Genomic DNA, 70818 nt, shown 5'->3' with positions numbered 1-70818 from the left:
ATTAATTTTGTTAGAGTTATGCGGGCTGAGTTATATTAACAGCCCTAAAGCCTTAGGGGTATGACTTGTGTTTTAAAACATTATTTCCTTATTTTTGGACTCGGCTTTAGTTATTTTTATGTTTTTGTCTCTCCTTGACATGTTTAAAAACTAGTGGAGTTCCTTAAAAGTAATAAAAGTTTTTGCTTCTATATATAAAGCTCCCTAATGATAACGACACATCATTTATTTGACAGTAGAGAGATAATTAGCAAAGGGGAAATAGATAATTGGAGTATTGGTGTCTAAATTTTAGTCGAACTAAAGTTTTCATACCCATACTAAAAATCGATGAGTAATGATCCCCAAACTTGTTACTATGTAGAACAATTTTATTTTGGATTACTCCATTAGAAATTTTGTCCATTATTTGCTCCTTTAAGCTCTTTATTTTGGATGGAAGTTCAGAAGGATTATTGTTCCATCTTATAACTAGTTTAACAACTAATATTCACGATATTTTTGTTCATGAACCAAAACTCCAGTTGGATCAAAATTCATAGACTAATGCTCAAATTTTCTTTAAAGAAATGTATAATTTTATTTTGCTCCTATGCATCTTTTTAATTTCTGGTCATCCTTACATAAAAACAACGGAAAGATATAAGGTTTTTTATTTTTGTCAAACGATAACTTTATTCAATTAATTCGAATATCAAGCATAGGTCTGGCAAACGAGTCGTGTCTGTCGTGTTCATGTTGTTTTCGTGTAACACATGTTATCTTAACGGGTTATGTCATGTCATACCCGTTATCTTAATGGGTCCTTAACAGGTCGGGTCACTTTACCCGTTATGACCCGTTAAGAATTTTTTTTTTTTTTTTTTAATTTGACCATACCATACATTGCCACATAAATATTACTTCAAAACATTAAAACACATTTGTCGTTTAAGTACTATATCTACACTCGAAAATAAGAGTCTAATAAACAAACATTCATACACTACTAGTTTATTACAAAATATTAAATGTGCAAGGATATGCAAAATGAAAAAGTTTTTGTTTTCAAGATTGTGAAGCCTTTTTCAAAAGTTTAAACCTTGCCAATGGAACTCAAAGCATGCATGTTATTCCTTTTACAAAATCCTCAATTTTCACCGATCATCATGACATAAGATTTGTGGTATCTACTAGTGTAAATATTTTAAATTGAAGATTGAATTCATTCATTATATTCATATAGGGTCAAGGAGTGTAGCTGTAAAAAATCATCAAAATCGGAGTTAAAATAACTGTTAAATCGTGATTTTTCGTTGATAACCGTCGAAAAGTTTTGTTCCGTTACTTGATCTTTGAATGTTTGTTTTTTGCGATTTTTGGCGTATGCAATCTTGAAGCATATACAAACAAGTTTGATTGTTGGATCATTGAAATTAGTTTCGTAGAATGCATATCCCATCAAAACGATAGATTCATTAACACTTAAATTTATTTATAGTTTCATTAAGTATAACATAAGATTTTGTGGTATCTACTAGTGTAAATATTTTAAATTGAAGATCGAATTCATTCATTGTATTCATATAGGGTCAAGGAGTGTAGCTGTAAAAAATCATCAAAATCGGAGTTAAAATAATCGTTAAATCGTGATTTTTCGTTGATAATCATCGAAATATTTTATCCTGTTACTTGATCTCTGAATGTTTGTTTTTTGCAATTTTTGGCGTATGCAATCTCGAACTATATACAAACATTTTTTATGGTTGGATCGTTGAAACTAGTTTCATAGAATGCGTATCCCATCAAAACAATATATTTACTAATACTTAAGAATTTATTCATACTTTCATTAAGTATAACATAAGATTTTGTGGTATCCACTAGTATAAATATTTTAAATTGAAGATCGAATTCATTCATTGTATTCATATAGAGTCAAGGAGTGTAGCTGTAAAAAATCATCAAAATCGGAGTTAAAATAACTGTTAAATCGTGATTTTTCCTTGATAACCATTGAAATGTTTTATCTTGTTACTTGATCTCTGAATGTTTGTTTTTTGCAATTTTTGGCGTATGCAATCTCAAAGTATATACAAACATTTTTTATGGTTGGATCGTTGAAACTAGTTTCGTAAAATGCGTATCTCATCAAAGCAATAGATTTACTACCACTTAAGAATTTATTCATACTTTCATTAAGTATAACATAAGATTTTGTGGTATCCACTAGTGTAAATATTTTAAATTGAAGATCGAGTTCATTCATTGTATTCATATAGGGTCCAGGAGTGTAGCTGTAAAAAAATTATCAAAATCGGAGTTACAATATCCGTTAAATCGTGATTTTTCGTTTATAATCGTCGAAAAGTTTTGTCCCATTACTTAATCTCTGAATGTTTGTTTTTTGCAATTTTTGGCGTATGCAATCTTGAAGTATATACAAACATGTTTGACGGTTCGATCGTTGAAACTAGTTTCGTAGAATGCGTATCACATCAAAACAATAGATTCACTAACACTTCAGAGTTCATTCATACTTTCATTAATTATAACATAAGATTTTGTGGTATCCACTAGTGTAAATATTTTAAATTGAAGATTGAGTTCATTCATTGTATTCGTATAAGGTCAAGGAGTGTAGCTATAAAAAATTATCAAAATCGAAGTTAAAATAACCGTTAAATCGTGATTTTTCATTGATAATCATCGAAAAGTTTTATCTCATTACTTGATCTCTGAATGTTTGTTTTTTACGATTTTTGGCATATGCAATCTTGAAGCATATACAAACAAGTTTGACGGTTGGATCGTTGAAATTAGTTTCGTAGAATGCGTATTCCATCAAAACGATAGATTCATTAACACTTATGAGTTTATTTGTACTTTCATTAAGTATAACATAAGATTTTGTGGTATCCACTAGTGTAAATATTTTAAATTGAATATCGAATTCATTCGTTGTATTCATATAGGATCAAGGAGTGTAGTTGTAAAAAATCATCAAAATCGAAGTTAAAATAACTGTTAAATCGTGATTTTTCGTTGATAACTGTCAAAAAGTTTTGTCCCGTTACTTGATCTTTGAATGTTTGTTTTTTGCGATTTTTAGCGTATGAGATCTTGAAGCATATACAAACAAGTTTGACGGTTGGATCTTTGAAATTAGTTTCGTAGAATGTGTATCCTATCAAAACGATAGATTCACTAACATTTAGAGTTTATTTATACTTTCATTAAGTATAACATAAAATTTTGTGGTATCTATTAGTGTAAGTATTTTAAATTGAAGATCGAATTCATTCATTGTATTCATATATGGTCAAGGAGTGTAACTGTAAAAAATAATCAAATCAGAGTTAAAATAACCGTTAAATTGTGATTTTTCGTTGATAACCGTCGAAAAGTTTTGTTCTGTTACTTAATGTATGAATGTTTGGTTTTTGCAATTTTTGGCGTATGCAATCTCGAAGTATATACAAACATATTTGACGGTTGGATTGTTGAAACTAGTTTTGTAGAATGCGTATCTCATCAAAACAATAGATTCACTAACACTTAAGAGCTTATTCATACTTTCATTAAGTATAACATAAGATTTTGTGGTATCCACTAGTTTATTTTAAATTGAAGATCGAGTTTATTCATTGTATTCATATACAAACAAGTTTGACAGTTGAATCATTGAAATTAGTTTCGTAGAGTTTGTATCCCATCAAGTTCAATGGTATATATATATATATATGTGTGTGTGTGTGTGTGTATATATATATATATTGTACGTATAATACTTAAGAAATTGAATGGTATATATATTTAAGCTAATCCAATGATCACCAATTTTTAAAATTTTATTTTATATATATATATATATATATATAATTATTATAGTAGTTTTTTAGGGTTATAAAATTATTAAATTAATATTTTGTTTATCGTGTATCGTGTTAGCCATGTGTATATCCGAACCAACTTATTATCTTAACAGGTGCTTCGGGTTACCCGATAACAATTTGATTCGTTATTGTGTTAATCCAAACACCTGTTAATTTCGTATCATATCGTATCGAGTTATCAAATCATGTCAAGAATTGTCAGGCCTAATCAAGCATTACGTCCTCAGCAAGAGCATTGAAATAAAAATTTTGATGGATAATTAGCTTAAAATAAAAAGAAGAAAGAATTCACAGCGGAAAATTGAGAGTAAATGGGGAAAAGTATTTGTTCAATATGATGGCCAGGCCAACGCCGCCTCTGCCTCTTCAATAAATTCTTAACCCAACTCCTTGCTTTTCTTAAGCCCCGTTGAAATCTCTCTCTCTCTCTCTCTCTCTCTCTGTGTTCTCTCTAGATACTCCGCAAACATGTCTGGGGAAGAGGAAGAAAACGCCGCCGAGCTTAAAATCGGAGACGGTAGCTTTCTCCCGCTCTCTCTTGTTCTCTCTCTATGTATATATATCTATATATGTATGTATGTATTGCGTTAGATTAGATTAATTAGAGAAATGGTGGGATTTGGTTTTGTGGTGGGCAGAGTTTTTGAAGGCAAAGTGCTTAATGAACTGCGAAGTTTCTTTGATTCTGGAACACAAGTTCGAGCAGCTTCAACAGATGTCTGATGATCCCAGGAACCAAATTTCGCAGTCAGTTTCCCCCTTTCACTCTCCTTAATCTTTAATCCTTAATCTTCAATCTAGCGTAATATTAGGTTTCCGATAAGAATGTTGTCTGTTTTGCTTAATCTGTTGTTTCTTTTTACCTTACTTTCTCAGAGTATTTGAGAAGTCACTGCAGTATGTGAAGCGCTTCAGCCGTTACAAAAATCCCGACGCTGTTAAACAAGTTCGAGAGTATCCTTCAAATTGTAAAAGATGGAAATTTTATCTTCTTTGTTGTTCATTCGTGGTTATGCTACAACTCTACTACATTTATACATTGCACTTATGTCCTTTGATGCGTTCCTGGGAGTCAGTGATAGAGACTCGAGTTTGCATAATTTTCTAATCAACCCTATGAATCCAAATCAGCCGGATGGCTGCAAGGTTTCCTGTCTTAGGTTCTTGTTAGGATGCAGAATAAGTGTTAGTTATCTGGCCATTGTGCGCCTCGTGTTAAAGAAAGTAAAACCATAGCAGTTTGGAGTTCAATCGTTTGTCAACTTCTGTAATTGAATGAAAACGAAGCATTTATTATGCAATCTACAAAAGACTATCTCATGAGTTATGAGATTTCAGCTGATGGGCAATTTGGCTGAGTAATCTGTTGATGAGAGTATTGTAACCCTTATGGGCCGCGAGTCCAGATGTGTACTGTATCTTTCAGATGCTTAATCGGGACAATGCTGGCAATTGTCATAGGAATGGTTGTTATGTTAGTTACTTTTGACATGAAAGCATGATCTTTTTTCTTCAAATTTGTGAATCTTAACCAACATTCAGAATCCTTAGTAGATATCAGCTGACTGAGTTCGAGGTAAGTTCCAATTACCTATAATAAACTCCGGAAAGAGAATTTTCTTTGCATTTTTAACACAAATCTTCTTAATGCTTGAATAATTTCTATTGTGCAGCTCTGTGTTCTTGGCAATCTCTGCCCTGAAACTGTTGAGGAAGCTATTGCTATGGTTCCATCTATAAAGGTATATCCCACTCATCCAACCTTTGCGAGTGGTCTTTATGAATTTGTCAATATGGATATACGTAATGCTTCGTATGAATGGTACATTGTTTCTCAGAAAATTTTGAAAATTATACGAGTCTTCATTTCTGGAAAATCAAATCTTAAACAATGAATAATCCGTAGTAGTGTTTGCCATAAAATAAAAAACTGACCGTATGGGATAGAATCAGATGATGGGTGAGAAGGTTCTTTAGCAGGTAACATTCAAGATGTAGGTTCTTCAGTTGAGTTGCCGTTGGAGTTGGAGTGAGCAAGTTTAATGTCAGCTAATTTCCAATGAACAAAACTTAATTCAAGTACAGAAAAAGAAATCTCATTGATTTCCTTCTGAAGTCTGTAGGTCATGCCTAAGGTTTATTTGACTCTAATTCGTATCTATTAACGGAGCCTCTCTTATGCAGGCAAAAGGACGGGTTCATGACGATGATGCGATTGATAAAATGTTGAATGACCTGGCGCTAATCAAGAAGTTTGAGTAGTGTCTGTCGCTACTTCTGTTCCATATGACTATGAAAGGTGCTGTATTTATGGCAATGCAACTCCGAACTTCTTTTGGTAGCGTATTTTGTAATATTCGGAACTTGACTGCCAAGCAAGCTGTCTTTGGACAGCCACCAACTTCAAACCTTGTGTGTGGATCTTACATGGATGTAGTTGAATGAATATTATGACTAGTATTCGTGGGTGACGATGCCTTTGAGTGATTTGTTCTAAAGTATTCTGAGTTTTGTCACAAAGGCTTAATGCCATCCCAATGTGGTTTGAATGCAATGTAGTTTTAAAATTCGGTTAATTGATCGGTCCAATTAGTCAGCTTCTTCTGTCTAATCATATAGAACAAAAGAACCCGGGCATAGCCAAGTTGTCTAACCAATGTATATGCTTTTCGCTTATAAGCCCTTAATATTACATATAAATTGTGAATCTAATTGCCATTTTACCCCCAAATGTTGACTCCATCGACTATTTTTTTTTTTTAAAAGTTTCCTTAAACCCATTAGAATTTGTCAGTCCACTCTAAAGCATGTCACATGTCAGTCACGAGACTTAAATAGTATGTCACATGTCTGTCGCGCAACTTAAATTGATGAATTATCCTTGCCAACCTGCCTACCCATCTTACGGCCTCACTTCAAGTGAAACCGAGTTGGGTGTTTAGAACATCGAACCCGAATCCTGTCACATGGACTCTCCAAGTATATAAGCTATAGGATCATATTCCATTTGTACACAAATCCTATAGGCAATTGAAACACCGTGTGCGGGTGGCAAGATTTTACTAGTAAGTATTTGCATTCTCTCAGCAGAAAAATTGTGGCAAATACTAAAATATCAACCTAATGCATCATACATTCAGAAACGGGAAAACTTAATTGTTCTCTAGCAAGCAAACCATGTATACATCACATCTCACCAGTCTCGGTAGCCTGTTTCGAATGGCCAATAAGACTTCCTTAAGCATAACCAGGGACGAATTTGAAATTCTTCAAGCTTTACCAGAAGGTCCAGAACAAGAGCTCTTCCGTGTCAGTGCCACATAGCAGCAACCATCAATAACCAAGAGACAACGCCTTTAATATTCCCTTATATGTATGTATAATAGCCATGAAGAGGCTACATCGACTGCACCGATTCATGACAAATAACCATGTTCAGCTAGCCCATTAAAAGATTTCTCGACTTGTACCACAACAGCTTCCTCTATCACAAGCCAGTTCCCATGCTTGGACGTTCCTTGACCATGTTGACAGCAGCTCTGCAAAATATCAAATTGTTTCTGCATAAAACTAAGGGGCACCTACGTAATAAGAGACCAAATACCAAATACTTGACTTACCTTGGAACAAGTGTATACCATAAGTGTCATCCAGTTCCAGTTCTCCAGTGACTGCCTCTGACAATCATCAGCTGCTTCTTGTAGAAAATATAATAATGGGGGCATTAGTTGCATCTCGTACTTCCTTGATCCACCACATAGACTACATCTCCCCGGATCTCCTTCAGCTGATGTAGCCAGGAGTGGCTTTCCACCATATGAATATCTGAGTACACAAGATATCATAAGAAATGACAAAGCGGAGTTGAAAAATAGATATCATTCCTCAGTTCCAAGTCTAACAGTGATAATTGCTAGGCCAATTTCGAAAGACATGAAAGATGCCAAAGCCTCAGACAAGCTTCCCTTCAACTTCACACTCAGTTTCTAATTTAAGGTCGAATATAAGCTTAACAAGCATTACTTTCCAAAGAGGAAGTGAAAAAGGAAAAACCTCTAATCACATGTGGTCGCAAGGTTTTGAAATCACACATTATCACATGGAAATTGAAACAAAATTATGTCCAGGTACGCTAGTAAGTAACTCCTCATTGGTTAGCCCCAAAAGAAAAGATTTTAAAAAGGGAAAATTAGAGATACAACTCATATGCTTTCGTCTACAAGACACTTCATCCTTATGGTTCAAATCAGAGAGAGAGATGAAAAAATTATGGTAAATTGGTCATCTGATATATGCAATTACATGAAATTATTTCGGGAAAAGATCATATGACTAATTGACCATATCATAGAGCCATAGCCTTTCAAGACCTATATGAGATTAGTAATGAGTTGCAACAAATAGACGTTGAAGAAATTCACGACTAAGCATGCGAAGATGGGATTTTCAAGGGAACGTTACCAATATATGAAAGAGTGGGCTCTTCATATCATACAGCCATCTCAGCATAGTGTGTAGCCAGACATTGGTTCACATCGTTGCAACACCACAGATGGAAATACCATCAGGGATGGAGTGTGGCATGCTCACATGGCCATGGGTGACGGTGTGTGGCATGGTCATATATAGCTTTTCAAACGAAACAACTTTTCCCCAAGGAGTTGGAGTAAGCGGCACTCTTTCCTAGTTTTCCCCCTTCCCCACAAAAATTAAATAAATAAATTGGTGGAGTTGATATATGTGTGTTGCTCTGCAATATTATGTTAAATAAACCCGAGTGATTTTCATGTGCTTCTGCATCATAGTGAGCCTCGCATTGGTATTGACCACCAAACGCATTGTAGGAGTCTCCACAAATTTTAACTAATTTTGATAACAAGCTTCAAATGCAAATGAAGTGCAACTAACTACTCACATCCTAATTTCCATCTACTTGAACATCCTAAGTTTCATTAATTCAATACCTGAAACATTGTTCTGGGTGTGCATCCAACCGTTTCTTGAACTTAAGGTATGTCCTGTCAGCTGTCAAAGCTTTATCATATTCATAAGCTTCCTCTGCCCACGTTTCATCTTGTCCGTGATCCTCAATATCATTTCCTTCTTTTGCAATGGAAAATGACGAGTAGTTTGAACATAAAGAAGTAAGATCCTTTGAGGATGACTCTTTTTGAGTGTATACATAAAAACAAGGCACCACTGCACAAGCACATTAAACAAGTTACACGTCAGAAAAAACCTAAAACAACACTGAAATGGCAACCCATCACATAGATTTTACTGAAAAAGAATGTCATTGAATGGAAGAATTTGAATCAGTTAAGAAAAAGAAATAACAATTTACAACAAACAATAAATATGTAAATAAGTGAATCACGTTGTACACACACATAAACTTGGTTTTTCAAATTAAGCAGAAGTTTATATGAATAAATGGTTTTTACCCTTATGTATGAAGAAATGATTTTTACCCTTATGTTGCAGTCAAAGTGGGATAGAAACTACAATAATTTATAGGCAAGCTAATTTTGGTTACTTCGTCCCTTAAAAAGAAAAGAACTTATTCATCTCACAATTATTTAATGACATGTTTCGTTCTCCCACATCATTATATTTGTAGCCAACCATCCACTTTGTGCAGTGTTTTTTTTTTTATGGTACCTTTCACACTTAACCACCAAAAAGAGTCTGAACAAAACAACAACGAAGTGGCATATTTTAGCCACAGAGAAAAATGCAACAGCCATAGTACAGTACATGTACAAAGGAGACGAAGCTCATGAAGGCTCATGAAACGGTGGCCAAAAAACACATACAATTATAAAAGCTTGGAAACCAAGTAAGGGGAAGCTAAGCTGAGATTTATTCTTCTAAAAGACATCCATACCAGGTGTGTCAACGTCTGCCACTTTTTCCAACTGACTTGAAGAAGATGGCTTTGTAGAAGTCTTACTGTGATCATTTCTATGTGGTTTCTTGGCAGTAGAAGCTAATCTCGCAGCATCATTAAATGCTTTACCCAACTCTTCTAGATTTATATCTTCATCATTTTCATCGTCCAAATCCTCCCACCAGCTGGCGTTTGAAACCGGTACTGATGAAGTTGAAGGGACCGCTTCCTGAGAAGAGGTAATTGGTTCCTCCTCCTCATTGTGTAGCTTTTGAACACGCAGCGCTCGCCAGCTGCATGATATAAGATATATCATAAGTAAAAACAACAACGCTTGCACCAACACTACTATATATTGCAGTTAATATCAACTCAGATGCTTTAACATGACCTAAGAGGAGTGCTCCCACATTTTGGCATTAGACAACCAAAAATAAAAATGACACGCTCTTCAATCTGTACGATTTTACTGGAAATTGGGGCATAAACCTGGAAAATAAACAATTAAAAATCACGGCCCGTATCTTTTCAAAAGATATGTCATAAAACGTAAATTGATTAGTTTCCAAAGTAAAACCTGTGCAACAAGACTTAATCTACTTCGACATGCACTGCACTTAAGCAGATCAGGCGTGACGGGCTCCTCAGGGAGAGGCCAGTCCTGTTACAAAGAAAATAAAAGGGGATCAAAAACTCAACACTCATATACTGGAAGAAAACATGAGAAGATGAGCAGCAGTTCCTCACAGGTAATCCGCCAATCTTTGTAGTATAATGATCAGACGTTTCACGAAAATCATCAGCCCAGGGTCCCGGCATGCCTAGTAGGACTTCAGCCATCACCCGAGCTACAAGAAATAAAACAGCGGCCGGCCATGATCATTAGTCATTGTAGGTAACACAAATTAAGCAAAGAGCTGAAAACACAAATTCCAACACATACATCTAAATAAACAAAGTAAGTAAAATCAATAAGTCGGGAAGATGATTCTATATATGACCAATATAAACGAAAAAGCAATCGATTTGAGGTTCTCAAGTACAACTTAAAACAATTTGTTTGAGAAGCAAAGCACAAACAAAAGAATGTCATATGCTTCGTAACACTCCATTTATCCTTGGAATTTTTGTGAATTTATTTAGTGCTGTCCTGACAATAACCTTGTTGGGTAAAATGAATTTGTCCAAGTTTCGGCACACTACCCTTTGTTTTTAAGAGCAAAAAGTCTCTGATTCGCATAATTGAAGAATTAAACGAAGAAGAATTAAACGAACAAGTAGTTACATTACCAGAGGACACCGGCGGCGACAATGGTTGATGCCCGATGAGGAGTGAAAGAGGCTGCGCTGCGGACTATCTGGATGGGCTATAATTTACCTACACTGATACGGCCCGCCCAATCCCCGCCCTAGTTTAATTTAGCAACACCCCAACTTTTCGTTTGATTACTTTGTACTAGCATATGGGCACACAAAGTGTGTGAGAAAATTTTTATTTTTGTTTCTGAAATAGAAGGAGAGAGGAAGAGAGTGATAGAGAATGTGGGAGTGGGAAGTTTTTTTTTTTTAATTAATTAAAGATATGTTAGGATTATATGTATGTAAGGTTTTGAAAAAAAAACAGTAAAATTTGATTATGTGAAATTACATTTATGCCCCATATTTCTTATTTATGTTCTGTTTTAATTAGAGGGTTAATCTGGTAATTTCATAGGGTTTTAGCTGACAATGAGTGTTTTATTAATTAGTAGAGATATCACCATCTCCTTTCATCTTTTCGATTTTACAGCAATGTTTTAATTAAAATTGTTGAAAATGTTGTGAAATATATGATTGTACGAGGAAGCAAATCAAAATAAATTTTGATGACAACCATTGAAAGTTTTGGATGAAAAATGTTTAAGGGAGGTGAAAAGTTTTCATTATGCATGTAAAGATCAAAACCCTTATATATAGAGGTATGTTTATATTCTCAATACAACAAGAAGATCAAAAGTGAAGATAATAATACCAATCTCACTCCCCACTCTTTACCTACATCCATTGTCTGATACAGTTACGAAAATATACAATGTAATATTATTCCACTTCGATTTTTAGCAAAGGTTATCTCTCTCTTACTTTTGCCTATTTATAACACGTTATCAGTTTGACTCTCTAACCTAACTAGTTTTCATTTCCTCTGCCAAAAAATGTTTCCCCCAAGGATCTTTGTGTTTCTTTTCCTTCTCTAACTTTTGTGATCCCTCAATTTAATATTTACATTTCTTCTTCTTTTTTTCTTATTTGGTGTAGCTCCTGTTTGCTAATTATTGCCCAATCCAATTCCAATATAGGCAAGCCTCGTTTGATAGAGAGAACTGGCTTGGATAAGACTGTTCACTACATTACACGTAGAAATGAATGAGAAATTCCTTTTTTTGTTCAAGTTGAAGGTTATTGCTTCTGTTGAGGGTACAATCTTTGTTCTATCCTTCCACTTTCACTAGGTAAGTATTGTATTCTTGAGTCCTAAAATAAGGAACGGGGGGATTTCTGTTGCACCGTAATTGCATCTTTTTGCCATTACTGAACATAGCGCTCGAGCTTCGTGTACAAGGATTTCTGTTGCACCGTAATTCTTTCGAAACAAACCTGTAAACGTAATCCTATTAATAATAATGTTTACTGTTATATACATACACTGCGAAAGCCCGCTTCATCTCTAAAATTAGCTTGACAATAATGAACAATGTTCGATGATGCTCCGAGCTTTCACTTAATTCCATCTCTTGGCATTCTTTGTTCCTTTAGATTTGGCCTTTGCTTGCTGAAATGCCTGCATCTTTTGCTTCTTCCGAGCTTCCTTCTCAGCCTGTAGTGGAAAACGAGTGTATTAAGCGACGGCTCAGATTGCTGCACTAAAACACTTCAATTTCTCAGGTTTCATAATGGAAGGATGCTTACCTTAGACATCTTTGACTTTGCCTTCACTTTAGGAGCCTTTTCTTCGATCTCGGCCTCACGCTCAAGCTCTCTTTCTCTAGCATCAAGATTCTTCTCTAGATAATACTGCACGTCATAAAACCTCATGGTCAGAATCACTGATCAAATAAGCAACTGGACAACTGATTTAATTTTTTAATGAACCCTAGACTCTACAAATGTGATCACAACTGCTAATGTTATGGGCACTAACTTTTCTGTCTTCTGAAATTGCGAATGAAAGATGGGATTAAGTGAAAGGATCCCTCGTTTCCATATGATAACATGTTCTATAATCATCCTACAACCCGGGAGTCATCAATTTGTTGGTTATACAAACTTAAAATATTTCCTGAATCATCATTTGGTTAAGGGTCAGCTCGAGATAATGAGATAATTTTAAATCTAGCTCATTTTTTTTTTCGAAACTATTAAATGAAACCAGAATAATCCAAACACTACACTTTTAAGCCAATACATAGAGGATCAAGAAAGTGCTTACATTGTAATCTCCTGCATAATTTTGCAACTTGCAACCTTTAACTTCCACTACTCTATTAACTATTTGCTTTATAAAGTATCGGTCATGAGAAACTGTGATGACAGTGCCCTTGTACTCCGTTATTGCCTCCTGAAAGAAACAATTAGGGACCATATTATAGGTAAGGGATGCCGAAGTAATGCAAAATACTCATTGCATAGAATGGAAGGAAAAATGTGAGAGACTTACCTCAAGCATCTCTTTTGAAGGAATATCCAAGTGATTTGTTGGTTCATCCAGAACTAGCAGAGTTGACGGCTTTACCATGAACTTGCAAAAGGCAAGGCGTGCCTAACAAAAGTGAAAGACAAACTGTTAAAATCCTCACCTCACCTCACCTTGACATGTGTAAGTCCACGTATTATGTAGGCTTCTCAACATGGAACGAATGATAATCAAAAACAAATTCAGACCTTCACACGCATTATAGTCAATACCTCACTGGAAGGAAAAGATATAAAGGAAGCTCAAAATACGTGCACAAAGAACTGACAAAATTCATTTGCAAGCCTATTAAATTTACCTTCTCGCCACCACTCAACAGGGAAACCTTTCTGTCAAGCATATCAGATTTGAAATTACAACGCCCAAGGAGACCCTTTATATCATCAAGTCTCCAGTCCTCTGCAGCTTCTTCTACTGTCTCAAGCACTGTCTTATTTAAATCAAGTGCCTCGGCCTAAAAAGACATGGATATAGGTCAAATGCAGAAAAAGAAAAAAAAAGTTCTGAGAAACAGAAATAAAAATTTATGTGACGAAACCTAGAATTGCCACGGTATTCCTTAAATCAAAGGAAACACTAACAAACCTGATTTTGCTCAAAATAGTTCGGTAGGACATTATGCTCCCCAATCTCAACTTCTCCTGTTATTGGCTTTTGTAAACCCATTACTAGTTTCAGCAACGAACTCTTTCCACATCCATTTGGGCCAATAATGGCAATTTTCTCCCCCCTTTCAATCGTAAGATTTGCCCTGTTAAATAGGACCTGGTACAAAACACAGATTGATGTAATATATACAATTTGTCTCATTTCTCTTCAACAAAAAATAAAATTTGCAGATGAAGAGTTTAAAGTAGCACTTCTTATAATTAGCAACGTATGTCCACCCACCTTATCCCCAAAGCCAAATTCCAGATTCTTAATCGTTGCAACAAATCTTCCACTTCGTCCCCGCTCAGGAAACCTGATCTTCATTTGTTTCCTCTGGAACGGCCTTTCAACTAGATCGTCTTCCTGAAGTTTCTCCAGCTTCTGTTTTTTGAGAAATAAAAGAATGTAAGATAAGTGGGAAGTGATGTGATTAAATACCACCATAAAGAGCAATACATAGAATGACAAAATAAAATAATTATAATCATCAAACAGATATATCCACCAATCATATCTGTTTTACATTTCTATTGAGTATCATAACAAGCATTAATAGGTATAGAAATTTAAATTACAAGAATTTATGCAACATTTAGTTTGTTTTGCTCAAAAACGCATAAGTGCAGTTTGGCAAGAACCATTGAATGAGGCAGACTACAAGCCTACTGAAAAAAAAGTCAGTGAAACGATTTGTTTTTGGAAAGAATATTTCTCACCACTAATAAATTTTCGTGACTGAAAAGAAAAAGTTTAAAGCAATTAAGTTGCATTTTGTTAAATTGAGAAAATGAAGCAACAAATTCCAACCGTAACTGATTGTTCAGGTTAGATGGGTTTATTTAGTTCCTTTTAGAATTGCACGGCACAAATTTCTAGTCCAGTAAACCTCAGTTTACCTTTTCAGCAGAAGAAGCACGGCCAGAATTAGCTCCAGCTCCCAGCCTGTGTATCAAGTCTCTTGTCTGCTCGATTTCCTTCTGTTGCTTCTCCCAAGCAGCATTTTGGGTTTCAATCCATGCCGCCTTTGCCAGAATATACTGAGAGTAATTTCCCTCATATGTTCTGGAGACACCCATATCTGTTTCCACTATTTTTGTACATAACTGATCTAGAAATGCTCTGTCATGAGATATTATAACCATTGGCACATCTTGCCGATTCAGATAATCCTCGAGCCACTCAATTGTGTCAAGGTCAAGGTGATTTGTAGGCTCATCCAAGAGTAGTAAATCTGGATCCTGAAGATAAAAAAACATCGCGCCATGAACAACAACTAAACCAATTCATATTCTAAGATACATTAAACGTGATACGCCTATGGGCAGAAAACAAATGTTCTGTGAAAAACAAATGCTAAATGTTGTATGAAACAAATATTTGTTGGGGACAGCATCTCCCTATACAGAAATTCAAGTTCGCAATTTTCCCTGCATACAATTTTTCATCGCACCATTTGCGGTAATAAAACATTGTTGCATACGTCAAGCAATAATAAATGTTATAATTCAGTTTTCTACATCGCCAACAGAGATAACCTAAAACAAAATGTATGATATTGGTAGGATATATGTTAATATACCTGAAGTAAAATCTTCCCAAGCGACATCCTCATCTGCCAACCACTGCTAAAGGATGCCACCAATCTATCAGTATCCTCTGGAGCAAAACCGAGTTCCGGCATCAGCTTATTAATCTTTGAATCCACCATATCCAAGTCAGCCGCCTGCGCCCGATTCTGAAGCTTATCGAACTCATCCAAAAGCCTTCCCATCAACTCCAAATCGTTAACGGAACTCTCCAACGCCTTTTGCACCTTCTCCAACTTCCCAGCCACTTCCATTTCCTCTTTAAACGCACTCATAAACTCCTCCTTGACCGTCCTACTCAACGAAACCTCGAATTCCTGGCTCAAAAACGCGATCTTCATGTTGGGTTTCGCCTTTATGACATTGCCGGAATCGGGTTCTTCTAAACCGGCGATAATTCTCATTTGGGTAGTTTTTCCTGCTCCATTTACACCCACCAATCCAACCTTATCTCCCCTTTTGACTTCCCAAGTGACATCTTTCAACACAGTGACGCCCTTGTAGCTCTTTCGGACATTTTCGAGCTTCACACCAGAAGAAATACTGGAAGCCCCGGAATTATTCGAATTCCTTTTACCACGTCTGTTCTGAGATTCGTTCTTGGAATTATCCGAGAACAAAGACTCGACATCGTCGTCACTGGCGGTGGTTTCGGCGACGGATGTTTCAAGAGCCACCGCCGATAAGGGGGTTGCAAATTTAGGAATTGGGGTTGTGGATTTCTGTAGATAACTAGTGGTTTTGATGGAGTTAGTGTTGTTGCTATCTCTAAGTGATTGAGAAGCTATCCGATTAGAAAGGGAGCGGAGCCGGGGAGGGAGAACTGTGGCGCGAGCGTCGAAAGGGGATGAGCCGCTGATGAAGGCGGAGCGGAGGTGAAGGCGGTGGAGCTTAGAGCTCAATTCCATGGTTGGTTTTGGTGGGTAGAGTCTCTCTCGGTTTGCTGCAAGTCTCAGACTCAGACCATGAATTACAACAAGATAGAAAAATGAAATTTGTGGCGTTTTAAATGCCCGTACAATAAAATTCATACCTCCTCCATTCCCTTCTCTTGTGTTGAGTGGTCAGGAATTTTACCCGTGTCACTTTTTTGTTTGAAATATACTTCTATGCAGAACAGATGATGACGAGTAATGCTATAAAAATTAAATTTGTAGTCAAAATTTTATAAATTAAATGAAATAGAGATTGACGATTGAATTATTACTCAAGCATTGATAAACGTACTTACTTTTTATCTGTAACATATAATTTATTTTATAAATTTTATCTGCAAATTTAATCTCATCGCCATTGTTATTTGTATGAAACACAACCATCCATTTCGTTGTTTTCTACAATGTCGTTTGTTCTTTCGTTTGTGGTAGCAAATGTAGATTTTGTATTGTGGACCCATAAAAAGTAAGAAGTCAATAAAAACAAACATGAGAAATACTGGAGCCGCATAAAAATTGAACATAACGATAACGCGCGCGGCTGCAACAGAAAGTTTTGAGTGGTACACAATTACACATTCCGCAAGGGCAGATTCTTCAGAGAAATTGATAGCCTCCCATCCTATCATCTAAGGCCACCTGTAAATCATGTGAGGATTGCCCTCAAAACACGTCGTTATTCTACTACTAAAATTGAATTTTAGAAAATTCTTAATTGATACAAACATTTTTATGTTATTTTATTTCTATACATTTACTTGATTAATTTTTATTTATTATAGTAATTTAAGTTATTTTCGTTTTATTGTAGGTCCACTTGGTAAAGTTGACAATTAGAGTTTTTTTTTTTTTTAACAAATGATTGATTTTGTTAGACTAGATGTTAGATTAGTCACTGATGGGATTCGATTAGAGATCAAATCGAGCAATTTGGAGCAGTTTTAAACTTGGACTGGGTAGCGTGCGTGGATAGCATATGGGTTGGACATTTTTGGTGTTTTGGGTGTTAAACGTGTGCTAAATTCTGGACAAATTATAGTTGAGGCTAGGAAGACAAGGAATTGCACAGGAAAGAAGAATCCTAGTTGGACTGAAACATTATTTTATCCTATCTTATCATATCTTATCTTCAGTTGCAATGAAGAATCATAATCACATTCCAACACTAAAAACGCCTAATCCTTTCATCCATTAAAGTTTCTAGAGTTTTTAGAGTTTTTTCTCTCTTTATTTTAAGTTTCAATGTTTATTTTAGATTTCTTTTCAGTTACGATGAACATGTGTAACTAATTTTCATTTTAGCTAGAGGTGAATTCGAAGCCATGATCATATATTTGATAGGAGCATATTTATGCGCCTTAGTTTGCTTGTTTTCGTGCATTTACGTTGTGTTTCTTTAGTTATTATAGTGTTTAAAGTTATTTTCGTGCAATTTCAGGTTTTAGTGTCAAAGTATGCAAAAAGAAGCAATTTGGAACATTCTAGAGCATTTTTGGGCCAAGATTGGATAGTGCAAGCATGGAGGCATGAGGATGGACGAATTTGAAAGGCTTGAATTCAGTTAGGGAGTTGCAAGGGGGCCTAAAAACCTGATTTCTAGAAGGCTACATTGCAGCCACATGCACTTCCATCCTTTAAGCCATTCCACATGCAATTCCAACCTAATCCACATGCATTCATCATCATAACCTAGCTGTCATTCCACCTTTATGCATTCATCATCATAACCTAGCTGTCATTCCACCTTTGTGCCATGATTTCCCTTTCATTCCAGCCACTCCATATTCATCACCAACACAATCATCAACAAAAGAACTTTTCCTAGCTGTTTTGCACATGCATTCCCTTAATTATTTCAACCACATGCACCCATAATCATTCACACCTTGCAGCCACATGCACATTCACCCCTTTCTTTCCCTATAAAACCATGCAATGCATTCATACAAACCATTCCCATTTTCATACACAATTCACTCTTCCATATTCAGAAATTCACCAAAAACTTCCCTTTGGCCATGCCCATTTCCACCATTCCAGAAATTCATACACACTTCACACCATCACACAACCATTCCTTAGACCTTGTGCAGCAACAAAGAGGAAGAGAAGAGGGCCTAAACGTTCATACAATTCAAGTTTGAGTTGTTGGAATGTTTAGGTGTTTCTTTTCCTTTGATTTCAATGTTTAATTTCAATTCTCTTTGTTTTGTACGTATGAGGAACTAAACCCCCCCTTGGCTAGGGGGGGATTCGAAATATATGTTTATGCTTGCAATATGATTTGATTACTTCTAATTGCGTTTCATAAGTTGTGAATTCAATTTGTTTAACTGTTTGATTGATAACTTATTTATGTATGTTTATTGAGAGTGCACGCTTAATTTTCATGCATGAATATGATGCTAGAATATAAGTGAGTTTCGCCTAATAGTTATGAACTTATATTCACAAGTAGTGGAGGTTGCTTATAAACAATCGCGTTAAATGAATTCTTGGCAAGAGTATCATGCATTCATAGTTACAATTGCCTCGTCAACACTTATAATTTTCATAGAGCATAATGATCTCTCATTGTATCTCTTATATGCATTCATGTTGAGAACCATTGGAGAATGATTTGAATTGTCGCATGCATCATCCAATTCAATAACATAAGGAAAATTTGAGAGTTAATTAGTGCATCACGGTTAACTTGGGGTGTTGAGCATCATGGTTTATTGAAAAGCAATTTGGATTCGTTTTATATGCAAGTGTAACATGTGTGGAGATGAACCCCTTAGCTAGCCATCCCATCCATTCTATTCCATCAAATTCGTTTTACAATCTGTTTTGTTTCCAAGTTTCTGTTTTAATTTCAAATTCATCCAAAACCAATCCCCCTTTACTTTATTGTCCAAATTAGTTAGAAAGTGTCTTAATTTGTGTTTATAAGTGTTTTGATTCAATTTGTTGCACAAATTCGTCCAAATTCACCAAGGTGCTCAAAACTGCCCAGAAAGTGTTTTTAAGGCAGTTTTGAGTGTTTTGGGTGATGTTTGAGTCTTTTGGTTTGTTTTAGTGTTTTAAGCGTTTAGTTTCGCATTCTTTGAGTCTAGTTTAATGTTTTAAACTTTATTTTACGTTTTTGAGTCAGTTTCCAAGTGATTTGCAATCCCTCCTAATCCCCGGTTAAGAACGATCCCTACTTACATACTTACTACAATTGACAAAAAGAGGGTTTAATTTGTGTGCTTAACTATTTTCGCATCAAATTTTGGCGCCGTTGCCGAGGATTAGCAAATTTGCTAATCCCTTGGATTGTTCGTTTCTGTTATGTATTTTAGTTTTAGTTTTTTTTATTTGTGTTTTGTTTGTTAAATTCAAGTACTAGAGAAGCACAATATGGCACTTGATAATGCTTCTCTATTGTCACAGCTCATGGAAAGGTCCCAAATGCAAAGCGTTGATATATTTGATCTTCAATCAAGGAATAACGTGTTTTCCAATACTTACAATTCAGATTGGAGTGATCATTCAAACTCTATATGGTGGGAACCTCAACATGTTCAAGAAGAAGGATATTGGCAGCCATATGAGGAGTTCTATTCAAAACCTATGCACCCACCACAACCTCATATTCAATATGCCCAACCAAACTCAAGTTCGTCAATAGATTATAATCAAAAGCTTAATGAATTAATTTTTTTGGTGCAGGGCTCACAAAATCAAGCCAATGAGGCTCAACAAGGAGAATATTGGCAGCCATATGAGGAGTTCTATTCAACGCCTATGCAGCCACCACAACCTGCCCAAAGCAATGAAATCCAAACTCAAGAAAAATCAATGCAAAATCAAGACAAAAGGTTGGACCACTTGGAAAAGCAAATTAGGCAGATAGCGGAGTTTGTAGGACAATTTTGCGACCAAGGCAAAATCCCTAGTTCAACCATTGTAGATCCGAAGGAAGGATTTGAAACCACCAAAGCTATCATGTTAAGAAGTGGCAAGGAGGTTGGAACGAACCCTCAACCATCAAAATCAAATCACGAGGAAGAGACCCAAGCCACGGCTAGGGTGGAAACACCTTTGCCGGAGGCACCTATTGCTCCTACGCCATCTAATTCAAGTAAGGTTGTTCCAAATTTAATTAGTGGTAACCCCATTCCACCTAATGTCCCTATTTCTTGCAGATTCATGACTTCCAAGGAAGAAGAAAGTGAAAAAGACATCTTGGAAGGCCTTCCAAAGGTGCAAAGCATGGAATATCAAGAATTCATCAAAGAGGACGTTCTTGAGATAAACAACCCCAAAGAAGTTGAATTTTATGACAAAGGACAAGGAACAATCCTCACACATAGTCTGTCCAAGGGTAAGGTTCCTGAAATATTCAAAGAAGATGTGTTTATTCTTGAGTTCATTTTGGAGCACACAGGTAAGCCACCTCCCCGAATTTCAATTTTGTTTTATACTAATATGTTGTTAATGATCCAGGCACCCACTCTAGAATTTAAACCGTTACCGGATCATCTCAAGTATCACCCCCCATTCAAAGATCAATTCCATGTCGTGGGTCCTAAGTGAGAAAAGAAGTTCTTCGTCCGGCTGCAAGACGTAAAAGAAAGCGCTACTTGGGAAGCAACCCAATACACTGAATAAAACAAAGCATGAAAAAAAAAAAAAAAAAAAAAAAACATGGCAGAATGATGGAGCCTTCACAAAGGTTGTTTACGTGAAGCCCCACTACGTGGCAAAACTCTAGAAGCAGAAGGCATTGGAGCGGAAGGCATCGGAGCGGAAGACATCGGAGCAGGAGACATCGGAGCGAGAGGCATCGAAGATAGAGCATTCGAGGCCCCAATACTTGGTGGAACGCTAGATGACGCAGGAAAAAGGTGCCTCTGGAAGAAAGACGTAAGCCTTTGACGGTCACTTTGCATTCGACCTTGAGATTCTTGCATCTCATCAAGCTTCCTCTTCATGCCTGTCGAGTAATTATTTGCAAGAACGTGCAAACTTCTATTCTCGTGCTTAAGCTGTTTGATCTCTTGCTTGAGATTTTCCACCTCTGCCATCAATGATTCAACCTGACGGGAGCGAGCAAGTAGGCGTTGGCCCATGTTGGACACAGAGCCCGCGCACTGAACACTGAGAGCTAGGGACTCTTGAACGGCCAACTCATCAGACCGTCCTGAAAGCAGCTGACTATCTTTAGGAGTCAGGAGGTTCCGAGCTACTATCGTAGCTGTTGTTGCATCCGTCATCACAGAGTCTTCACCTGTAAGAGGGCCATTAGAAGATAAAAAAGACAGGCACCATACCTTACCCTGACGAGGCACGACCGGATCGCTACTAAGACTCAAATCTAAGCAAATGTTCGATGGGTTAGATGAGTTAGCCATTTTTCAAGAAGTTAAAAGAGAAGGGTTGGATGAAGTAAAATCTCGACGGGCCGGAGACGATTTTTGGGCAATCTTCAAAGTGTGCATGTTAGAGGTGATCGATCACCTCTATTAAAGGAGAGGCGACACAATCACCGATTCAGAAATGAAGAGACACCACTCTTCAAAGCCGGATTTTCCTGCGTAAAGTTCGCCAGCTCTTCAGACGCAATCCCGGCTTTTCAGATAAAGCGTGCAGCTTTGTCAAAAGATTTCTGACAAAGTTGAAGACGCGTGGAGGCCGAGAAAGCAGCTACACACTTTTGCCGACAAACGTGGGTGACAAAAGCCGAAATCCCGGCTTTTCAGAAAACGTGTGCAACTTTGTCAAAAGCTCCCTGCTTTTCAGAAGACGCGTGGAGGACATTGCCGCATCCGCACTGCCACTTGCCATTACAATTCCTATATACATCAACATTCATGGCAAGGCATACACCCAAAAACGCATGACTTCCCTTATCGGCCGAGAATGTAACTGCAACCAACCCTCTCAAACATGCTCAGTTTTCTTCTTCTCTTGAGAACACATTTTCAACCATTGATGTATCCCCCAAAGAAAATACCAGATGCCTGGAGTACAGATGAGGCAAGAGGAAACGGTGGATCGAAGCATGTGGAGACAAGCGCAACAAATATATGTGCTGATTCATTCGATGCTTCTGCAAAAGCAAAAGTATCTCATATCATCAAGGGCGAAAGCAAAGGTATCTCATATCATGATCTTTCCCTGTCCTTTCCTTTGTCCTTGTTATTACTCGCATGGCAAAGTAAAGTGAGCAATCAGCCGGCACTTGGAGTCAGTCTTCCGATCTGGAACCAACTACCTGGAATCTATTCCCTGGTTGCTTACCTAGCGTTGCTCTCGAGTAGTCATCTTCAAAGGTTGAAACACTTCCAGAGAAGGGACCACATCGGCTTGGAGAACAGCTAAAACGAGTGACGAGGAAACATCAATCTTGTGGATAGTCAGCAAACGCAACAACTGCATATGCTGAGTTATCCTCTAAACCCTCTTCAATACGAATTGGAAAGATTGAACAAAGAAACCGGTCATCACCTCCACCTCGTGCTTGCCTGCCATGTGTCAGAATCCTCCAGCTCAGTTCAAGATTAGCCTGTGGAAAAACTCACGATCAAGCCTCAATGCAATCACCAAGGAGAAGATGGAATTTACACTCCATAACCAGATTTGCATCCCTAAACTCTTCTCTTTGTTAGATATATTTTGCCATGTTTAGTATGTTTAAGTGCTGTTTGTGTGTTTACTTATGTTTTGTGTGAATCTATGCTTAAAACATTGAGGACAATGTTTGATTTAAGTGTGGGGGGGGTAACTAAGTATATTTGATACAAATTCGTGGGATTTTATCACCCATAACTTCAAATGTTGTTCCTTGCTGTTTTAAGGTGTTTTTAAGATGTTTTAGAGTGTTTTAGTATGTTTTGTTTTATAACTCCGAAAATCACATAAAAATTTGAAAAACATGTTTTGAAAAGCCTAAAAAGAGTGTTTTGAGTCGTTTTTGTGTGTTTGTGTCTTAGGGTACCTTCCAACACAATGATAAGGATTTGGTTTGTAATTGCATGACTGTTAAAAAGAGTTATAAACATAGAGAAAAGTTTGATTTACTCTTGGCATATGCTTGGTTATGGTTATAATGTATGACTTCACATGCAATCATAAAAGAAAAATTCGTTTTTGTAACATGTTTGAAGAAAGGAACTCAAACAAACGCTACAACCCTGTGAGACTCGAGCCATTACCTTCTTTGGAGAGTTATAATCTGTGATTCTTTGTTTTCTAAAGTTGTTGCATGATCTCATTATTCCTTGCTTGGTTGCTACTTAGAATGCAATTGTATCATGATAGAACTAAATACTAGAACTTATATCCGTTTCATTCAAAGCATGACATTGAATTGCATAACATATATCAAGATGAAGTTGTGTAGTTGCCACCATAGCCAAATAGCCTTACGTCCCATATTTCGTATATGTTGTAAGTTTTAACCCCGTTGAGCTTTGTTTAGCCTTTATTCTTTGTTAACCCACATTTTTCTCACCTAACCTAGTTTAGGACAATTCACACCCTTGTTCTTAAAAGATAGTGAGCATGACTTCAATGAATTCCTTTTGAGTTACATTATGCAAGAAAATGAGTGTAGAGGAGGGAATGTTTGTTCTTAAGTTTATATGTATGTTTTGAGATTCAAAAGAAAAGAAAAAAAAAAAATTGTGAAAAACATATGAAAAAGAAAAACAGAAAAGAAAATAAAGAAAGGAAAAGAGCTTGTTCTCCCTTTTTGTTCAGAAGTTGAGTTTTCATTCAAAAGGGAATTCTAAGTTGATTCAAGTGCTTTGCTCACTATTTCTTTAAGAACCTTTGTTTTCCATATCCCTTCTTTGTTATCCACACACCCCAAGCCCCGTTACAACCCGTGACTTCAATCTTGAGTGTTATGTGTTTCAATTTGTGGAGTTTGAACTTGGTATGAGCATATGGTGTCACTGGTTCTCGCATCTAAGTAGTAGCATTCCATTCATGAGATCATACCTAAACATGCTTATTAACTCCAGAAATTACTTTCTTTGTGATACATATATGTGAGTGTTCGTTTTCATGTTTACATCAATCTTCTCATAGGTAACTAGATTAGGGTGTGTAGTTAGAAAATCTGAGTGAAAATTGAGTGCATATCTTGTAAGGAATTGAGCAAATTCTCTAAGGCATGTTACTACATTCAAAACATGGTTTTAAATGCTTACTTGTGAACTAGTATGTGGTGACTATGATTAAGAATGTATTTAAGTGTGAAGATGACTAAAATCTGTGGGAATGATGATTTTTAACATGTCATGTGCATTGGAAATCCCTGAGGCAAATGTTGGAAGGTGTAGGTTGTGTTTTGTTCGTTTTGTTTTGTTTTTGGTTTCTTTTGTTTTGTTTTGCTCGAGGACTAGCAAAAGCTAAGTGTGGGGGAATTTGATAGGAGCATATTTATGCGCCTTAGTTTGCTTGTTTTCGTGCATTTACGTTGTGTTTCTTTAGTTATTATAGTGTTTAAAGTTATTTTCGTGTAATTTCAGGTTTTAGTGTCAAAGTATGCAAAAAGAAGCAATTTGGAGCATTCTAGAGCATTTTTGGGCCAAGATTGGATAGTGCAAGCATGGAGGCATGAGGATGGACGAATTTGAAAGGCTTGAATTCAGTTAGGGAGTTGCAAGGGGGCCTAAAAACCTGATTTCTAGAAGGCTACATTGCAGCCACATGCACTTTCATCCTTTAAGCCATTCCACATGCAATTCCAACCTAATCCACATGCATTCATCATCATAACCTAGCTGTCATTCCACCTTTATGCATTCATCATCATAACCTAGCTGTCATTCCACCTTTGTGCCATGATTTCCCTTTCATTCCAGCCACTCCACATTCATCACCAACACAATCATCAACAAAAGAACTTTTCCTAGCTGTTTTGCACATGCATTCCCTTAATTATTTCAACCACATGCACCCATAATCATTCACACCTTGCAGCCACATGCACATTCACCCCTTTCTCTTCCTATAAAACCATGCAATGCATTCATACAAACCATTCCCATTTTCATACACAATTCACTTTTCCATATTCAGAAATTCACCAAAAACTTCCCTTTGGCCGTGCCCATTTCCACCATTCCAGAAATTCATACACACTTCACACCATCACACAACCATTCCTTAGACCTTGTGCAGCAACAAAGAGGAAGAGAAGAGGGCCTAAACGTTCATACAATTCAAGTTTGAGTTGTTGGAATGTTTAGGTGTTTCTTTTCCTTTGATTTCAATGTTTAATTTCAATTCTCTTTGTTTTGTACGTATGAGGAACTAAACCCCCCCTTGGCTAGGGGGGATTTGAAATATATGTTTATGCTTGCAATATGATTTGATTACTTCTAATTGCGTTTCATAAGTTGTGAATTCAATTTGTTTAACTGTTTGATTGATAACTTATTTATATATGTTTATTGAGAGTGCACGCTTAATTTTCATGCATGAATATGATGCTAGAATATAAGTGAGTTTCACCTAATAGTTATGAACTTATATTCACAAGTAGTGGAGGTTGCTTATAAACAATCGCGTTAAATGAATTCTTGGCAAGAGTATCATGCATTCATAGTTACAATTGCCTCGTCAACACTTATAATTTTCATAGAGCATAATGATCTCTCATTGTATCTCTTCTATGCATTAATGTTGAGAACCATTGGAGAATGATTTGAATTGTCGCATGCATCATCCAATTCAATAACATAAGGAAAATTTGAGAGTTAATTAGTGCATCACGGTTAACTTGGGGTGTTAAGCATCATGGTTTATTGAAAAGCAATTTGGATTCGTTTTATATGCAAGTGTAACATGTGTGGAGATGAACCCCTTAGCTAGCCATCCCATCCATTCTATTCCATCAAATTCGTTTTACAATCTGTTTTGTTTCCAAGTTTCTGTTTTAATTTCAAATTCATCCAAAACCAATCCGCCTTTACTTTATTGTCCAAATTAGTTAGAAAGTGTCTTAATTTGTGTTTATAAGTGTTTTGATTCAATTTGTTGCACAAATTCGTCCAAATTCACCAAGGTGCTCAAAACTGCCCAGAAAGTGTTTTTAAGGCAGTTTTGAGTGTTTTGGGTGATATTTGAGTCTTTTGGTTTGTTTTAGTGTTTTAAGCGTTTAGTTTCGCATTCTTTGAGTCTAGTTTAATGTTTTAAACTTTATTTTACGTTTTTGAGTCAGTTTCCAAGTGATTTGCATTCCCTCCTAATCCCCGGTTAAGAACGATCCCTACTTACATACTTACTACAATTGACAAAAAGAGGGTTTAATTTGTGTGCTTAATTATTTTCGCATCAATATTTTATATAAATTGATTACATCCAGTTATTGTTTCATACAACATAAATGCGATTTACTTATCTGCCAGAACTTATTCTTGTATGTTTATTAATGATGCATACTTCGTTTGCATGCAGAGATTTGATGCTAGAACATAAGGGAATTTCACCTAATCATCATGAACTTATATTTGTAAGTAGTAAAAGTCATTAGTCATGATTGAGTTAAGTAAATTCTTGACAGGAGTATCATGCATTTCATAGTTACGAATACTTCGTCAATGCTTATGATTTTCAAAGAACTTGATGATCTTCGAGATGTATCTCTGTCATGCTTTTCATAGTTAGGGAACTTGAGAAGAATAATTTGGTTCCGTTGCTAAGTCCAATTCAATGAACTTAGGAAAATCTATGAGTTAATTAGTGATGTTCACGATTAATTTGCAGCATTATCATTCATGATTTATAGAAATAACAACTAGAAATCGATTTGTATGCATATGTTTTATGTGTGTAGAAGAATCCTTTAACTATCATTTCATCCACATTTCATTCACAACTTAATTTATTTGTTGCCATTTACTTTAGTTTTCAATTTTATAAGTTTAATTTGTGTTAATTAACACTCCTTATAATTCTTGGAATAGAACAATCTCTACTTACTCGTACTACAATCGCATAATCTATACAGAGTTTAATTTGTGTGTTAATTTCTACCACATCATCGATGTCATTTTTTATATTTAAAATTTAATTTTAGAAAACTCTTAATGCCTTTTTTATTTATTTATATTTTTCCTTTTTCTTGTCCGAGTCTTATCAATGAAATTGGAAGTGGGGGGATTTTTTTTGGGTCGGAAAGTAACATTCATTAAGCATAAGAAAGGGTTCACGAGGCCATCCAAAGGAAAGCAAAGCAACCAATAACACATTTGGAAATTCATCTTCACACAAGCTCAGCCCAATAAGCAAACAAACAAAAACTAAAACTTTAATTCCTATCCTCCAAAAATGCAAAACACAACCGTCGCTGCGGCCACTACAGTCTTGCCAGCAGCCACTAAGGCACCAACACTAGAGAAAACAATCTAGTGGTGAGTTCAATCAAGATATTGCAACACAAAAATTACAAACCCGCAACCAAAAGCACACCACAACCAGATTTTGTTATCGGAAACGCTGAACCAATAGATAGCCATCGGATCCAAATCATGTTCACCACCTCCTGCAAATATAATCAAACACAGTAGCAAATGGAGGGTGAGCTAAAGGGGTATGTAAAATCCCTTTACTTTAGCCGAAGCCACAAAAAACTCGCCCTTGAGAGAATTCCAACATACCAATCGGTGGAGGGGTCACTAAGGAAGGAAAATGGATATGGCATCCATTTCAGTCGAAGCTCACAAATCTGAGCAGACATTGGGCTAGGGACGGATTATGAGTAAGGAAGAGGGAAGGGGTGGGGGAGATGAAGGCTTGGGTATGAAAAGGCAATGCAAGAGGAGAGAGGGGGGGTCAGAGAAGCGGCGATGAACACCGAGGGCGCATCACACCGACTCTCAAAATGGCAAGCCGAGGAGACAATTGAGGGTGAGCAAGGGAAGGTGGGAGCTTTCTAGAGAGGAGGAGGTGGAGGAAGGGAAGGGGGGCAGTTGGACTTCCCATGTGGGCACTGGGCAGTGCCGCCTGATTCGGTCATTTGACCAACACATATCATTTGTTCTCCACTCTCCATGGCAACGAAGGAGAGACAATTACAAATCTCAATTCAGAGAATTGGCATCAACAGTCGAAGGAGGTATCGTCTTCACAATTACACTTGACCCGTGGGATTACAAATCTCAAATCAGAGAATTCGCATTGACAGTCAAGGGAGTTACCATCTTCACAATTACAGACGATCCACGGATCAAACCCTCGTTAGGCTCGGCAGAGCTTTAAAAAGGCCTTCAATGGGGGCTAAAGTATAGTAATATAGTATGAAGCCTTCAATTACCTCGTGCGATTTTTTACCTTCCTCCCATGAAGCCTATCAATTGGTCCCTGAGGAGGTATCACCAATACTGAGGTCCACGGAACTTTGTTTCGCTCATGGGTATTACGATGATGTTAATGGTTTCAATCGATGAAGATAAATCCACATGACCAGCTCCAAGCTCTATACCCATGGTGACACGACCAACAAATATACTAGAAACATTCACTTGAAACAGATCACAAATCCTAATTCAAAACTCTTAAAGGATTAAACAATACTTAAATTAGTCTACCGTTAGAAAATGGTTCCAGTTTTATAACACATTGGTCAAAAACTAATTTTCAATTCACTGAAAAACCATTAACAAGTCAGAGTCTCATGTCAAAAAACTGCTATTCAAGTATTACAATTTCAGTCAGTAACTCTCAAGGTGACTCGGTCACAAACGCATACTTCTTAATTTAACCATTCTTCAGAAACTGGGATATCAAAATTTCATGAAAATTTCTCAATCAAAAAAATCCATCGACATCTGACAATTTCTTTTTTTTTTTTTTTTTTTTTTTTTTTTAAAATCAAGACACTTCTATTGTAAAGATGGTATATCACAAACGCATACTTCTTATAGTTTTAACTATTCTTCAGAAACGGGGACATCAAAATTTCAAAAAAAACAGAAATTCTCAATCAAAAAAAAATCAATCGACGTCTGACAAGTTTTGTAAATCAAGACACTTCTATTGTAAAGATTGTATACGTAGCTAGTAGTAATCGTAGTAGTACTTATTGCCGCAGAACCTGCATCACGTATACCTGCCAAAGGACTGCATTAAACAATTGAATCATGTTACCATCTTTAAGAGAAAAGTCTAAGATCTGATGGTGCCCAAACGTTTCAAACGACACATCACAACTCACAGAGCGCCATTCGGTACCAGTTTCCAACTCACAAAAACAATTTAAAATTTCCAATTTACGATGCCATAGATTAAAAACAAATTATGCAAAACCAAGAAAAACAATGAAGAGCACCGATAAACAAAGTAAACAATGAGCAGTTAAAAAAAAAAAACTACATTATCAAGTTCATTTAATCCGTAGGATTTGGGAATTTAAAAAAGTAATTTTGTCCAACCCCGCTGACTCCATAAAATACAGATAGATTTATAAGTAATTTCTCAAACTCTTGATCAAACAAGTCAAATTAAAAGCTACAGTACTTTGAAGAACGCGAAAACAGAAAGGGAGAGAAAAACAGAAATATAATTTAATAGTTTTAAGATTCTGCTCTTTGTAGTAACCATCAGCTCCTTTTAAACTTCAGAAGAATCAGCAGACCAGTACAAAAAGACTGATGCACCTATGTGGGATCTGCACATTTAATAAAAAAATGTGAAAAATAATTTCAAAAGAGAAGGTTTTAGCACCCAAGATACCTTTAAAGGGCATACAAGTTAGATTTCAAGTTCCAAAGGCGAACCGGTCTCAACATTTAAATTACACATGGAATGCCAATATGAACTTGCTGCAAAAACTCAGGTGATTCGCAATACATAAATATAACAAATCTGGAGAGATCCATTATTAGGAGCTTGGTAAAAAAGGAGCCTTCAAATGGTCAAACAATTCTAAAGACATTGTTCAAATAATGCACCACTCAATAAAAATAAGCTTTAGAACTCATGAGCATTCATTTTGTAGGTTTTAGAATGGTTTAACATGAGTACAAGCTCGACATCCGTATGTTTGGACTTTGGATTGGTTTAATGGAGCACAAAGTAAACGTCAGCATTTGCATTAAACCTCAATAGTACATACTCCGACTGATGGAACGTGTGCGTGACACAATACATGTCAAAAAGAGAACATATAGCAGGATCTATGCAAAAACCTAAGGATCTATATAGTGGCATGCCAAAAACCACCTTCCACGAAACAAGGTATTCTCATTAGTGACTCTTTACCCTGAAATTCTGTAATATTTGACAGAACTAGAATTGCAATAGATTTGAAAGATAACATATCAAGCAAGTAATAGACACTATCAAATAGTTCAAGAAGGGCAAGCCCAAGATGTTCAATTCAAAAGAAGGCAAGAGAAAATTATCTGTATGGTCTAGAAGAACCCGGAAAATACCAATGGGTTGAAATTAACCCACCCCAAATTTTCAATTTTGGTTTGTGCTGACTCCCAGATAAGAGATTCAGCGGCAGCTAGACAATATTAACAAAACCTTACATAGTGGAGGGATTTATAGGCTTTTGAAAAGTCACTTATTTGGTTCTTGAAAATCAATCTAAATGCCAAATTTACTGCCATCTACCAAAAAGGAGTAAGTATAGGAGTGACTTGTTATCATTTTGGATGAGAATGATTCAAATTACCAAGTAAAAGAGCGAATTTGTTATACCTCAAGGGCAACTAATGCCCCATGTACGGAGCGCCACCAGATTGCCCAACGCCATGCTGCCCTCTTCCTGAACCACCTTGCCCTAACTGCGGGTTAGGGTAGCCACCTTGCATTGCACCTTGATTTCCATAGCTTCCCATCATCCCAGGACTAATACTTGCCTGATTCCCATATCCACCCTGTATCACATGTCCTGCACCAGGAACACCTGGGTTCACATTTGGAGCAGATCCAAACGTCCCCAAAAGATTTGTCAACCCCAAGCCAGCTCCCTGGGTTGCAAGCAAAGCAGTCAGTGCCTGCCCAATTGCCGGGTTAAACGCCTGGGCTGCAGGAGCCCCCTGATTAAATCCAATCCCTCCACTCGCAGGCGCCATCAAATGCCCCATTCCTGATGCAGCTCCACCTGCATAACCTGGATTCTCATTCCTCTGAAACTTGGAATTATGTGACTTGTGGTGGTGCTGGTTCTGGTGCTGGTGCTGAGACTTGCCCGGCTTTGGACCGTCAATAGCCTTCTGGCAATGCAAAATATGGCCCTCAAAATTCTTGTGTGGCTCTTCCAGAGCCCTCTTCGCACTCTCTGCCGACTTGTACACAAACAAGCAAAACCCTTTAGGCCTCCCCGTCAGCTTATCGAGCCCTAGTGGCCCGTCCTCAACTTCTCCAAACCTAGAAAAGAACATAAGCAGCTTCTGGATATCCAAGTCCGCCCCAACATTGCTCACATAGATCTTCCTCTGCGTGTACTCCGACATCGGCTGGGACTGAGCCGCCTGGGCCGCCATAGGTCCAGCAGCGGCATTAGGGGCCGGGCCAGGGCCAATTGCCGCCAGCTGGCATGCAGTTGTCCGATTACCGATCTTCTTCTGGGGCTGCTGTAGGGCTTTTCGGGCCCCAGAACGCGTCTTAAAGAGAATGAAACCGTAACCCTTGGACTTACCAGAGACCTTATCGCAAACAGCCTTGCAATCCTCAATCTCACCGTATTCCCTAAAAACGCCAGTTAGGGTTTCGGCGTTGGTGTCCCATCCGAGACCGTGGACGAAGATCTTGCGGTGGATTGGGTCCTCATCCGCAACCTTCCGGATCCGATCCGCCACGTCGCCGTGATTATCGGCAGCTTCGCGGAGCAGGGCGATAAGCTGTTCCTTGGTGAATGGTTCTAGAAGATTCTGGATCGGCTCGTCGTCGTCGTGACCGGCACCGGCCTGATCCGAAGCCGCTGAGATGGAGGTCGTGGTTACGTTATAGGTTTCCTTATACTCAGCGCCCGGCTCCTCTTCGTCCTCCTCTTCTTCCTCTTCCTCTTCGTCGGCTCCTTCATCTTCCTTATCTTCTTCCGGCTCTTCCTCCTCCTCCTCTTCTTCGACTTCTTCATCTTCCTCTTCGACTACTTCCTGTGCTGGTTCAATTTGGGGTTTGGGTTCCTCAACGACCTGTTGTTGCTTTTTGGAGGGTTCGGAGGGCTCGGTGGAGCTGAGCTTTCTCTTTTTCGCCATTATAGGAGGGGAGCAGGGCGTCGCGGATAGAGGGATTTGGGGGTTAGGGTTAGGGTTTCTTTGAGGAGCTGCTGCGGCGCCCGAGTGAAAACACAGGCACGCAGGAACTGATTGGGAATCGAGAGAGAGACAGGAGATGCAGGATAAAGATATCGTCCAATCTCTTTAGGTTAGGGGCACTTTCGTATTTCTGGCTACCATTCTACGTCTCTTATTCAACCAACACGTAATCTAGTCTAGGTATCTTTATCTTATATCTTATATATTAAAGGAGGCGTGAGGTTTTACTGGTTTTGGGTTTTTTAAGGCTTCAATGGTTTGGGGGTTTTTTTAAGATTTCAACGTCAAATTGTTCTCTGTGTTTTACATGTTCGGTCATTTAATTTCCGTGTCTTTAATTTGGTTAATTTAGTATTTTGTGTTTTAAATCGTTAACCAACATGGTTACCTCTGTTAATTTATTATTAAATATTTTATTTTAAATATTAAAACCCTATTTAAAAAGAAGGTTTAAATAAAATAAAATAAAAGTTTAGATTAAAAATAGGTGCAAATCGATAGAAGTAGCCCAGCCGCACCCCCAAAACGCCCCCGTTAATCCAGTTGCTTCCCCAGGGTTGGCTGCTATGAAGGTGGTGGATGCATATATGACTCAGATTCAGGTCATATGAGGTCAACGCTAGCACAGGGGAGTGGAAGGTGGAGAGCAACACAATGTCGACGTAACGCTGGAGAGATGATGCAAAATTCGATGGTAAGTGGGAGGCCGTGCGAGTGACATTTTTTCGAAGAGAGATAGGATGGGTGGTTATTTAGCGATTCATGGTGGTTGGAGTGTTGGCTTTGGATGGATTCGATGATGGTGGTGGCTGAGATTAGGAGAAAAGTATGAGGCGGGAGGTTTCAATTTTGTTGTTGAATTTTTATTATTTTCTTTATTTTTAAATTCTTTTATAGTTTTTTTTGTGTTCTTAATTTTTATTCTATCAAATTGAAATATGTTTGTAAATTTCTAACTGTAACTGGATGGAAAATGAGCACACTAACTAACTAAGTTAAACACAGGGACCAAAATCGTTTGGACAAGTAAAACATAGGGGGCGTTTAAACACTTAAACCTTTCTTAATTATAATTTATATGCTTATTAACTTATTTGCTCCATAAAAAATTGTCATTTAGTTTCACTCTAAATTTGTCTAACTTTACCCTCCTGAAATTGTTATTTTTGTCTTTTTTTTTAGTTTTTTTTTAACCAGATGGTGGCTTTGCCAAGGTAGTCTACCATTTCCGGGAACTGGGAAGACTTATAAAGTTGTTTTGGCTTCCCTCTAGCCATCATTGTGTGATTCACTAGCGCCAGAAACCTAACCCATGATATGCCATGTGGAATACGGGCCTTTAATTTGTCGGTAACCATAGGGCCACCTGTGGTGATTTGTTTATTTAGTCTTAGTTCATACATTTTCGTCCATTCCGTCAAATAGACGTTAAGGTAAAAGGTAGTACAGGTATTTCAATTTTAACACAGACAGAGATAAGCCATATGCTTGGTGATGTGGCACTTACGTGGGAATATTGGTTGATCACCACATATCTACCATGCCACATGTAAATTGTGGCGAGAAATGTTGGGAAAACAAATTAGGGTTAAGTGAAAAGGTGAACTGAGATCAAATGAGATGAAAATGATAGTTCTAGGCTGATAAAGTGAGACAAAGCTAGTTTCAAGGGGCAAATTAATTAATGAGCCTTCAACTAAAGTCTTAGGTCGACCAGTTAGAAAACATAGGAAAAGTATCATGTGACTCTTTCATCCAATTTTCCCTTTCAATTGCTGCTCTTTCAGAGCCATAAAACTAACAACCACCGAGAAATTCAAATAACCAACAAATCATGAAGGAATCTTGGCTACATATTGGTATTATTCAATCTCTCTCTAATTTCATAAACAAAAAAAAGAACCCAACAAGAAGTGTTGGAAACAAATTTGCACACATCCACGAATAGAGGCGTGAATAAACTGGAATTACCCATGATCACCGGCAAAGGAATGATGGGGTTAACTGGGGGTGTGGTTGAATCCAGGTTGGATTGCCTATATATCTTCGATAAGGAGAACCAAACCACTGGTGTAGTTTTAATAAAGAATGGTGTGATGTGCACAACATCATAAACCATCCTTGACAAATAGCTTATAGGGAGACGTTAAGTAAATGGGTTTTCCATGAACGCGTCTACTCATAGATAGCGGCGTATATGTGAAAATATGACTCTTGTGGAGAAGATGATGAATCGCAGTCTTGTAGAGAATATCATATTAGAGAGATGTATCTTTAGTTGTGATTGATTAAAGAAATAAATGCCCAAGCTAGGTATTTATAGAGACCTTCAGAGTTCTTGTCTCAATTAAATCGGAGGCTATCTAGAAGGAAATCTAAGATAACATAGCCAATCATCCTAAGAGGTCGTCGCCCTTGCTGTATAGCTGAGGCGGGGTTTATTTTTTCACTTACCCGGGATCCAGGGCGTGACAAAGGCCTACAGAAAGAGGTAGTCGCCCTTGCTTGCAAGGCCGAGGCAGGGCCTCTTTGTTAACTCCATTGTCCGATCAATGTCATGTACATAACAACGTTGTTTGTTGTGGATCAAAATTTTCGACCATTATTCCTCCCTCTAGGGTAAACGAATCAAGGAATTAAAATATTCGGAGATTGGGCACATTAGAGAAATTCCAAAAGAGTAGAAATTCAGAAATGAATTGTGATTGCTTCTTTGAGAATTAAATCAAGCTTTCAATGAAAGAACCAATTTGTAATAGCAAAAATCCATCTTCTTTAAACTTGACGAAATTGTACCTAGAAATCAAATTAAACATATTTGGTTAAGACCAAGAACTACGCGCCTGAGAGGGGGGTAATTGGCCAATGAACCTCTAATTTTTAAGTCAAATTCTTTGAAATGAGACTGAGATTTAGGGTTGAGTTATAGAGAGTCAACTTCAACTTACTTGAGAAGTATGTAGAATGGGGCAGTTATAGGGAGCATGGGCATGTAGGAATTTCCATGTCATGTGTCAGTCTAGATGCTAAAATTGTGTCATACGATGAATGGAGTTGTAATTGTGCCATGACTAGTATAATCCTTGTAGATATTATTAAATCTAGTTCATAATATTCTAAGGATTATCTTGGAGAATCCTTGATTGGATGTGAGGGGGCTTCCTTATGTAAAGGAACTTGTCTTCAATGAGGAAAGCTTAAAGATAGGAATTAGGTAGTAATTCTACCTTTAATTCCCTTGCCTTATCTCTTTGCCATGAGCAAAGAAACTTAAAGAAGTTGTAGCCAATAGGTTTTCTAAGTGGTTAAACTACGCGTAGAACGAATGTGGGGTCGCCAATTTAATGAGGCATTCTAGGCAATAGTAAATGTCAGCTCCAGAATTTTCTAAATTATTTTTGCCTGTTCTAATACATTTTTAGGTTAAGCTTAAGCTCCAAGTTGGAGCGCTATAGGAGACCAAGTTCGAGTTCATTCGTCAATTGTTGTACAGGTTTTCCATGGCATGATTTGATAAATTCATGGGCCTTTGAATTATGTTTAAAAGGAAAATCAATGAAAAATGCTTGAAAACTTTGAGTTTTAATGATAAGGACAAAATAAAGGGTAAAGTGAATAGTACCAAGATTGACTTTTTAGTGTAAGAATGTGATTTTTCGTTAAAGTAAACAGTACCGGGAGCATTTCGTTAAAGTTCCCTTATATTTGGTGATGTAGGTAGATTTTCCTTTTTAAGATTTTTTTTTTTTAATATAAAGATATTAGACCCTAAAGAAAGAAGGGATTGAGTTAGGATACACAATAAGTTAGCCACTAACTAGGTATCGAACTCAACATAAATATAATACATCATCAGTCATTCATATGAATCAAATATGAAATCTCTCACTTATAAGTACGAAAGAATATTACTAAAATATAGTACTAGTTGATAGATTGTTACTTTTACAATTAGTATATTTGATGTCATGTAGATGTCTTTTCAAATATAGAGTTAAAATTTTTCTAATGAAAATATTTTCGTTCCACAGAAAATTAATAAAACAAATAAATAAAAAGCAACGCACACGCACATGCACATCTAAGCGATGGCCAAAACTTCCAAAGCAAAGCTATACAAGCAAGGGTGGTTCGGTTCGGTTAATGGTTAGTCCGAAAACCGAACTGAAAGGGTAATGTTATTCATACCATATTTTTGTATCATATTTTCATATCACCTTAGGTGGAATTTAATGTGGATAGCCACATCTTTTGAATTATTTAGAATTTTAAATTTAGTTCATTATTTAATAAACTAATAATTAAGAAAAACTAGTTAATTAAATGATGATTGTGGTATACGAGAACTCTTTCTCCTTCCTTTCCTTAGGTTTTACAAAATTTTCAAATGATGTGGTTGTCCACATCAGATGCCACCTAAGATGATATAGAAATGTGGTATAAAACATGGTAGGAATAGTGGGTTTGGGAAAGAGGAAAATAATCGAAACCGAACCGACTGTTTGGTTTTTTTGAAATTCGACAATACCAAAATGACCCAATCAGAATCCCTAAGGCCATTTCCAACCGAAAGCTGGCCAGAGGGCTCGTTTTAGCCCTTTGGCCTTCCAAAATATTAATATTTTAATGAACAGTACATGACTATATTTGCCTCCATCTCCAACCGAGGGCCAAAGGGCCAGAGGGCTCGTTTTAGCCCTGTCACAAAAAATCATCTCCAACCGAAAGCCAAAAGGCTACAGTATGGAATGATGAAAAATATGTGAGAAATGGTGTAGGAAAAAATTAGAAATTATAAAAAATAAAAATAAAAAATAAAAAAAAAGTGGGCTGGAACCAAAGAAGTTCATAAACCCTAAACCTAAAGTGGCCTGAAAGCCCTAAAATAGGTTGAAAGATTCAAAAACGGAAAGAAAAAAAAAATGAAACTGGGCTGGGCAAGTGGAAAAGAAAAAAAAAAAAAAAAAAAAACAAAATGGGCTAGGCAGCGGGTTGGCTGAAAATGGCCATTCATTTGGCCTATCCCTCGGTTGAAGACGATTTTCTGGCTATTTTCGGCCCTCTGGTCCTTTGGACCATTCGGTTGGAGATGGTCTAAGTTTAATAGAAATCAGAATCCTGACACACATTTCATATCAAAATCCCTAATTTTATTTCAAAACCAAAATCAAAATTTCGAAACTCTAATCCTTAATTTCAGAGACCCATATCAAAATCATAATAAAAATTCTGAAATTAGAATCCTGATGCGAAAATTCACTTAACACACAAATTAAACCCTCTTTTGACAATTGTAGTATATAAGTAAGTAGGGATCGTTCTTAAACTGGGGATTAAGAGGGATTGCTAAACACTTTAAGCTGACTCAAATAGGTAAAACTAACCTTTAAAACACTTAACTCAACTTAAAAGACTCAAAACAAGTTCACAAGACTCAAAATAAGCTACAAACACTCCAAACTGCCTAAAAACACAAACTGGGCAAATTTGACTCTAAACACAAATTTGGACGAAATTTGGTTCTAACTTGACTTAAAACTCTTGAAAACACAATCTAAAACATATTCTAACTAGTTAGACACTCTAAAATAAATGGGGATTTGGTTTTGGACGAAAATAAAACAAACAAAGCGAGAAATTAAACTAGGCAGATTTGCACGAAATTGGTGGAATTAAGTATATGGTGGGCTAGCTAGGAGGTCTTTCTCCACACATGACATACTTGCATACAAAACAATCTCCCGTTGCTTATTCAATGAATCATGAACCTCAACACCCCAAGTTAATTAGGTCCGCTTAAATTAACTCTCAGATTTTCCTTAAGTCATTGAATTGAATGGAATTAACGCATTGCAATCAAATTATTCATCAAAAGTTCTCTACATGAAAGCGCATAATAGAGAATCAATCAAAGATCATTAAACTCTATGAAAATCATAAGTGTTGACGAGGCATTCATAACTATGAAAGCGCATGATACTTATGCCAAGAATTTACTTAACAAGATTGTGACTAACAACCTTTACTACTTACGAATATAAGTTCCCAACGATTAGGTGAAGTTTCTTTATATCCTTGCATCAGATTTATGCATGCAAATTAAGTGTGCACTCTCAATCCATACACATAAACAAGTTTTAATTCAAATAGATAAGTAAATTGAATTCACAATTCATGAAATCACAACTGGAAGTAATCAAATTATAATGCAAATATGCCATGGTTTCGAAATTCCCCCTAGCCAAAAGGGGATTAGTTCCACATACTCGCAAAGCAAAGATTCTTGAAATTAAACATTGAAAAACACAAGAAAGATTACACCTAAAACGTTCCAGCAATTCCAAGTTGAATGGCATGCACGGCTAGGGCTTCCCTTCTTCTTCCTTGCTGCGGCACAAGATGTGGGTGATGGTTTTGGGGGTTTTGAATGGTGTGTTCTTGTTTAGGATGATGAATAATGGCTGATTATGGTGGTAGAGTGCGGCAGGTTATGTATGGAAGTGTATGGAGTGGATGAAGGATGAAGAATGGAGGCTAGGGGTTGCGGCAATAAGTTTCTGAATAGCATAAGGGGGTGATACGAACTTGTGGCTGAAAATATGTTTATATAGTCCTAGGGTTAATTAGATTAGGGTTCACGTAGCAGATTTATTGGATTAGGGCCCTAGGGTTCGGCAATAGGTGATTAAATCCACTTAAGATGGGGTTTGCCCCAATTAGTTTCATAAAAGGATTTGTGTAACCCAAATCCACAAGGAAAGAGGCCCTAAAAATCAGAATCAATCAGGGATAGGGCCTAGAGAGTGCGGCACATATTGGAGGGAATGAGGGAATGGCTTGCAAGGCAAGGCAAGGCCTTCTAGAAGGAAATAGGCGCCACCTTTGTAGGGTTTCTAGAAATAATGTGTTTTGTGGCTGATTTGGGACTTCTAGAAGAGAATGCTTCTAGAAATAGGTTCTAGAAATATCTATTTAGGTCCCCTTGCAACTAGGATTAAGGCATGATAAGGTTAGGATAGGATAAGATAAGATAAGGTTTGGATAATGTTGGATAAGGTTGGATAAGGTTTTGGATAATGTTTCCTCTTTTGAGCTAATTCCTTATCCACTTTGTCTTGAGTTTAGTTTCTTCATCTTCACATCAGATTTCAAGCCTTTTGAACTCCAAATTCGTCCATCCATGTTGGCCCATATACAAGCTATACACTTAGTGCCCAAAACTGCTCCGAAATGCACCAAAATGCACTTTCTTGGTACTTTAACCCTTTGGACCTACAAACACACGAAAATGAGTTGAAATACGACATTAACTAAGAAATAATAGCACAAATGCACAAGAATAAGCTAGCTAAGTCGCCTAAATATGCTCCTATCAAATTCCCCCACACTTAGCTTTTGCTAGTCCTCGAGCAAAACAAACAAACAAAAGAAACAAAACATATAATCTAAACCTTCCAACTTTTGCCTCAGGGATTTCCAATGAAACATAACATGTCAAAGATCACCACTCACATAGATTTAAGCAATCCTTACCCTCGAGCATACTTAATCATAGTCACCATTCACTAGCTCACATTTAATCAATTAAACCACATTTTGAATGTAGTAACATGCCTTAGAGAATTCCCTCAATTCCTTACTAGATGTACTCTCAATTTTCACACAGATTTTCTGACTACACTCCCTACACTAGGTATATGTGAGAAGATTGATGTAAACATGTAGACGAACACTCACATATGTTATAACAAGGAAAGCATTTTCTGGAATTATGACAATGACATGTATATGATCTCATGAATGGAATGCTACTACTTAGACGCGAGAACCAGGGATACCATATGCCCAAACCAATTTTAAACTCCACATATTGAAACACATAACAATCAAGATAGAAGTCTAAGGGTTGTAACAGGGCTAAGGTATTGGCTAACAACGAAAGGTAAAGGATAAACAAACGTTGTTAAAGCAATAGTGAGCAAAGTAATGAAATAGGCACTTAGAATTCACTTTAGAATGCAAAAATCAACTTTGAACATCCAAGGGGAAGTCACATAAAACTTAGGGCCATATTCAACTTTTTGGACCCTTTCTTCAACAATCAACACTTGTGAGTTCGTTCTCACTTATTTTCAACTCCTTTTCTTTCTTTTCTTCTTCTTTTTCACATTTTTTTTTCTATCTTTTTCCCGTGCCTCCTTTAAGACTTTGGCACACACATACACACAAAAATCCCTTCCCCCACACTTATTTTCTGCAAAAATGTCACTCAAAAGGAATTCCTTCTAAGTCATGCTCCACTATACTTCAAGAAGAAGGGTATGGAAAGTCTATTCTAGGCTAGGTAAGGGTGATGTGGTTAACAAAGAAAATAGGCTAAACAAGGTTCAACGGGGTTTAAACCTACAATACAAATGACAAGGGTGGATTCGGCTATTTGGCTATGGTGGTGACTATTACACAACTTTATCTTGTTATTTGTTATGCTAATCAATTTCATGTTTTGAATGAAACGGGTATGAGTTCTAGTATTTGGAACTATAGTGATGGAATGCATTCTAAGTAGCAACCAAGCAAAGAATAATGAGATCATGCAACGACTTTAGAAAACAAGAATGCACAGATTAATAACTCTCCAAATCAACGTTTAGGCTCAAGTCTCTTAGGGATGTAGTGTTTGTTTGAGTTCCTTCCTTCAAGCATGTTACAAAAACTGATTTTATCCTTTGTGATTACATGTGAATTTGTAAACTATAACTACAACCAAGCATAAACCAAATAGCAAATCAAACTTCCATCATTGTTTGTAACTCTCTTTAACAATCATGCATTAAAAACCAAATCCTCATCATTGTGTTGGAAGGTACCCTAAGACACAAACAAACACACAAAAACAACTCTTTTTGGCTTTTTCAAAACACTTTTTCAAATTTTTTTTTTTTATTTTCGGATTTTTACTTCAAAGCACACCAAAACAGCTCAAAATGCACTAAAAACACTTAAAAACAGTGAGAAACAACATTAGAAGTGATAGGTGATAGAATCCCACGAATTTGCATAAAAACACTTGTTTACCCCCTACACTTAAATCAAACATTGTCCTCAATGTTTCACACAAAGACTCACACAAGAGCAAACAAATAACAACCAACTAAGCATGATAAAATAAAGCAGCAAAGAGAAGGGTTTAGAAACGCAAATCTGGGTTTGGAGTGGAAGTTCCATCTTCTCCTTGTTGAATGCATAGGTTGCCTCCCAAGAAGCGCTTGCTTTAACGTCTTCCAGCCGGATGAATATGCCATGTTAAGCTTCACTAGTACCCACGTCATGGAGGGGTACATCATCCACAACATGCTCCTCGACATTCTCATAGTAGGGCTTTAACCGATGGCCATTCACTTTGAACTTTTGTCCTGTTTTCAAGCTTTGAACTTGGACTGCACCATAAGGAAAGACATTAGTAATAACAAACGGGCCAACCCACTTAGAACGCAACTTACCAGAAAACAAGCGAAGGTGGGAATTAAAGAGTAGCATTTTCTGCCCAATGGAGAATGATTTGCCTTGAATCATCTTATCATGGAAAGCCTTTGTCTTCTCTTGTAAATTCGAGCGTTTTCATAAGCCTCATTCCTAATCTTTTCAAGTTCATTCAATTGGAGCTTCCTATGAATTCCAGCGGCATCAAGGTCCATGTTGAATGTTTTGACGGCCCAATGCGCCTTGTGCTCCAATTCTACGAGAAGATGGCATGGTTTGCCATAAATGAGCCGAAATAGGGACATGCCCAGGGGTGTCTTATATGTCGTGCGATATGCCCACAATGCATCCTCCAAACGTATGCTTCAATCCTTCCTTGTTGGGCCAACGGTCTTCTCTAGAATTTGCTTGATCTCCCTATTTGAAACCTCGGCTTGCCCATTAGTTTGAGGATGATAAGGTGTTGAAACCTTATGCATGACGTTGTACTTCTTGAGCAAAGCCTCAATGGTTCGATTGCAAAAGTGAGACCCTCCATCACTTATGATTACTTGTGGTATTCCAAACCTTGCAAATAGGTTAGTTCTAATGAAATCTGCAACCACTCGAGAATCATTAATTCGGGTGGCTTTTGCTTCTACCCATTTCGACACATAATCCACAGCAAGTAGGATATAAAGGAAACCATGTGAGGAAGGAAAAAGACCCATAAAATCAATGCCCCAAACATCAAAATTTCAACAAGATGTATAACATTTTGCGGCATTTGACCCCTTGCACTTATGTTACCCATTCTTTGGCAATGATCACAAGACATACAAAAGGTTCTAGCATCTTTAAATAAAGTTGGCCAATAAAATCCACATTCTAAAACCTTAAGGGCTGTGCGTTGTGTCCCAAAGTGTCCCTCACATGCATAAGTGTGACAGAATGTTAAAATAGAATTAAATTCCATGTCATGCACACACTTACGTATAATCTGATCCCAGCAATATTTCCACAAGTATGGATCATCCCAAACATAAAACCTAGCATCTTTTTTCAATTTATCACGTTGGTTTCTATTTAGAGTGTTTGGAACTTGTTTAGCCACCAAATAATTCACCAAATCCGCATACCAAGGCTTACTTACCTTAATGGATAGCAATTGCTTATTAGGGAATGTTTCTGAAATAGGTAAAGGCTCATCCTCATGTACCATAAGGCTCAGGTGGTCAGCCACCACATTTTCACTCCTCTTTTTGTCTTTAATTTCGATGTCAAACTCTTGAAGAAGCAGTATCCATCGAATTAGTCTTGGTTTGGCTTCTTTCTTGGTGAACAAATACTTTAAAGCTGCATGATCAGTGAAAATAATAACCTTAGTACCGAGTAAATATGATCGAAATTTATCTAGAGCAAAGACAATGGCAATAAGTTCTTTTTCAGTGGTCGAATAGTTTAATTGGGCATCATTCAATGTTCAGGATGCGTAGTAGATAACATGCGGCTTCTTGTCCTTCCTTTGGCCTAAAACAGCCCCTAACGCATAGTCGGATGCATCACACATGAGCTCAAACGGAAGGCTCCAATCCAGTGGAACAATGATGGGTGCCGTGGTTAGCAAGTTGTTGAGGTGTTGGAAAGCTGCCGTGCACTCCTTGTTGAAATCAAAAGTTGCATCTTTTTGTAGGAGACGGCATATAGGTTGGGAAACCTTCGAGAAATCCTTAATGAACCTTCGATAAAAACCTGCATGTCCAAGGAACGAACGAACCTCTCTAACCGAAGTAGGAGAGGGTAAGTGGCGCATAAGATCTATCTTTGATTTATCAACCTCAATACCTTTTTCAGAAATTATATGACCTAAAACTATGCCTTGTTTAACCATGAAATGACATTTTTCCCAATTTAGAACAAGGTTAGTTTCAATGCATCGTTTTAAAATCAAACTGAGATTATTCAAACAACCATCGAATGAATCACCAAAAACGCTGAAATCATCCATAAAAACCTCAATAATTTTCTCAACATAATCCGAAAATATGCTCATCATGCATCTTTGAAATGTGGCAGGTGCATTGCATAAACCAAATGACATGCGACGATAAGCAAATGTACTAAAGGGGCATGTGAAAGTGGTTTTCTCTTGATCTTCCGGAGCTATCACAATTTGATTATAACCTGAATATCCATCAAGAAAACAATAAAAAGCATAACCCGCTAACCTTTCAAGCATTTGATCAATAAATGGCAATGGAAAATGATCATTCCTTGTAGTGGCATTGAGCTTCCTATAATCAATACAAACCCTCCAACCTGTTTGGATTCAAGTAGGAACAAGCTCATTTTTGGCATTTGTCACCACAGTTACTCCGGATTTCTTTGGAACACATTGAACCGGAGACACCCAACGACTATCCGAAATTGGATAGATCACGCCACAATCCAAGAGCTTGATTATCTCCTTCTTCACAACTTCCATCATTGGAGGGTTGAGTCGGCGTTGAGCCTTTCGAGATGCTTTGGACCCCTCCTCCAAAAGTATATGATGCATGCACGTGGTAGGGCTTATTCCCTTGATGTCGGCCAAGGTCTCACCAATTGCTGTTTTGTAATCCTTTAACACCCTCACTAACTTACCTTCTTCTTGTGCCGTGAGTGAGGAGGAGATAATGACGGGCAAGGTTTCTTGGTCTCCCAAGAAAACATACTTCAAATGGCTTGGCAATGGTTTAAGTTCAAGGGAAGGTGGTTGCACAACTGAAGGAATGGGCTTATTAGTCGAAATTGGAATTGAAATTGGGTCCAAAGACTTACTAGATTGTAGTGGCAATGACTTAAGGACAACCATTATCTCAATCATATCTACATTAGGGGGCACGACATGCTGTTCTCCATGCATGTCGTGGGTGGCCAATGGGGTTGGTTCATTGTTTTTGAATTTCATTCCTCTTGTAATGACCAATTCAAGTGCTTCTTCATTCAATTGTTCAAAATGGTCCTGTGCCAACGAATCAATTACATTAATAGCAAAACATGAATGATCATCACTAGGGTACTTGATAGATTCAGAAAGATTGAAATTAATAACTTCCTCATCAAATTCCATTGTCAACGTCCCATTAAACACATCAATCTTAGTGCGGGCAGTTTTCATGAATGGGTGTCCAAGAAGGATTGGCAACGAAGGGGAATGGTTTGATTCTTCCATTTCAAGCACGTAAAAATCCGTCGGAAAGATTAAATGATTGACCTGCACTAAAACATCTTCCAAAACACCCTTTGGATAGGCATTAGATATATCGGCCAATTGAATAATCATACCATCATTTTTTAACTCACCTAGGTTCATAGATGCATAAATTGAGTAAGGCATGACATTCATAGATGCACCTAAGTCTAGCATGGCATGTTCAAAACGTTTATTGCCAATAACACAAGGAATTGTAAAACTACCCGGATCTTTGCATTTAGGGGGCAATTTACGTTGCAAGATGGCTGAGACATTTTCACTTACGTTGACAACCTCTTTGTTCGAAATTCTCTTCCTAGTAGTGCAAAGTTCTTTTAAAAACTTAGCATACCTTGGAACTTGCTTAATTGCATCCAAGAGTGGTATATTGACTTGTACTTTTCTAAACGTCTCCAAAATGTCCTTTTCAGCCTCCTCCTTCTTCGTTTGCATGAATCTACGAGGAAAGGGTACATTTGCAGGAATAACATTAGAACTAATCAAATTTGGAACCTCCTTACCCTTGGAAGCCGATTGGGGTTGTTTGGGTGGCTGCGACATGGGTGATGTTACCCTTGTCGTGGCTTGCTCTTGCTCCTCCTCCTCGAATTGCAACTTTTCGTCCTCCGTTCAGAGGATTGTGAGGCCGTTCCAACTTGCTTTCCACTTCGCAACATGATTGCTTTGGCAGATTCGAATCCTCCTTTTGGGTTGACAACGGTTAAACTGGGCAACTTGCCTTGTTCTCTGAATTGGCCCATGAACTCCGCAATCTGCCCTACTTGCTTCTCTAATTCATCAAGCTTTTTGTCCCTATTTTGCATTCCCTGCGCCATAGAAGTTAGTAATTGAAAATTTTGATCATTATCTATGGACGAACATGATTTGGGTTGGGTAAGTTGTGCTTGGGGTTGTGTGGGTGCATACGGCCTTTGGTAAAATCCCGGGGGTTGTTGCCTAAATGCGCTTTGTTGTTGGGGTTGTTGTGGCTCCCTCCATTTGAAATTTGATGATTTCTCCAACCGGGATTGTATGTATTAGAGAAAGGATCACTCGTTAGTTGGTTTTGGCTCCCATAACCCACGACATTGGTAGATTCCCACCCTTCGTTCTCGATCAATTGAGGGCACTTATCTGTGAGATGTCCATTCATTGAGCACACGCCACAAATAGCCACACTTTGTACCTTTGGTATTTCAACCACCTGCGAAAGAAGAGAAGTAAGATTAGCCATTTGATTTTGAAGTTCGGAAATAGCACTTACCTCATTAACTTGTTGTTGCCGTGGTATGTCTCTTTGACCAATGCCTTCATATTGTTGAGCATTTAAAGCTCGGCTGGCAATGAGAGTCTTGGCGGCCATGGGTGTTTTGTCCACTAAAGCTCCTCCCGTTGAGGCGTCTAGCATTTGGCGTTCAATTGGTAGAAGCCCTTCGTAGAAATATTGAAGAAGAAGCTCCTCCTTCATTTGGTGTTGTGGACATGAAGCAACAAGAGTTTTAAAACGTTCATAATAAGTTGGAAATGATTCACCTTGATTTTGCTGAATGCCACTAATCCTTTTGCGTAAAAGAATGACTCGAGAAGTTGGGAAAAACTTCTCCAAAAACGCCCGTTTCATACTCTCCCATGATGTGACAGTTCCGGGGGCTAGTTCATACAACCAATCTTTAGCCTTTTCTAAGAGAGAAAAGAGAAAAACCTTCATCTTCAAAATGCTCCTATCAACATTCACCGGAGTCATACTTGAGCAAACAACCTCAAACTTCTTCAAGTGCTTATTAGGATATTCCATAGAAAACCCATGGAACTTAGGAATATGGTGCAATAAGTTAGACTTGAGTTCGAACTCGTCGGTCTTGTCTGGGGCTGCCCTTGGATATTGAATGCATAGAGGCATGGCATTATCCAATCCGGAAGTGGAAAGCTCCTTGATTGTTCGATTGTCGGCTGCCATAGCTTGTTCTTCCTCAAAAATCTGAGTCGTGGCCTCTTCTCCCACTTGTACTTCATCTTCTTCAAGATCTGGTGCAGGATGAGGTGGTTGGGGCTCTTGTTGATTCCTCTTCCTTCTCAAGGTTCGCTTGAAATCGTCGTCAAAGTCTAAGATATTCTTACGAACCGGTTGAGAACTCTGAGTCATAAACTAGTACCTAAAACCAAGAAAACAAACAAGTCAGCAACTAAAACCAAAAACACACGAAAATAAACAAAAAGAAATAACAAGGGATTAGCAAAATTTGCTAATCCCCGGCAACGACGCCAAAATTTGATGCGAAAATTCACTTATCACACAAATTAAACCCTATTTTGACAATTGTAGTATATAAGTCAGTAGGGATCGTTCTTAAACCGGGGATTAGGAGGGATTGCTAAACACTTTAAACTGACTCAAATAGATAAAACTAACCTTTAAAACACTTAACTCAACTTAAAAGACTCAAAACAAGTTCACAAGACTCAAAATAAGCTAAAAACATTCAAAACTACCTAAAAACACAAACTGGACAGATTTGACTCTAAACACAAATTTGGACGAAATTTGGTTCTAACTTGACTCAAAACTCTTGAAAACACAATCTAAAACATATTCTAACTAGTTAGACACTCTAAAATAAATGGGGATTTGGTTTTGGACGACAATAAAACAAACAAAGCGAGAAATTAAACTAGGCAGATTTGCACGAAATTGGTGGAATTAAGTATATGGTGGGCTAGCTAGGAGGTCTTTCTCCACACATGACATACTTACATACAAAACAATCTCCAGTTGCTTATTCAATGAATCATGAACCTCAACACCCCAAGTTAATTAGGTCCGCTTAAATTAACTCTTAGATTTTCCTTAAGTCATTGAATTGAATGGAATTAGCGCATTGCAATCAAATTATTCATCAAAAGTTCTCTACATGAAAGCACATAATAGAGAATCAATCAAAGATCGTTAAACTCTATGAAAATCATAAGTGTTGACGAGGCATTCGTAACTATGAAAGCGCATGATACTTATGCCAATAATTTACTTAACATGATTGTGACTAACAACCTTTACTACTTATGAATATAAGTTCCCAACAATTAGGTGAAGTTTCCCTATATCCTAGCATCAGATTTATGTATGCAAATTAAGTGTGCACTCTCAATACATACACATAAACAAGTTTTAATTCAACTAGATAAGTAAATTGAATTCACAATTCATGAAATCACAACTGGAAGTAATCAAATTATAATGCAAATATAGCCATGGTTTTGAAATTCCCCCTAGCCAAAAGGGGATTAGTTCCTCGTACTCGCAAAGCAAAGATTCTTGAAATTAAACATTGAAAAACACAAGAAAGATTACACCTAAAACGTTCCAGCAATTCCAAGTTGAATGGCATGCACGGCTAGGGCTTCCCTTCTTCTTCCTTGCTGCGGCACAAGATGTGGGTGATGGTTTTGGGGGTTTTGAATGGTGTGTTCTTGTTTAGGATGATGAATAATGGCTGATTATGGTGGTAGAGTGCGGCAGGTTATGTATGGAAGTGTATGGAGTGGATGAAGGATAAAGAATGGAGGCTAGGGGTTCTGGCAATAAGTTTCTGAATAGCATAAGGGGGTGATACGAACTTGTGGCTGAAAATATGTTTATATAGTCCTAGGGTTAATTAGATTAGGGTTACACGTAGTAGATTTATTGGATTAGGGCCTAGGGTTCGGTAATAAGTGATTAAATCCACTTAGGAGGGGGTTTGGCCCAATTAGTTTCGTAAAAGGATTTGTGTAAGCCAAATCCACAAGGAATGAAGCCCTAAAAATCAGAATCAATCAGGGATAGGGCCTAGAGAGTGCGGAACATATTGGAGGGAATGAGGGAATGGCTTGCAAGGCAAGGCAAAGCCTTCTAGAAGGAAATAGGCGCCACCTTTGTAGGGTTTCTAGAAATAATGTGTTTTGTGGCTGATTTGGGACTTCTAGAAGAGAATGCTTCTAGAAATAGGTTCTAGAAATATCTATTTAGGTCCCCTTGCAACTAGGATTAAGGCATGATAAGGTTAGGATAGGATAAGATAACGTTTTGGATAATGTTGGATAAGGTTGGATAAGGTTTGGATAATGTTTCCTCTTTTGAGCTAATTCCTTATCCACTTTGTCTTGAGTTTAGTTCCTTATTCACTTTGTCTTGAGTTTAATTCCTTATCCACTTTGTCTTGAGTTTAGTTCCTTCATCTTCTCATTAGATTTCTAGCCTTTTGAACTCCAAATTTGTCCATCCATGTTGGCCCATATACAAGTTATCCACTTAGTGCCCAAAACTGCTCCGAAATGCACCAAAATGCACTTTCTTGGTACTTTAACCTTTTGGACCTACAAACACACGAAAATGAGTTGAAATACGACATTAACTAAGAAATAATAGCACAAATGCACAAGAATAAGCTAGCTAAGTCTCCTAAATATGCTCCTATCAAATCCCAAACCCATTTTTAAAATCAAAATCCCGAAACGTATTTCATATCAGAATCCCTTATTTTAATTCAAAATCAAAATCAATATTTCAAAATTCCAATCCCCAATTTCAGAATCCTGCATCGAATTCGAAATCAAAGTTGACAAATGAAGGTGCAATTTCTTACCTTGTGCAATGCAACTGTCAGAGGAGAAAAATAGAAAGTCGAACGACAGATTGCCACTCAACTCGAGCGAAACTGGAACCAAACTCGAGCGAAACTGGAACCAAACTCGAGCGAGAGAGAGAAGGACATACAGAACTAACCAACGTTTCATATAGAACTAAAATTAAAATTAAAATCATACCTATTTAATTCCGTTCGGTCATATAGAACCAACGAACGTTTCATACCAATACTCATACTTAATGTTTCAGTTTTAGTTCGATTTCCGGTACCAGATTTTTTGGTATTTTTGGTAATTTTGGTTTAGTATTTTTTCAATGAAGGACATGAGAGAACACGGTCAAAGACAGATGGAGAGGTTATTTTCATAATCTTTTCAATGAAGGACATGAAATGAGTACTTCCTTGGGAGAGTTAAGTAACTCAAAAAGTGTAGAAACTACTCCTTTTACCACCGAATTGGGAAGAAGGAAGTGGTTGTAGCATTGAAAAAGATGAAGCATAGAAAAGCAGTGGGCCCATATGATACACCGATCGAAGTGTAGAAAGTCTTGGGAGAGACGGGTATATCATGGCTCACAGACTTTTTCAATAGGATTTTGGAAATGAAACAAATGCCAAATGAGTGGCGTAAGTGCACTTAGGTGCCTATTTACAAGAATAAGGGCAACATACAAAATTGCATGAACTATAGGGGTATTAAGTTAATGAGTCACACAATGAAGCTTTGAAAGAGAGTAATTGAGTATAGATTGAGGCAAGAGACACGGGTCTCAGACAACCAATTCAGGTTCATGCCAAGGCGCTCAACTATGAGGCAATCTATCTCTTACGAAGATTGATGGAATAATATAGAAATATGAAAAAGGATTTGCACATGGCCTTTATAGATTTGGAAAAAGTGTATAGTAGGATTCCAAGAGACATTCTTTGGAGGATTTTAGAAAAAAAAAGAGTACGAGTAGCATATATCCAAGCTATAAAGGATATGTATGATGGAGTAAGGACTGTCGCAAGAACTCATGAAGAACAAACCAAAAGCTTTCCCATAACTGTAGGGTTACATCAAGGCTCATCTTTGAGTCCTTACAGTTTTGCATTGGTAATGAATGAGTTAACGGGACATATTCAACATGATATTCCTTGGTGTACGCTTTTCGTAGACTATATAGTGTTGATAGATGAAACTCAAGAATGAGTAAATGCGAAGCTTAACCTTTGGAGAGAAGTGTTGGAATCTAAAGGTCTTCGCTTAAGTCGATCAAGACAGAGTATATGGAGTGCAAATGAAGGCTCAAATGAGTTAGGTGTGAGGATTGAAGATTAGGAAGTACCAAAGAGCAACAACTTTCGCTACTTAGGATCTATCTTGCAAAAGAACGGAGAGTTGGATGAAGACCTCAACCATAGAATACAAGTTGGATGGATAAAGTGGAAGAGTGCATCTGGCGTGTTGTGTGACCGTCGTATGCCAATGAAGCTCAAAGGAAAATTTTATAAGACATCAATAAGGCCAACAATGCTTTATGGCACGGAATGTTGGGCAGTGAAGCATCAACACGTACACAAAATGGGTGTAGCGGATATGAGAATGCTTCATTGGATGTGTAGGCACACGAGAAAGGAAAATATTAGGAATGAGGATATCCAAAGTAAAGTATGAGTAGCTGAAATTGAAGGAAAGATGAGAGAAAATCGGTTACGGTGGTTTGGAAGAAGTCCTACTGAAGCTCCGGTTAAAAGATGTGATTACGGGATAGAGGTTTAGGGCGAAGTGGTAGAAGAAGATCTAGAAAGACTTTGGAAGAGACTCTAAGAAAAAAACTTAGATACTTGGATCTAACGTGACACAAAACCTGAGCGCAATGACGTTCTATGATTCATATAGCCAACCCCACTTAGTGAAAAATGTTTTGTTGTTGTTTGGTTCAATATTTTTTCGGTTCAATTTCTGTATAGTTTTGGTATTTGATTTTTAAGATATTTTATTCCATCCGTACACGTGCAAGTAAAAGTAATAAGCCGAAAGACACAAAGCAAAGCGTTTCTCAAAAAAAAAAAAAAAAAAAAAAAAAGAAAAAAGACAGAGACATGAAGTAAAGCGAGTCACGAAAGTGGCATTTATGTAAATGAACGGCAAGAAGAGGACTATTACCGTAAATGCAATCTTATATATATATATATTTTGTCTGCCGTGCTGTGTTGGTACTGTCTGCTCTCCTCTGCTTTCCCTCTCACCAAAGCTCTCAACTTTTCTGGGTTTTTTTTTTAATTTTTACTTTTAACTATTTTCGTTGTATTTTATTTATCTTGACAATTATAAAGGTGGAGGATCTGAGACGAGTCTTTATCTCATGGAGGATCGAAAGGAGGTGGTTCTCTTCTTCTTCTCTCTCCTATTCGTTGTTTGGTTTCTCGGAAAAAATAAACTTGTGGGAAGAGTGTAGGAAAATTTGGGCGTGTGTTTATGAGTGCATGTTTGAGTTCGTTTTTCTTGCAGAAGGAGAAAGAAAGCAAAACACAATTAGCTAATTTTCTTTGCGTATGCAAATAGCTCTACTCTGGATTCAGAAACATAGTATGTTTTGTTTTCTTCCTGCGTTTTCTGGGTAACCAAACAGAGCATAAACATTTTTTGGGCTTTTATTTGTTGCTGCCAGGGGATTGGGGTTGGTTGTGAAATCTGTTTAATTTCTTTATTGGCTTGAAATTGGAGAGAAAATTAATTAGATCCATGAATATGGTTTGAATTAATTATTGGTCCATTTTCCTTGTCCTTGTTTGTCTTAATTCTGATCAGAAAAACTTGGGTGTTGAATTGGTTTTGATGTATCAAGAAACAGTCAAAGTTATTACCTGTTTTATATAATTTTGGTTTTTTTATTTTTTATTTATTTTTATTTTTAATTTCAATGCTTGTCACAATCAGCTTTAGAGCCCTCCTGCTGTATACAATTTGACAATCTTTGGGGATGAATGAATTTTGGAATTGCGAGTGGAAAATCAGGAATTTGTTTTCAAAGTTTGAATCTTTACCCAAGTTACTTTTTTTTAATTGTCATATCTATCGTGTACAGTATCCTACTTTTTAAAGATTTTTCTCGTGTCATATCGTATCACGGTATCCATAGACCACATCCTATTAACCAAAATCTTATAAAGTCCGCCGTCCGTTGGCTTGGTCTTCCCCAAACTCTTTCTTACAATTCACTTCAATAAATCCATAGGAGTGATTGCATGAGATTAAAATGGCTAATTTTTAATGTGTATTTATTTCATGAATCGTGTCTCTTCTCTGTATCATCTGGGTGTGATTGAATTTTTTGTATCATGTTTCCCTCCACCAACAGAGACTTTAATTGTGGTTTTTTGAAGTCACTTTTAGTCTTACCTATGAGTGGATGGTGAGCAGTGCCGCCATATTAATTATCGTTGTTGGATAATCTATCTAGCTACACAAATCTCAAAATCTGAACTCGTCCAACGTCAGTCAATTAACTTGTTTGTTTGTTTGTTGAATGCAGAAAAATGCGCCATGGTTGTCAGTGCCGCAGTTCGGGGACTGGGATCAGAAGGGGCAAGTGCCAGACTATTCTCTTGATTTCTCAAAAATAAGGGAAATGAGGAAGCAAAACAAGAGAGATGTTTCCAGAGCCAGTCTTGGAAATGAAGAAGAACTCGTTGCCTCAAACACTGCTAATGTGGGTGCTGTTCACAATGAACCCCATTACCAGCAGACCTCCCACTCTCCAACTGTATGACTCCTTTCCCTTTTCTTTCAAATTTATTTTTTTTATTTTTGCTTGGTATTAAACATGCAATTATTGAATATACAACTACATATACAAGTAGTAGCAGGAGTAGTTGGTGTACTTATAAATGAAGCTTTATGAATTATGAGCATGTGGTAGCACTGGCACTTGAAGGATGGGTGGGGGTTGGGAATGGACTACCCTTTTATAGGTGCTATCTAATGTAGTATTGACATGTAATTTACAGTTTTTCTTCAAGACTACGTCGCAATAAGTGGTTCGGGAAATGAATGACTGAGATTGAAAATAAAAGATGTAAAGTAGTTGTAAAATCAAATCTAATGAATGAGTGCTACGTAGCAATGAATCCACACCCTTAAGGGACTTTTGATGCACTTATTTTAACATAATTCAATAAGCCTAATTCTAATTGCCGACTTTAGTTAGGTTGAACAATGACCATTGAATTGATGCATCTGTTTTCATGAATAGTTTTTGGCTTTGTGGTTATTATATTTAAAGAAAAAAAATCACCTGATTTGGTCAAGGAGGTTCATTCTGATCGTTGTTGATGATTCATGATCACTTTTAAAAATAATTTTCATTTTCTTCCAAATTTGGAAGATGTGGCACAAAACCGAGTGCAATGGTGTTCTAGGTTTCATACAGCGACCCCACTTAGAGGGATGGCTATGTTGTTGCTGTAAGCTTCATCCAAATTTCATACCTTTAAAAGATTGTTTGCCCCCTGAGGAGTACATAGGATGGATTAAAATTCTTTTTTCCTGGGAGTTTAATACAGGGTAGGAGTCATCGAAGATATAATAAAAACGCAAAATTCGTTGTGTTTTTGTGTGTGAGGGTCGCACGGTCACATGGTCTGAGACAGTTGCAGAAGAAAGCATTTTTTGTTTGATATACAGAAAATTCCTGGGAAAATCCCATTAAATGGAGATTGTGCCAACTTTACTTTTAAATGGCAGAAGGAACTCAGATAGTTGCACATAGAGAAATAATATAGAATGTTCTTAGTAAATGTATTAAGGATACATACATTTCATCCTAAAAGGCTAATGGTTGCACATGCATGAGATGAGGTGCTCTAATGCTCTAGGTCTGGGCCATAAAAATAATATTTCTTTTTTATTAAAAAGAAGGAAGATATTCTGTCTCTGTGTGTGTTAGAAAAACAATTGAATGAGTGATCCTAGATACTTACACGCAAGTCCAAGTGGTGCATGTGCACCGGCCATTTTGATTTTAATTTTGTTGGTGTGTGTTTGGACTTTGGAGGGGAGAACACAAGATGATATGCATCATCTGATCTATTGGATCATTATCCCAATGGTATTGTTTGTTATGGTATTCATATCGTTTTCAATCGTTTTTCTTTTTCATACATAGATATATTCGAACCTAAGATCTCTCACTTACAAGTGAAAGAGGAATACTACTAGAACGTAGTACTAAGTGGCCGATCATTTATATAAATAAAGAAAAGAAAACTGATAAAGTAATTAGTATGGATCCAACTTTTATAAGCCGGGCCCTAGTGAGTAGTGGTGGTGAAAGGAAAGGATTTGACTCAGCTACTTGGTAATCAAGTGCCCTTTTCACTTACTTTGAATTTGAAACTTTCTTTTTAGAGGGATATATATCTTTACACGGGAAAGGATTATAAATTGTGCTGCTGCTTATTGTTGACAACTGCAATCTTTAATTTGGGTTTTATTAACGTAATTGTGTTTTTATACTTGTATTTTGCCAACAGTCTCGACGGAGCATTTTCAGCTACTTCAACTGTTGTGCGAAAGCCTGATGATGTCTGTGCTCGAAGATTACCTCTACTGCTCCCTACACTTGTTATGTCTTTCATTGGTTTGTACTTGATAAAACTAGTATTGGCTTCTTTTTCTTAGCACGATAACGATGTGCTTGTGATGTATTTATCGGATTCGGTGATTAGTGGTTTTTATCTGATTTTGCTTTCATCAAGTTGTTGCTCTCTGCGTGTATAATGCTGCCTTGGCCTCTAAATGCAAGATTTCTTCCTTTCGTGCTTTTACTGCTCTAGTAATCTTATATGAATTGTACAAAATTACTATTTACGTATGTAGCTCTATATATAGGGCGTATCTGTGGCATCACATTTTGACACAAGTCTTTAGCCATTCGATGCGAAGACTCAATGGCTTAGATGATAGTTGGCATGGATTTTTAATTTTGGAATTAAAATAAATGAAATGCTTGCTCCTCAATGCAAAGACTCTTAATTGCTTGTTCCTTCAGGCAAGTCGAGTGAAACCATATTTACCGGGAGGCTAATTTTGTCGCGGATGCCTTGGCCTACATTGGTCTTTCCTTGGAATCGCCACTTGTTTGGGATTACTGCTTACCTATTAGTGCCCTTCTTGCTTTTAACTTTTATTGTACTGGAAAAGGTTGTACTCGTGATTTTCGCTTTAATGCCAATTCTTTTTTTGAATTAAAAAAAAAGTATTTCAATCAAATCTCTCTCTCTCTCTCTCTCTCAGATTACACAAAAGAACCAAAGAAGAGCAAGTGAATTTTGGCCTTTCGAGGAACCCTATTTGGTTCAGTTTTTACACATAATGAACATTTTAAGGTTTTATGATTTTAGTATAAACAACCATAGCCCCCTGTGAAGTCTAGAATTATTATTTGGCTTCCCTTTTCAAATGCTATAATTGTACCACCATGCTCTAGTTAGATTTAGGGTTAAAATGCTACTTTAAGATCTTGCTATTGGAAATATCATTTCAAAAGCTTAACTTCTCACATCAAGGTTTGTTCATTCATATGCATTTCATGCTATTATTTCCAGTTCATTCTGTCTAGTGGTTCTGTCTTGTCAAAATTTCTCGCTACTTTCACGCAAGCTGGCACACACACTTTAAGACAACCCACATGAGTCATCTAACAGCTTTTTCCCGAAAATTGTTTTTCAACCCTAGATCTTTCCAGATTGATTTTGCACATGACATGTGGTTTTTCTGGTCCTTTTGTTGTCTGAACATCAATCCCTCTTTAACTCAATCTAGGGTTTCAATTCAACTTGGCTAGGAGATTTCATTTTCAGAAAAGAGTTGTTTTAGTTTTGAGCTGCCTCCTTGAGTTCCTCATCAAAAACCCTAGCCACAAAATCACACTCATGCACTAAACACCTAAATAGTTTCATATTAGGGTAACATTATTTTTGTGATTTTGATTTATGGTTTTGGTCAAGTTTTTCTAGTTTCAAATTTTTGAACTGACCCATTTTTAGATTCTCGTCAATTTCTTCCTTCAACTGTTTGAATGGAGTAACTGATTGGACATTTGAATCCAGATCTACAAATCATCATCATATCATCTATGCATAGTTTGTGTGTTGGTCTTGATGCCACAAGGTGAAGAGTTCAAGAAGAGTTGCCATCTTGTGAAGACTGGAGACAATACCATTTTGGTGCCACAAGGTGAAGAGCTCAGGAAAAGCTGCCACTTCATGAAGACCAAAGAAATCCTTCTCGTGTAAGGCAAGTTTGCACAAAGGTAAGGTTGCTCCGTGGACTAGGTCTAAGAATTAAGCTTGGCGTGGTACTTTGTAAGAATCTTGTTTACACTAGTGGATTGGACTCAGTGAAGAGTCCCTGATTTTTTAACCCAGAGGTGGATTTTTTTGACCAAAAACTCCCTGTGCAGTTTATTGCTCGAGTTTACTTGTCTTACTTTTAGCTCGTGATATATGTTCGTCATTGCAAATAGTAAGTCAATGCAATTAAGCGTATCAGAGTTAAAATGTTCATTGAACTAGCCTTAGTTAACTAGGAACACTTCAATAAATTGAACTATAAATTGACTACTTCCCTGTTAGCAAACTAATATATTTGATCTTAGTTGATTGGTGTTGCTGACTAGTCAGACAAGCAGATATATGGATTTTTAATTCCAAGATATTCCGCTTGGTACCAATTTCACCCCCAACTATCATGAATTTTAGCTTTTTGTACAAATTATAAGTTAAAATAGAATTTTTAAGTTTTGTGATTTTATTATAAATTTCTGATATTACCAGTGTTCTTTTTTTTTTTTATAGTGGATTATAGAAGTATGGTAAAAATTCTTATTTCGCATTTTGGTTATAAAAAAAATAAAAAATAAAATAAAAATCAAATATCTCTCTCTCGTAAAGCTTCACGGAAATCGACTTTGTCAAGTCTCAATAATGTTAATAAACAATAACCAATTCCAAGACACTGTTAGCATAAACTTTAACAAAATAAAACCAATTTTAGAAACTATGAAAAGTGAAAACTGCAACAAAATAGCACAACTCAGTGACAATCTATCCTGCAAAACTTAAACATCATCACTCTCCGAATATTCTTGGTCATCATTTTCCACATATTAGCCCAAGTCTTCTTGTTCCTCATTCCTTGATAGATTACAAATAATTAAAAAAAAAAAAAATATTATACACAAATAGGTAACCTAACATTGAAAAATATCAATAAAAAAAAGTTAATTTGAGTTACATTCTTTAGTTGATTCGATCTTTCTTCTTTTTAGATTTGATGGGCAATTTCTTGTATCATGTCGTACTAACTTATTGCATGAACGACATTTTCTTTTCTTCTTTTGTTGAGCCCACTCAATACCACATTTCATCATTTTCGAACTGCTAACATTGTCCTTTTTACCTGTTTGTGAGATATTTGGGTCCAAAAGTAGCAGTAGAGAGTCACCTTTTGTAGAGGAAGCAACATTTCTGTCGTGACAAGAATTTTCTGCCAGCTTTCTTTTCAAACTACTAATATTATCTGTCACGCCCCAGGCCTGAAAATATTAATTTCGGGAAATGATATTGGTGACGGCCCAAAAACTTTGCTTTATTTCGCGAAATTTTAAATCACAATTCTTATTTAGATTCCTTAACTCCCTCTCAATAAACATAAACATAAACATAATTTATTTACAAGGCATGTGCCTAGGCTTTTTATTAAGTCAAAATTTACTTCTAATAACTCAACTCCTTGACATAAATTAATTCTTGATTATTTAATCTTACTTGTTTTATGGCTACATCTAACATCTCGTTAGACTGCTTACGTATCCTAGACAGCGATCAAGCCATTCGTAGTTCACAATTCATTATTTACCAATTTCCAAATGTATTCTAGTAACCACCATATTCAACACTAATCTTCATAATCCAATTCATATCACATGGTTACCAATTATAGATTCAGAATATCGAAATTTACATGAAAAATGGCAACGTCGGCTCCTTGGCCATGCGTCGCCGCACCTGCTGCCACCAGTGGCGGCCGGCCACCCCGGCTCGCTGGAAGATTCAGCTATTACTAAAAATTCTCAAAAATTACAGAAATGAAGATCTCAAAGAGTTGAGCAAACGTTATACTTGAGGCCAAGTCCAATTTGGCTTGTAAAGGCTCCAATTTGCCTTGAACCCGTCGGAAACCCTATAAATGGGTGGCCTCAAAACGTCACCTCCGGTGCTCTGCCACCCCTACCATTGTTTGGGCTTTGTTCCAGACTTCAAAGGGAGTCTAATGGTGGTGGAGATGGATGTAGTTTGCTTCAAATTTAGTTTATTCGAACACACACCCGCCACACCCCACCGTGCAGTTTCTCTCGATTTAAATTCCAAATCCCTATATTTTTGGGATGTAATAGGAAGACGGAAGGTCGTGGAGGGGTTTCCAAGTGGTTGTTTGATATAATTCACCGAAACAAGGGGTGAAAACCCGTCAGAAACATGTATGGGCGCCGATCGGGTCGAGTCACCAAGACCTGGGTCCCGATCCTCTGTTTCTTTTTTCTCTCATTTCTCCTCCCGATTCTCTCTCCCCATTAGTCACCCTCTCCCCCTCTTTTTGTCAGCCACTCTCGTGGCATATTTCTACCACAACATTGTCATATTCCGGGCTCGACTCCACCGTAGCACGATATTGTCAGCTTTAGGCCCCTACCACACCCTCACGGTTTTGTTTTTGGGAACTCACACGAGAACTTCCTAGTGGGTCACCCATCCTAGGATTGTTCTCGCGCAAACTCGCTTAACTTCGGAGTTCCTATGGAACTCGAAGCTAGTGAGCTCCCAAAAGGCCTCGTGCTAAGTAGAGATGAGAATATACATATAAGGCTTACAAGATCCACTTCCATGGGCGATGTGGGATGTTACAATCCACCCCCTTTGGGGCCTGACGCCCTCGTCAGCACACTCCGGCCAGGGATTGGCTTTGATACCAAATTGTCACATCCTGGCCCGGGCCCCCACCACATCCTAGGCTCGACTCCACCTTAGCATGATATTGTTCGCTTGGGGCCCTTACCACACCCTCACGGTTTTGTTTCTGGAAACTTACACGAGAACTTCCCAGTGGGTCACCCACCTTGGGATTGCTCTCGCGCGAACTCGCTTAACTTCAGATTTCCTAAGGAACCCAAAGCGTGTAAGCTCCCAAAATACCTCGTGCTAGGTAGAGATGAGAATATACATGTAAGGCTTACAGGATCCACTCCCCTAGACGATGTGGGATGTTACAACACCCCAAAGTCTAGAATTTTCCAAATCATGGTTAAATGACTATTTTGCCCTTACATTTGTTCTCTTCTATTTTATTCATTATAATTTCGTTGACGAACGGTTTTCGCCTGCACACTCATAGAATTGAATTCTATCAAATTATGCTAAGAACTACGACAAGATATATGAGAATAAAATACATCCTCGTATATCTACGTTATACCACTAGGGCATTTTTTTCTTTTCCCACGTACCGATAAAATTTACTAATGTAAATTATAATAATTTCTAGAAATAAAACTTTAAAATTCCCAATTCTATTTTCATAACCATAAATTGATATATTTTCGATTTTTCTCCACATATTCATAATTATATTATCTAATTTATATCTTTAAATTTTCAGGGTATTACATTATCCTTCTTTCTACCCTTAGTTTGTGAGATAATTGGGTCCAACAGTACTAGTAGTCTGGTACAGAAGAATCAATATTAGTACATGTGTCACATTTTGTTGAAGAACCAATGGTTGCATCTTGACAAGAATATTACGATGGATTTTTGGATAGTTTCTAGCCCCTCTTCCATTGAGTAAAAAAAACATCCTACATATAGAGTTTTCAAGTCGAAAACCATGTGACGGATTAATGATAGTCATTTTAATGTTTCTTTGAAAAAAAAACGTATCCGTCCATTATCTTTACTACAATTGAATATCTTAATGGTTTTAGACTTGTCTAATTTTTTGAATAGATGATTTATGAATGATACATAGACACTTCAAATAAGGTATCGATATATGTATATATGTATGTATGTGTGTGTACACACACATATACATACACACGGGCCTTAACGAAAAGGCACAATATATATATAGCCTTAACGAAAAGGCACAAAATAATGGGAATACTTATGGGGCATTCTACATTGTTTTGTAACTGTCCACACGATCTATGTTTTTCCATTTATGGATTTTCCTAATTGAAAAATGAGCTCACACTGAGTCTTTTTAGCTAGGGGTGGGTTCAAAAATTTGAATACCGAAAAAAAACCAAGACCGAACACCAAACTGAAACCGAAAAACCAAAAACCAAAAATCGAAAATAAAACCAAACTGAAAAAGGAAAAACCGAATCGAACTGAACTTTATTGGTGTGGTTTCGATTTGGAGGTTTGGAAACCGAACCAAACCGAACCGAATCCCTTTACTTAATGAATGTATGCCCATAATGTATTTTTTGTGAAACTTTGTTGCCAAGTTTGAAACAAAGCCTCAGGCATTTTGAAGGAGCATACTTGATTTGACTAGGGAGGATATTTCATTGGTTATAGAGGAAAGTTATATAAGGCTTTGGAACTTGGAAGAGCTTCTCTGTGTGTTTGTTTTTGAAAGGGATATGGTCATCATTTTTCTTTGCAATTGAGGTTGTTGATATAATAGAATTGGTTTATATGATCTTTATATGTAGAACTACCTTCCCACTTTCCCACTTTCCCCATTTTCTTATTATTAATTTACCAATACAAGCCTCGTTTCCAAATTCCATATTAAAAAAAAAAAGATCAAGTTTTATAAATAAATAAAAAAAAATTGAAACCAAAATCGAAAAACCGGACCAAAAAAATCGAAAGAAAATCGAACCGAATAGAAGTTTTGGCTCGATTTCGATTTTGACAAAACCAAACAACAATTAGATGTCTCAATCATTTACGAATTGGCTAACAATTTAAATGATTAATGAACTAAAACTTGAAAAATAGACAGTTTGGTTATTATATAGGGGTGTAATATCCACAAACCTCTTTTTACTTCTCACACATCCTTCTAATTTTCAATCATCAAATCAAATAAATTGAAAAAAATAAAAAAATTTACAAAGAGCCCGTGAGAAGTACAAAAAAGTACGTGCATAGCACACCCCATTATATATTTTGTATTTTTTTTTACTTCCTTGCCTTCGTCTTGTGACTTCTGTCCGCTCATCAACTTTCACCCCTTTCCACTTCTTCATTCCTTAAACTGGACTAATCCATCATTATCTATCCCATCCAAATGTAGCGCACATTGTGATCGCAGTAAACCAAGAATACAAAACTTACCATAAAATAAGAGCTTCCTTGTCCCATTTCTTGAGCTCTTTGAACTTGCAAAAATTAGACAACTTATCTAAATAGCTAAAGCAAGGGAAATAAACCAAGCCCAAGATAATCGATCCTCGGAGGCGGTAGGCTCTACTACTATTGACGGCATTACGCTCATGCAGTAATCCACAATTCGTTGTAACATCACGCCTCGAGCATCTCACTTCCGTTAGTTTCTTAAAAATGAACTTCGTTTAATCCTCTGAACTTTGTAATGGATGATACTTTTTATACTACAAACTAAACAAATTTTATGACAACGTGCGGTATGATATTAAATATCAAACTGCCTCAAGTTCTGCCTAGCCTTGCACCCCAATAAGCAGACACCGGAGGAGTGCTGTACGGTCTACAAAATACAAACGATCCAGTCGGGAGAAAAGAAAAGCTTCATCTCAAGATGCTTCCTGATATGCTGGTTATAAGACTTTCCGACTTTGCACCAAATCACACCTTTTTGATAATCTGAACAACATCTTCGTCTTCAAGCAGATGTTCCTGTTGTGTCAATGCAGCAAATTTGCATCTTATTTAACAGTCAACGTCCATTAATAGAAATAAATCAAGTAGTCGCTAGTCGAAGAGATGACCATGGTGTTGCATATATTTAATATTTTAACTAACCAACCTTGCCAACTCTTTGGGGCTTGTGCTTCGCGCTTGATCCCCAAACAAGAGCACTGCAAAATAGAAACCAAAGTTAACTTTAAATGAAACAATGAGCCATATAAAAGTGTCTGCGGAACACGTCTCAAGTATAGCAACCAGATTTAAATGGGAATAAACAAATGCCAGATTTTGAACCACTAAAGAAAGGAAAGAAACAGATTCTGAACTGCTATATATTTGAAGATGGATGAAAAATACTTCAATGTCCAAAAAGTAACATACCGCCACCAAATTAAAACTACAATGCAAACATAAATTCTGTGTCCACCTTAAAGCGTTAACTTCGCACGGAAGTTGACACAAGCACCTTTTTCCTTTCCCCAGAAGTTGGTGTTATCATTTTCAAATCAGAAAATGATGGAAGAACCTTTAATGTCCAGAAGTAACATACCATTTAGTGAAACTTCCAAAGAACGTGGAAGCCTATATTTACTTAAAGCTCTAATTTTGCACAGCTGTTTAGACAAGCGCCTAAAGAACCCTTCTCCGTTTTCAGAGTGCTTGATATCATTTAAAAAAACAATAAAACATTAAATGGTTCAAAATTAAGAAAATTTAAAATAGGTACTTACTACTTAAATTGTTTAATAAAATCTTTATGAATCCGTTCACAGAAATCCTCAACGGTCCTTGTCTTAGATGATAGGATCACAGGGTCTTCATAGTCTGGATTCATCCCCTTAGGTTTTGTATATATGCGAGTTAAATTAAGATACTCCCATATTTTCTCCAGCAAACCATCAAGGTTCCACTCCAGGTGAGCACTGCAGATCAGTCATGGAAAATTGCACAAGTTAACAAAACTACTAAACAATAATTTCTGAAATTATATGCCAGCCAAACTATACCAGAAAATGAAGAAAAGTTAAAAAGAAACAGAAGCATTAATATAATAACAAATCTTTCCAAGGAAAAACAAATCTAAACAATGATTCGTGGGCGCTACACAATCCAACTCCAACTGGATCAATGACTAGAAGCTGTGCACTATTATTGAAATTTATTCATTTTGCCATGCTTCGTGTAACTGCAAACTGTTTTAACACCGAGTCTGGTGTTTAATTAAGCATTATTCAGAATTACAATGTTTTTCATGTGCTTCAATTCCAATGTTTTATATATGCTTCAATTACAATGTTTTCCATAGAAACTCCTGATAACTGATGCATTGTAGAGCTGTCAAACATTGAAAGTGTCCTCTGCAAGCAATGTTTCGACACTAGGCCTATTCCTCTAACAGGCTTTAATATTTTTTACTGATGCATTGTAGAGTTCTCAAACATCGAAAATGTCCTCTGCCAGTAATGTTTCAAAATTACATTAGGCCTACTCCCCTAACAGGCTTTAATATTTTGAATTAGAGTTTCCAACGTATTATGTCTCAACAATAAACTGAAGTTCATGTTCTCTAAAGAGAGGTAGATGGAACATCCAAAAATTTCAAATAACCAAGATTTTGCAACAATAATCCAGTATGAAACTATAAACTATGGTATTTAATAAAAGATTACCTGACAGGACAGTAGTGAGGAAGTTTATCCAAAATCTCGAGCTCTTCAAGTGTAATCTGATCAATCTTGTTCACAACATAGATGCAAGGCATATATATCCTACTGCCTTCAATAACATCAATGAGATCATCGGCAGTTGCATCAAACCTAAGAGTGATATCAGCATTGTGAATTCTGTATTCACTGCATATTGCCTTCACAGTTTCAAGATCCAGATGTGTGTTTGTAACCGTTGAAGTGAAATTGATACCACCTTTATCTTTCTTCCGGAATGTAAGGTTAGGTGGTTCCTTGTTTAACCTGCTCACAAGAAGCATTTAGCTAACTATAACTATAAACTATCTAGGAAGAGAATGTACGAGCAAAGAGGCTAGACAATGTGAGAAAGACTACATGCACATACATCTAGATATACTCATACACACATAAAAAAAAATATTGTAAGCATTACCTGTGTACATAAGTGGACACTTGAATAAACTGTCACCAGCATGTAACTTATAGGTTTTGTCAACTAACTCACTAGGCATGGTGTTTGCAGCAAAACAATCCATATTTGATAAAAGGAAGGATTAATAGCCTCTGACGTTTACCAAAGGGGAAAAAAGCTTTGAAGAAGCATTATGAAAAAGGTTTCAAATCCATACAAGCCTTTACCAGCTAATTCAACAACGCATCATCCACAGAAATGTAGATCCCAGGAATATTTCAATCAAATTTTTATTTTTATATTAAAAAAATGTTGAATCAGTATCACGTGAAGGCTTGCGAAAACGTAGAGCAAAGGTACAACCAAATTTTGAAAATCCAGCAGATTCAAATTATGTAAATGAAAAGGAGAACTTCTGAAAGTTATGCATACTGACCAATGCATAAATGGCCTTAAGATCTGGTAAACTGAAGTAACTAAATAACAAAGCTATAGCGATCAGAAACAAAGCTATAGCTGACCTTATGCCAAATCCCTCGAGCTCTTTTTCAATTAGACGCTTGTGAGTTATTGGCTTTATTGCATCAAGAACAATTAAAATGCAATTGCATGTCCTAGCAGTGCTGATAACCTGGATGCCATGAAAGTTCAACAAGTGAATCTAAAAGCATATAACGAACACCCATGCACAGAGAAAAAGGGGAAGAAGAACAACTCATTTTCTGTATTCCAACAATCTCTGACATATCTCAAGCCTTCATTAGTGCGACATATCAAACAAATTATAACAACATTAATCACAGCCAAAAGGAAAATATACCTCAAGCATGTTTCACTACTAGAAAAAGTTCATAACATATAAGGAAAGTCCTTTTGAAAAAGTATGTTAGTCCAGATCCTTATAAACTACCCAAGATCATTTTTATGCAAACCTATCTTTCTGGAAGCCATTCCATACACTTACATGATCAAAAACCATCAGAACACTTCTAAATCCATGCAAGGGTGCAATATTGGTCATCTAATTATTCGAAAGTTGTTTGGTCTATCTAACAACATAATGTATAAATTTCTTGCAAGGAAAACATAGCTTCTTAGGGCAAGCGTCTATATTCATAGAAAACACCCTTGTTCAGGTCTAGTCCAGCGGCCTTGTAAATTATAGCCTACTTTGCATGGACATGGACAGGTTATTGAACCATATATACAAACTGCATGGTTTGGCTAGAAAACAGAAGACAATTATATGAGAGGCTTCTGACTAAAAAAAAAAATCATACTGATGTAAAATGAATATAATCCTTGCTCGGAAAAAGGACAGACAGAAGAGAAAGAAAACAGCAAGTTCAAACCAAAAACAAAAAAATAATAAGGGCCTGTTTGGTAACACACTTTTATTCTTTTTCTAATTTGTTTAATGGAAAAGTGACAGGGAAGAGGGGAGAAGGAGAGAAGAGGAGGAAGATGTGAAAGAAGTGAGGAAGGATGAAGGAAATACACAGGATGATGTTAAAGATAACGACTGAAGTTACAAAAGGTTTAAATGAGTCTTGGTTATCAAAAAGACAAAGGAGAAATGTTATTATACGGGTTCTATGATTTAACATCGGAATGCAGACATCAAAAACAAAAAAGAGTATAAGAAATAAGTGCACTTAAATAAATCAGCATGTTACGGTAGCACAACGAGAAACAAATATCACATTTTACCTGTCTTCCTCTACCCTTTCCATCCTTAGCACCCTCAATAATTCCAGGGAGATCTAACAACTGCAAATTGAAGTGCGACAATTAAAAAATATTTATTGTAAGGGAGCAAATGGATCGTAAATCTAGAACAGCTATTTTGAGTATATCAAAAACTTCTCTTTATTGGGAAAGAGCTTATAAAATACACACGCACAAACAAACAGACATACGTACAAGAATAGTGAACAAGAATTCCAAATCTAAAAAAACGCAAAACTGTAACCACCAACTAAATTATAAAAATTCCAATTATATTAGCAAATGTAACAAATAAAGCAAAATATTATAGTACCTGAATTTTCGCACCTCGATACACGATCACTCCTGGTATGCAAGTTAAAGTAGTGAATTCATAGGAAGCAACCTGTACACAAACACATTAGGTGGTCTTCAAAAAATATCAAGAATTTTCTTAGCAATGATAGCATATATCTTAGTAGGCAGCCTACATTTTATTGCATGGCTGCACAACGAAGGAAAGAATAACAATAATAACATTCAGGTTTCACATAGCAAGCAATAATTTAGGTCTTATCACACACATAGACATTAGAAGCATCCAAGGGAATCTTGAAACCCCCAACCCCAAAGTTTTCATACAGAAGGTACAAATGGAATCAAGTTTCAAAAGGATTTCAATACAATCCTCCATTCCCAAACAGTTCCCTGGAGTTTCAGTGCAATATAAAGCCTGGAAGACATCAGACCAAAGAGAATATCAGGAACCTGTAAATGGGTGGGGCCCTAATATTGTGGTTGAGGCTCCAGATAGGATCAATTGTTTCTATCATTTCTGCATTAATATTAGGTTCTAGGAGGATTGATGATCCAAAAGTAACCAATTCATATAACTTCTACGCCATAATGGATTCAGGACTCTAAACTCTTAACACTGCCAATTTGTCTGTCGATCTCTGTTGACTCCTTTTCCAACCAGTAAGAACTTTCTTTTCCAGAGAAGTTTAAATAATCTGGAGGCATGGGAGCTGGCTCTCCATTCTCTTTGCTTGAAAATAGCTCCTTTCAACCGAATAAAGGTACACAAAATCAGTGAACAAGGAGGTCCACTGATAAAAAAGTACAACTGATGACAAGGGAAAAAAAAAACAACTAGAAGGAAAGAAGAATGTAAGATGTCTGACTTCTGATGTAACTGATGACCAGGGGGATGACAAAAACCTCACCCTCTCCCACGATGTTCTAGCTCTAGATTGGATTAGAGCTCATGACAAAGTCAATACTTGTGACATAGTCCAGAGGAGGCCTTATGTTTGCTTATCTTCCTATTGACTTTATTTAAAAGATTGAGGTTGCACTTGTTGACCACCTATTTTTTCATTGTTATACCACTTTAAAGCTTCAACAGAAATTGATTGTGTAACAGATGATTTCTATACTCTGCATTTCCATGCTTGTTGAGAAGCACTATGCTTTTGGAGAAGTGGAGAGAAAAATTCTTGGAGTTGTGGGCTGGCTACTTTTTGGGCAGTGTGAATGGAATGAAACTTGACTTTCGAAAAATCTAGGGGGGAGGAAGGTTATGGGGTAGGGTAGTGTCTTACTTTTTGGCATTTTTGTGCCTTCAGTTTCCTCTGAATCTTGGGATGTCATTTTTCCTTATCCATGTATACTCTAAGGCAGCTAAATATACACATTTACATATTAAAAACAAACTATAGGGTCACTTTTATATACACAAGTTAAGATGAAGGTCAGCAAAGCACAACGTTCCCACTGGACATAAATCATATATCTCATTCCACTACACAATCTCAGATCATCCTGTTCTAACAACATCAATCAGAGTAGAGCAAATTGTATGGTCCATGAGCCAAGTTGTGGAATAAATAGATCAAAGGTTGAAAGAGGGCTTATCACTATGATCAATTAGTTTTAGTGCAGACCTGAATTCCCCATTAAGTTAATCCATCTAAGAGAAGAAAATTCAGCTAATATTTTAAAAATAGCATCACTTAAAATAAACTTTCACACTTTTAATGACGAATTTCCACAGTATATAAGATCTCTATACAGACAGAAACCGGTTCTAAAGAATCTCTGGGAGACCAGGCAATGAGTCCCAGTAGACTGCACAGATTGTTAGAAGATCAAATTTGGCATAATATTGGAGACCCACATTTAAACATAATAAGTGATCTCGATCAAAATCTACATGCTTTCATGCCTAACATAATGAATCTCTGGGAAATAATTTTGTCTCTCTTCAAATAAAAAATTTATTTGCCTCGCATAGATCATGTGTAAAATGAGATAAATGGAGAGTTCTCTACCTCTGAAAAGGTCCCAGTTAATTTATTCAGCAGTGTAGATTTCCCAACTGAAGGGAAACCCACCAAACCAACTCTTGCATCTCCACTTTTAGTGACATCAAAACCTTCACCAGCACCACCACCGCCTTTTGACGGAGGCTCAAGTAGATCTCTCCTTAGCTTTGCAAGTTTAGCCTAGCAAAAGTTGATAGATCACTATTGTCAAAAAATTTGACCATGCACGGCAAAATATTGACGAACATTATGATGAAAAATAATATAACTCACCTTCAGCAAACCCAAGTGATGGGCAGTAGCTTTGTTCTTTTGAGTCCTAGCCATCTGCAATTAATAAGTAAAGAAATATTAAAATTCTAGTTACTACTCAAAGAATCTGACATATCCAGATTCCAGAAACACCACCTCCAAAACAATAAACGCATTTCAACGGCAAATTGAAAATACAAGAAATCAAATTTACCAAAATCTGGACCTATAACTATTCCAAAACTAAACTTTACATGTTAATCAATAATCATACAGGTCTACAAAAACAAGATAATAAATTAAATTTTCAAATTACGTTTTCTCTGATTGGAGAGAGTTGAGTTGGTAATGCAATAATAAAATTTTTACTTGACAAATTTTTGTTTCCTCTTCTAATTTACATTTTATTCAACTTTTTTTGTTAATTACTAGAAACCGAATAAAAGGAACTGCAAAAGAAAAAAAAAAAATATTGAAACCCTAAGCACCTAACAAGTGATAAGGCTATACATAAAGTATTCAATCTTCCCTAAATTAATGTGGGGTTTGTCATTGGCAGAGAAAGTAGAAGAGAGGGTATTGGGGTTGCAGGCAAAAGTACCTCATCTTCGATATCCTTGATTTTCTGCATCAGAGTCGCCATTGTTGAAGCACGCTAGCTCCGAAACAGAGGAAAGGTTTACTTGGCCTGTAATGGATTCTGCTCAAATGCTACTCCGCGCGCGCGATAGAGAGAGAGAGAGAGAGAGAGAGAGAGAGGGAGCAGAAGGTACCAGAAGTAAATAGGGTTAGGGCGCGTCCTAGTCGAACCCGTTTATGAATAATTTATTGAGTTCCCCATTTTACCCTCCAACTAGCCTTTCGCGCGGTCCACAAGAGAAATTACAAATCATGTGTGTGTCCATATACGCGACTTCCAAATTTTTGAGACAAAATTTCATGCATATGCTTGTGGGTTAGGAACTTCCAAATTTGAAGGAATTAGACATGCTGCGATCCTAAAAAACTAAATATAAGAGATTAGAAATTGCAACACATAAGCATGGTTATTCCTAAGGATGATTTTTTTTATCGAATTGGATAGGAGGTTTCTAATGCCAATCCCAAAAAATCGGAATCAAACTTTAGTACCAATGTTAGAATATTCAGCTTTTTTGAAATCAGTATTATCTCGAAGTTTCATAACATAATTCAGATTTCCTACATTTTGCAAGATCTTGGAAAATTTCAAATTATTATGTA

The 70818-nt window shown here is 36.9% G+C and overlaps 6 protein-coding genes across 11 annotated transcripts; 2 read left to right on the top strand and 4 right to left on the bottom strand.

The window, feature by feature from the left end:
* Positions 1–4177: 4177 nt before the first annotated feature.
* On the top strand, positions 4178–6349 carry LOC103928956 (DNA-directed RNA polymerase II subunit 4). The gene is made up of 6 exons (XM_009338087.3): positions 4178–4392; positions 4514–4622; positions 4752–4829; positions 5418–5451; positions 5549–5617; positions 6060–6349. Exons 1-6 carry the CDS (start codon positions 4344–4346, stop codon positions 6135–6137), a joined length of 417 nt encoding a protein of 138 aa, XP_009336362.1. The 5' UTR covers positions 4178–4343; the 3' UTR covers positions 6138–6349.
* Positions 6350–6923: 574 nt separating this feature from the next.
* Positions 6924–11206, bottom strand: LOC103928953 (programmed cell death protein 2-like). Of its 2 annotated transcripts, none has more exons than XM_009338080.2 (8): positions 11056–11206; positions 10513–10613; positions 10343–10426; positions 10157–10254; positions 9763–10058; positions 8840–9074; positions 7496–7700; positions 6924–7414 (listed from the first exon to the last, which is right to left on the bottom strand). In XM_009338080.2, exons 2-8 carry the CDS (start codon positions 10603–10605, stop codon positions 7292–7294), a joined length of 1134 nt encoding a protein of 377 aa, XP_009336355.2. In that variant the 5' UTR covers positions 10606–10613; positions 11056–11206; the 3' UTR covers positions 6924–7291. The 2 variants fall into 2 exon arrangements, with proteins under 2 accessions (XP_009336355.2, XP_009336354.2); XM_009338079.2 differs by having other exon boundaries at positions 11051–11178.
* A 1196-nt stretch (positions 11207–12402) lies between these two features.
* LOC103928954 (ABC transporter F family member 5) lies at positions 12403–16655 on the bottom strand. Its single transcript, XM_009338084.3, has 9 exons — positions 15726–16655; positions 15043–15384; positions 14387–14527; positions 14081–14260; positions 13794–13949; positions 13460–13561; positions 13232–13360; positions 12712–12816; positions 12403–12619 (listed from the first exon to the last, which is right to left on the bottom strand). The coding sequence occupies exons 1-9, from the start codon at positions 16638–16640 to the stop codon at positions 12524–12526; spliced, it is 2166 nt and encodes a 721-aa protein (XP_009336359.2). The 5' UTR covers positions 16641–16655; the 3' UTR covers positions 12403–12523.
* An 11245-nt stretch (positions 16656–27900) lies between these two features.
* On the bottom strand, positions 27901–32949 carry LOC103928955 (UBP1-associated protein 2A-like). Of its 4 annotated transcripts, XR_007257501.1 has the most exons (3): positions 31359–32949; positions 28310–29771; positions 27901–28194 (listed from the first exon to the last, which is right to left on the bottom strand). XR_007257501.1 is itself a non-coding variant. In XM_048581907.1 (2 exons), the coding sequence occupies exon 1, from the start codon at positions 32858–32860 to the stop codon at positions 31370–31372; it is 1491 nt and encodes a 496-aa protein (XP_048437864.1). In that variant the 5' UTR covers positions 32861–32949; the 3' UTR covers positions 27901–29771; positions 31359–31369. The 4 variants fall into 4 exon arrangements, 3 of the variants coding, with proteins under 3 accessions (XP_048437864.1, XP_048437865.1, XP_048437863.1); XM_048581907.1 differs by having other exon boundaries at positions 27901–29771; XM_048581908.1 differs by having other exon boundaries at positions 27901–29760.
* Positions 32950–52436: 19487 nt separating this feature from the next.
* Positions 52437–56050, top strand: LOC103957923. 2 transcript variants are annotated; one of them, XM_009370147.3, is made up of 3 exons: positions 52437–52605; positions 53758–53988; positions 55757–56050. In XM_009370147.3, the coding sequence occupies exons 1-3, from the start codon at positions 52588–52590 to the stop codon at positions 55802–55804; spliced, it is 297 nt and encodes a 98-aa protein (XP_009368422.1). In that variant the 5' UTR covers positions 52437–52587; the 3' UTR covers positions 55805–56050. The 2 variants fall into 2 exon arrangements, with proteins under 2 accessions (XP_009368422.1, XP_048437862.1); XM_048581905.1 differs by lacking the exon at positions 52437–52605 and adding an exon at positions 53620–53637.
* A 6678-nt stretch (positions 56051–62728) lies between these two features.
* Positions 62729–70337, bottom strand: LOC103928950 (developmentally-regulated G-protein 3). Its single transcript, XM_009338075.3, has 10 exons — positions 70178–70337; positions 69598–69651; positions 69331–69504; positions 67332–67403; positions 67001–67060; positions 65812–65921; positions 64861–65160; positions 63922–64113; positions 63309–63360; positions 62729–63178 (listed from the first exon to the last, which is right to left on the bottom strand). Exons 1-10 carry the CDS (start codon positions 70217–70219, stop codon positions 63128–63130), a joined length of 1107 nt encoding a protein of 368 aa, XP_009336350.1. The 5' UTR covers positions 70220–70337; the 3' UTR covers positions 62729–63127.
* Positions 70338–70818: the final 481 nt, after the last annotated feature.

This window comes from the organism of the source record quoted next, unplaced genomic scaffold (assembly GCF_019419815.1).
Source record: "Pyrus x bretschneideri cultivar Hongxiangsu unplaced genomic scaffold, Pyrus_bretschneideri_v1 Contig18, whole genome shotgun sequence".
Lineage (NCBI taxonomy): Eukaryota > Viridiplantae > Streptophyta > Magnoliopsida > Rosales > Rosaceae > Pyrus > Pyrus x bretschneideri.
The sequence above is the reverse complement of the archived record's forward strand: the minus strand, read 5'-3'. Positions and strand labels throughout refer to the sequence as shown.

Coding starts and splice junctions, on each gene's coding strand:
- LOC103928953 (XM_009338080.2), bottom strand. CDS start 10,605: ATGGCTGAAGTCCTACTAGGCATGCCGGGACCCTGGGCTGATGATTTT. Junction 10,255..10,342: donor GATTAAGTCTTGTTGCACAG/GTTTTACTTTGG, acceptor TTTATTTTCCAG/GTTTATGCCCCAATTTCCAG. Junction 7,701..8,839: donor CACCCAGAACAATGTTTCAG/GTATTGAATTAA, acceptor TTGTGTACTCAG/ATATTCATATGGTGGAAAGC.
- LOC103928950 (XM_009338075.3), bottom strand. CDS start 70,219: ATGGCGACTCTGATGCAGAAAATCAAGGATATCGAAGATGAG. Junction 67,404..69,330: donor TAACTGGGACCTTTTCAGAG/GTAGAGAACTCT, acceptor GTTTGTGTACAG/GTTGCTTCCTATGAATTCAC. Junction 67,061..67,331: donor ATCGAGGTGCGAAAATTCAG/GTACTATAATAT, acceptor TTCAATTTGCAG/TTGTTAGATCTCCCTGGAAT.
- LOC103928955 (XM_048581907.1), bottom strand. CDS start 32,860: ATGGCGAAAAAGAGAAAGCTCAGCTCCACCGAGCCCTCCGAACCCTCC.
- LOC103957923 (XM_009370147.3), top strand. Junction 53,989..55,756: donor AGACCTCCCACTCTCCAACT/GTATGACTCCTT, acceptor TTTTGCCAACAG/TCTCGACGGAGCATTTTCAG.
- LOC103928954 (XM_009338084.3), bottom strand. CDS start 16,640: ATGGAATTGAGCTCTAAGCTCCACCGCCTTCACCTCCGCTCCGCCTTC. Junction 14,261..14,386: donor AATTTGGCTTTGGGGATAAG/GTGGGTGGACAT, acceptor GTTTTGTACCAG/GTCCTATTTAACAGGGCAAA. Junction 13,361..13,459: donor CTTCAAAAGAGATGCTTGAG/GTAAGTCTCTCA, acceptor TGTTTCTTTCAG/GAGGCAATAACGGAGTACAA.
- LOC103928956 (XM_009338087.3), top strand. CDS start 4,344: ATGTCTGGGGAAGAGGAAGAAAACGCCGCCGAGCTTAAAATCGGAGAC. Junction 4,830..5,417: donor GCTGTTAAACAAGTTCGAGA/GTATCCTTCAAA, acceptor ACCAACATTCAG/AATCCTTAGTAGATATCAGC. Junction 5,618..6,059: donor CTATGGTTCCATCTATAAAG/GTATATCCCACT, acceptor TCTCTTATGCAG/GCAAAAGGACGGGTTCATGA.